General features: G+C 32.1%; 2 pseudogenes; both read left to right on the top strand.

The window, feature by feature from the left end:
- The first annotated feature begins 6,569 nt into the window (after nucleotides 1–6,569).
- Nucleotides 6,570–32,459, top strand: LOC149541430 (flavanone 3-dioxygenase F3H1 pseudogene; annotated as a pseudogene).
- A 25,886-nt stretch (nucleotides 32,460–58,345) lies between these two features.
- On the top strand, nucleotides 58,346–60,857 carry LOC149541429 (naringenin,2-oxoglutarate 3-dioxygenase-like; annotated as a pseudogene).
- The last annotated feature ends 5,967 nt before the right edge of the window (nucleotides 60,858–66,824 follow it).

Below are 66,824 nucleotides of genomic sequence, written 5' to 3'. Positions count from 1 at the left end.
CAGGTTTTATAGAACTCGATTGGGTTCTAAATGCATTTTTTATTTTCATAACCTGATCGAATTTTTTGAATCCAAAAAACCCGATCAAATTATGGCTTGGTGATAGCCTAGGAAAATGACCCAAAGGCTTGGGAGATTGTTTTCCCTAACTTTGTTTTTCCTTTAGACATTTTTTCATCTTCTTTAATATGAATTCTCATCTTTTCCTTCATCACATTTTCTAATGGTGAGGTGAGTACCTCTAAAATCACCATCATAATCTTATACATCTTCTTACGTTTCTAACCATATAATTCTTTCTTTTTTGGACAACATTAACATTGTAAAGTTTAATTACTTTTACCAATACTTTGACATTCCTCAAAAACATATATGTCTACCATTTTTTTAATAAATTTTTATATACTTAACCAAATTCAAAATAAATTATATATTACTGTTCTACACTTGATTCTATACACTTTTTTTTAAAAAGTTTTCATTTTCAATTATTTTAATGCAAGTTATGCTCAACACATGAATAGGTACCAAATTTTCAAGATGTAGTTAGTTCAATAATTCATATTAAAAAATACTCATCATAAAATTTCAAAAAAATACACAACTTCTGGATATGACTCTTAACTATCATCCTACCAAAGGGATACACAAGATACTAAATGTAACTTGGTCTTTTGTGTTGTGCATGAAAACAACTATGTTATGTTTTCTAGAAAAATCAACAGCTACTTTTCATGTGCACAGGGTTTGACCCCCTAATCTTATCCATTTCATAAAAAATCTAGTAGTTTAGAAAGTATATTGAGAGTACTACAATTTATATTTTTTACACATCTTGTCATTTTTAGTAGATGATCCTCAATGTCTCATCCAAGTTTAGGTTTACCTAATTTCAGACAAAAGGTGTCCACTTATACCCCCTTTTTGTACACCATCTTGGTGCACTCACCCAAATAAAACATCAAATATTATTGATAATGATAGTTGATAAGATTCTATTGTGAATAGTCTAGATTCTATTAATGTGGAAAAATTTGACAACTGAGATTCACCTCCCCCCTCCTACTGGAATCATTGTTGTCTTTACACCAAAAGCTTGAGTTGTCAATAAACTTCACAACAACTAGTGACAAGATCTACAAGAGGTGGTTAAGCACATGTCACAAATCCATCAATCTATACTAAACAATACCTTCACCTAGAGGGGACAGAGGCACCCACCTCCCAACACCTCCACAAGTTCTACTAACTTTTTTGTGTTGGTTATAGACCTCTCTTTCACCATCAATTCAAAGCATTGTTTAAAGTGGTTTTATTCTCCTCATATAGTTTGGGAGCATGTCGTCAAACCTTCTTCTTCCTACAAGTTCTACTAACATTTAGTGTTAGTTATAGACATATCTTTCAACATCAAATCAAAGTATTTTTTAAATTACTTTTTTTTTCATATACTTTGGAAGCATGTCATCAAACCTTCTCTGTCCCATAAGTTCTACTAACTTTTTGGTATTGATTATAGATGTCTCTTTCAACATCAAATCAAAGCATTGTTTGATAACATATAATTAAACCACCTCCTTCCCACAAGTTCTACCAACTTTTTGATGTTTCTTGTAGACTTCTCTTTCAACATTAAATGTAAGCATTATTTAAAATGACTTTATTATTCCTTTCCTTGTATAAGGTAGGGAACTTATGTTTTTTTTTCCCCCCGCTTTGCTATTAATTTTTCTCAAACTAAATGCAATGTGTTAAGGTTTCAGGAGCTTATATTTTATAAATCAATTATCATTTGCTATTTCCTAATTTCTAATTGGCTGGGATCAAATTTGTTGGGGTTTATGCCCATTTTTAAAAATTAAAAAAATAGAAAAAAATACAAAATTACAATACCTTCTAGAAAGCTCTCCCCTCAAAACATTGCATTTGTGTTGTGTGGAATGCCTTGGTGATAGATGTGAAAGGCCATTTGCTGAAGAAGATGGTAGAAGAAACATTCTACTTTTATGGTTTATTTGTAATTGGTGATTATCTTCCATTTCTCAAGTCCACCATTAAAAGATTATAAAAGAAAAGGGGTGTCTTAATGTAAAAATTGGTCAATGAACACAATCAAAAAAAATGGATGCAATCGTTCACTTAGGCATTAATCTCTACAGTCAACAACCATAAAATTCAATCGAATAGTCATGACGATGTGATGAAGGCCACCACTTTTGTATAATTATCTTCCCTCTTTATCTTTATGATTTTCAAAAGCCCTAACATGCTATTCAATTGAAAAAAAAATGTAGCATCAAAAGGTTCTAGTTAAAATTATTAGTTTTACTCTACCTTTCAGAAATCTAGCATAATTTTTTATAAAGAACTAACATAAATAATAGAAAACCATATATCCATCTTATGAATATGAAGTCTAACCAAGCTCGTCCTACCAAGGTTTACAAAGTTTAAATAGAAAAAGTTAAGCCCTAACTTTGATAGAGGTGATGTTTCAAAAATAGAGGCATGAGGCATAAGCAATACGGATACTACAACATTTAAAACTAGTAACAGAAATATTAACAAATCTGATTTCAAGTTTGAAATTTTCATAAAATAAATTAACATTAAATTTGTAATTTTTGACTATGATAATAGTAATTTCCATAGTATGTCACAAAGATCATTAGAAATAACTATCCTCATTCAAGGCTTCAAATTTCACAATTTTACTATTGAGAAACTAAAGACAATTTCTAAAATCATTTTTTTTCTATAATTAAACTCACTTAAAATATACTCAATAGATTTACCAATCTGTATTTCAAAAATAAAAGACCAAATCTTCTAACAACATTGATATTTAAATCATGCATCAAACAATGTCTATAATGGAATTAGAATGCTCATTATCTTTATGGACTGTAATAGACCATTATGACCAAAAAGGCATTAAGATTGGTACTATACAAGACACTCTTCGTATTCACACATTCACATTATAGCAATTTGCATTGGAAAAAAGAAAAAAGAAAAAATTATTTGATTTTCAATCCACTAAAATTGAGAACACAAAATTAGCTATTTTGTGTCTGTTATTCTTATATTCCAACTGTCTATTGCAAGGAAATGTCTCAAACATGTGTCCATTTTAGTAAACAACATGTGCTAACATGCAATGGAAGAGAGCACATGTGCCAATTTTATAGTTAAGTTGTGTTCTTATAACATTTAATTCAATCAATTCAATCTTTCTATTAACTTTTAAATTTTAAATGCAATTTTGAATGTTTATATTTTTTAATTTTTAATGATTTTAAAAACCTTATTTTTCAAATAATATTATTGGATTGTACTATTTTTGTAGGGATAAAATTCAATTTTCAACCTAAACATACAAATATTTTTAACGTGTAAACTTTATCTTTACCTGTCATGCATTAATGACAATTGTTTACTTTTTACACTGTGGTAGATTAATTAGATTTAATCAAAACAAAATTACTTTAACTTCCATTTTACATCATTTATTTCATCCAACTCAAGAAAATTATAATTAGATATTAAATAGAATACTATTTTTATCAAAATGATAGACTTAAGAAGAACCACCACATAACTATTTTTTTTAAATATATAAAAATTTAAACAATTATAAAAGTGTATCATTAAAATTTTGAAATTAATTAAAAAATATATAATGATAATTATGATAGTGAATTATGTATTTTCTAAATATTAAAATTAAATATAATTAAGTTGATAATTTAAAACATAACATTTATTTTGACAAATTTAAAATAAATAATAGCAATAGCAATCAATTAGATTTTTACATTGTCAACTTTCCATTAAATATATGATTGGTTCACATAATGTTCACATTTAATTTATTTTTCTAATAGATATAATTATTTTTAAAATTTCATGTATAAATCTCTAATTTCCTTCTTTATATATGGTATCTTTATTAGTTCCTGCCGACAGGGGTAGGAATATTGGAATACTTATGGAATCCTTTAGTTCCAAGAAACAATTAAAAACTCTAGTCCACCAATTAAATTAGAGAAATTATAAAGCTTTATAAAGTTTAAAATTTAAACATATTTATTAAAATTAAAAGTAAAATGTTATTGGTCATTCTAAAAATTGTAATGAGAAAAATGATTTTTTCAATCAAAAATTGAAAAAATGCCGAGTGTACCAATATTCATTAATTGACTCTCTGTAACGCCCTGCCAAGGGATCCAAAGAATTAACCTAGAGTTTCACTAAGTTTGGTAACATTTTTTTTTTTTACATTAAAGTAAATACCATACATAACTTATTCACAATAACAGAAGCAATAGCAATGTCCATCTGAAAGTAAACATAACATACATAACAGATTACATTCTTTAAAGATCCCTTAACATTGAATTACATACAAGAATCCATCTAGTACAACATCCACATGAAATAATAATGATAAGTCCAATGTTTAAACATTACATTTCCAAATGCTCAATCATCCTCTGTACATGTCACAGGGTATGACAAGCTCAAAGAATATACATATGTAGAATAAGGTACAACATCCTATTCCAATCCATGATACATCAAAGTAGAGATAATCACATGATACATCATCATAGAAGACATATACATCCATCATAAATATCAAACAAAATAAACTAAGTGCACGGTTCCTCCCAACTGTTAATAGCATCATTAGACCATCGTGGGCCCTAGCCATCCCTCCGTGTGTAACATCCCAAATCATCGAAGAGATCATCGGTATTAACATAGTAGGAATGTCACTCCTAACATATACAACATCATATGTAGAAAGTAATCTAACATGCAAATATAAGCATAAGATAACATCATCTAACATATGCTAATCATCAATGAAAGGATACATATCCACCATCATGAAGGACACATCAGCCACGATGTCTCAATGAGTCTCAAATGATAAGAGTGGAAAATACACTACCACCCAACCGCATGGTACCTAAGTGGTCCACTCCCACCGTGCTAAGGAGATAATCTCAAGTCCCAAACAAGCTATCAAAATCACATAGCACATATCTCTATAAGTCCAGGAATCCTAAAAGTATACTAACTCAAAGGTTCCAATCACAAAACTGACATCTACTTCCCAGAGGCACACAATGACATGTAGGAACCTACTATGCAAGCTGGAAAGTGTCATCGCATTTATCACGTACAAGTTACCCTGGTAGTTAGCTAAACTCCATGGGTCCATACTGATCTCATGCGGCCACTAGTATCCTCTCATACTGACAAGGCATACTATGGAATGCAAGGTCGCAACCATGCGTTCTCACTACTCCCATCCTAGCCTATACAAGCACTCAAGGCATGGGCGAGAATAAAACACTTATCTTTTTAGGTTCATTCAGTTAGTATTAGGTGTGAATGTTATCACTTATTAATCCAACTTACAATGAGTTACCCTGGCAGCCTCTTAGGACCCCGGCCCCCATTGCAAGCCACTTCCAGTCACTACATGCATATATCCTACCCTAATGCTCATGGACTCATAAATCTCAAAATTACAAAAGATAATCCATAATAAAATCATCAAATATGCATAAAAGCATCAAATCTCTATGAGCAAACATCCATAGAAAATCATGAACACAACAGCTCTCTATCAACAACTAAAGTATCACTGATAATCAAAAGTATCCAATGGTTCTCAATAACCAAAATATATCTCAATCATACTGATTGAAGACTCCAAAAATGGTTGAGTCAAACATGTCACAACATGACATCATCAAGAATAAACCCACATCTCAGTCCCATCATGGCAACTAGAAAATAATCAAGGACAACTGATCGATGACCAAAATAATGGTTAGGTCAAGTGTCTCATACACAAGAATCTCAACTATAACAATCAGTAATCACATCCAATACATAGAGCATTCCATCACAAACCATGGTTGGGTTTATAAAGGTCGAGATTAAAACATCATCATGACATCACAATCACATAACCCCCAAGCCTCTGGTAAACGTCCTATACTGGTCAACACTAGTCAACCCAAAACTCAAAACAATAGCATAAAGAATACACAATGTAAACACATGTTTTGGTTTTGCTAAGTTTTCAAATTTGAATTTAAAAGTCTCATTTTACGTTTTTCCAAACTATATCAAGTGGAGGAATTTCACCTTTTTCCCAGCCCATGTATCTGTTTGATAGATAAAAGTTTCTCCATTAGACTCAATTTTCTAATAATTAACCTTAATTAACTAAATTAAGTTAATTATTATTATCTCCTCATTATAATTATTAATCATATTCTTTTAATCTTTTATCTTTACAAAATGATCCATCTATATAAATCATTTTAAATAAAATAATTATTTATAACTATTATACGTATACTTATATACATATATACATATATATATATATATATATATATATATATATATATATATACATACATAAATATATATTTATATATTAATACCAATTGATAATAACTTTTTTTTTAAATTATATAAAAATCGATCACAATTTATAACCAAAGCCGAAAGCAACTTATAAGTTTGAATCGCCGCCAATGACATGCGATCATACCCGTCGTGGGTACCCTGCATCCGCAGGTACCCTGCGACCACTGCCGTATGGCAGTTCTTTTGTCACAGGTACAGTGCGTTGCAGGTACCCTACGACCCACCAATATAAATATCGGTGGACAGATAAAGGTGGGGGGGGGGTACATACATGCCCAGACATATTTATTTATTATTTTTTTAAACAGTGTTTTTAAAACACTTTTCGCAGAGATAAATCGCGATGCGATTTCTTATTTATATATATTATATATATACATATGTATGTATATATATATGTAAAGGTATGTGTATCTATATATATATGTATATATATATATATATATATATATATATATATATATAATTAAAAATATCACAGTATATGAACATATATACATATATATATATATATATATATATATATATATATATATATATATATATATATATATATATATATATATATATATATATATATATATATATATATATATATATAAGTATGTATAAGAAAATTTATGAATACAATCTTCAATTTTCAGAATTTCTTTATAAACCTTTGATTTCCAAAATTTCCAATAATTAATCTAATGGGTTTGACTATGAATTTCAACCCTAGCCCCGTTTTCCTTTTTTGATCTATGCATATAAAATTCTCAAATAAATTTAATTGCCCAAATTGAGAATACATACAATAAAAATATGAAATTCCTCAGAAGACATATGGAAGACACGAAAAAGACAGGAAAAGCAAGATGCGGAAATAGCATAAGTAAAATCACAAGAATCTACCTGAATTTTGATGCTAAATCGCTCTTCCTCAGAAAACCCGTAGAGCAAGCTCCCTTCTTCAGAGCTTTCGAATCCTCCAATGCTCCAATTGCACTCCAAACGCTATGTCTAAGCTTCTAGGAATGCCTGAATATAAAGAGCTCTCAGGAAACCTCTAGAATGCTTCTAGAAACAGCTGGAAGGTGTCACCAACTAAGCATGGGTCTTTTCCAACCTTCAAGATGAGCTATAGGGTTGTAGACACCATGTGCTTAATTGATGCACTAACCTCCGTGTTGTTGACACATGAGAAATAGAAAAGTGTGTTAACTCTCATGCAAGCTTATAACTCCAATTTACTTTTTAAATAATTTCTATTTAAATTTTATAACTTTCATTTTAATTTTTATAACTTTTATTTTAATTTTTTATAACTTTTATTATTATTATTAATTTATTACTTTATGATTATTTTATAATTATTATTAATTTTAATTTATAATTTTCTTTTATTTAATTCTTTTTTCTCAATTAATTCTCATTTAATTAATTATAATCAAAATATCAAAGATCATGATATTTTATTAATTTCCTCAAATAATTAACTTATTAATTAAATCTATTTATTAAGACTTAATTAATAGAAAATTCACCATAGACCTCCAAGATAAAATATGAAAACCCATCATAGAACAAATCATACAAAATCAGTCTAAAGGGTTAAAAATCATGAAATATGTCATCTGACGCATTCAGTGGGTATTCAACTCTGATACTTGTCCTAACTCACTAGGACAAATGGTTTTAGGGTTTGGGATTCGGACTTGAGAATTTATCTCCCTTCTCTTATCATTAAGATAGTATAATAGGGTACGCTCATCCTGGCAATTCAGGGAAGTTGATACCTGGTACCTGCAACCTACAGAAAAACCATGCATGTACATACAATATATAATGCTAAGCTAAACAAACAATAGCAGGAAGTGGTGCATCGTGTAGATCCCGACTAAGCAGGTGACTACGACTCCCTTCGTTAACCACATCAAAAATGCCATAGAATAAGAAAACACACACACCATACACATGCAAGTATGGGGTAAGTAACCATGATAAAACACATGAGATAATAAACCATCTAACTAATCATCATTAATAGCTGAAAACAATATAATGATCATCATGTATGCATGAAATATAAAATCTAAATGATCACATCATATAACCACTGAATCCATAACATAATGTCTGATAGTCTCAAAACAATACCACTAATCCATCAACTTAATACTAGTCCATCAAAGTCTGATAATAATAGCAACAATGAGTCTAGAAAAGATGTGAACGAGGGTAGGGACTACACTCTCTTGGCAATCATTATTCCACATGAAATCCTACTCATACCATTGTTCAATGTCTCTCCACTATTATAATTATTATATATTTTAATTAAAATATGAACTCTATAGGGGCTGTAATTGTAAAACATATTGTTCACCGAAAATTGTCTTGTAAAAACAATATACTTGAGATGCCAAGCTATTTTTATTATACATGGAAATATAATTTTAATAATAAAATTACATCATCATCTTAAAAATCAATTCATAGGAGTTTTCTATGGTAAATCATAAGGTCGATAAATTAATAGTGGTATTTTGATACTATCATGTCTACAAACTTCATTTCACCACCAAAAGGTTGGGCACTTAGTTCTAAAACTTATTTTATCAATTTAAGATATTGGTAAATTCTTATGATAAAATCTTCTACCCACATATAACATCAAAGGAGTATGCACTCAAACTGAATTCTATGAAAGTTCAACTTTACATCTAAATTAAAACCAACAAAAACTCAATCCACACATTTGAAAATTGAATTCTACTTTTTGAAAAACAAGTGCCAGCAAGAGTGGGGAATCTTTAAGATTGTGGATCACTGAGTTCCAAAGAGCTTGTAAGTTTCATCATGAGCCATGCCATGGATTTCTTCTCACTCCCACTTGAGGAAAAATTAGAGTATGTGTTGAAGCCTGGAAGCTATGTTGGGTATGGTAATGGCAGCTTCATCAAGGATGACCCTCTCATGTACTGGAGAGAGCTCTTTGTTACCAAATGCTTCCCTCGGGACCCCAATCTATGGCCTTCTAAACCACCCACTATGTGGTAACTTTGTTTCTACCAAATATAATCTGAAAGATCTTATGTTTAAAGTTGTCCATTCATAAAAGAAGGAGAAAGTAGTTTTTAGAGTATGGTAGTTTGAGAGAGATTTTTATTGACAATGAATTTGATTTAAGGACTATATGATAGTTTATTGTAAATTTTTTTCTTTTTTATGAATAGTCCCTTCCTTATATTAAAAAAATACAAGAAATTTACATATTCACAAAAAAAAGGGTCATGGAAAATAGGATCACCCCATGATTTTATAGGGCCAAAGGCTAGATATTAACTATTCATCAAAAATAACTTCAGAAAACATAAAAAATCCTCAAGTTGCTAGTGCAGGGCCAACTAAGGGAGGAGTGAAATGTCCCTTTTCTGATTTTACATGATATTTCAAGCCTCAAATCAGATTTTTAAAACCAAACAACCAATATTACAAAGATCCACCAATTTCTCAAATAAGCCCAAATCGGGTATGTCTGAAATAGTGCCAAAAAAACTTCACAACTTCACAAATTATTAATAAATCTGAAAATGGACATTTTTATAGAAATTTCAGCAGCATAACTGCCTACAAAATGAAATTTCCAAATCTTTATAGCCTTTACACAATAGCTCACAAATGTAAGACAAAAACTATGCTCATCGAGCTCCTGAAATTAACACAAAAATGCTCGAAAACACCACAAAAACACTAATAAACTATCTCAGAAGTTTAATAATGTCCCAATACATATATTCAGCTCTATTTTAACATCTTAAATTCTGAAATACAGTAGCAACCCAAACTGATATGAAATACTCAACTGAAAACACCAAACTCATACCAAAAAACAACCCCAAAAACCCACAAATCTGCACTATTCAGCACAAAGGCAAACTCTGTATGAGCATGCACATGGAATGGCTTCAAACTCCCATCCTTAGCCTTCTTGGAAACCTGAAAACTCCCATTCTTGGTTCTCCTTCTCCACAGGTTTGACAGCCTCTGAAGAACAACAAAGAAAATGAGCAAAAATCAAGTTCTGGAATGAGCCCAAAATGCCTCCAAACCCCTTAAAAGAGGGCATAACCCTAACTCACATCCAAGAGGGGTTAATAAAATATAATTTAATAATATTTTTTATTTATTAGTCCATTGGTTTCCAAAGATTAGCCCCTTTTCCCAAAACTTCACCTTTTTGGAGCCTGCCTGCCTTAGCAAAGTTTATTATTTTTAATTATTTTGAAAAGGGGACATGACAAATCCTCCTCTCCCAAATATTGGTTTTCCTCAGGCAATGAAGGTTGGAATTCTCAAGAATATGTGCTCCTTCCCAAGTTTCATCCTCTAGTGGTAATCCTTTCCATTTGACCAAATGCTCTATGACATTCCTGTTTCTCAATCTTTTCTCTCTTGTATCCAAAATCTCTTCTAGTATCAAAACTAATTTTCCTTCATCATCAAGAGGTGGTAATTATATAGATACCATGGTTTTCTAGCCTAGAACCTTCTTTAGGCAAGATACATGGAAACTATTATGTATTTTTCTATTTGGTGGGAGCTCCAATTCATAAGCTACCTCTCCTACCTTCTTGATGATCTTATAAGGCTCATAGAACCTTGGCTTGAGTTTCTCTGCCCCATTCCTCTTCAAGGTGCTTTTCTTATATGGCTGCAACCTAACAAATACCAAATCTCCCACCTCAAAAGATCTTTCAATCCTTTTCCTATCAGCATATAACTTTTTTTGGTTCTGTGCATGTTGTAGATTATCCTTGAGGGACCTTATTATGTCTTGGCTTTGCTTGACGAAATCACTTGCTGCAGGTACTCTGCTATCAGAAATTATTAGATCAACAAAGGAAGGGGCATCATAACCATAAAGAGCACAAAAAGGAGGCATACCAATAGACATGTGATGAGATGTATTGTAACAATACTCCCCTAGGTGTAACCATTTCACCCAAGCATGTTGTTGATTTGAAATATAGTTCCTCAAATATCACTCTATCCATTTATTAACTATCTCTGTTTGTCCATCTGTTTGAGGGTAATAGCTAGTACTGGGAGTGAGTTTAGTTCCTGCCAAATGAAAGACCTCCTTCCAAAAAGAGCTGAGGAATCTACTGTCCCGGTCACTAACAATGTTTCTAGGCATGCCATGTAATCTAAAAATTTCCTTGAAGAACAATTCGGCCACTTGTGATGCCTTGAAATTAGATGTGATAGGAAAGAAATGTGCATACTTAGTTAGTCTATCTACCACAAAATATATGCAATCCTTACCTTGAACCTGGGGCAACCCAGTGATGAAGTCCATGGAAATACTTTCCCATTTTTGTTCAGGAATAGGAAGTGGCTGCAACAACCCTGCAGGAAAATTTTGCTCACTCTTGCTTTGTTGGCATACCATACATTATTTAATGTGTTTAAGGACATCCTCTTTAATACCCTTCCATGAAAATCTCTCTCGAATTTTCCTATATGTCTTGAAGTATCCCTGATGACCAGCCAAAGGTGTGTCATGAAAGGCCCTCAATATCCTCTCCTTAGTTTTTGATCCTGGCACTAAGAAGATCTTGTTCTTGTAATAAATCAATTAATCAACAAACTTGTACCTATTATCATCCACTAACTTATCCAAAATCTTGGTGGCAAAGGAATCTTTAGCATACTCTAAAATTATGAAGACTTTCCAATCAGCAGAGATAGATGATAAGGAACACAAAGTGGGCTTTCTTGAGAGAGCATCAACAACCACATTATTCTTTCCTTCATGTATTCAGTATCAAAATCATAAGCTTGCAATTTGCTTACCCATTTTTGTTGATGATCATTCAAATCCCTTTGGTTCAAGAAGAACCTGAGGCTATTATGGTCTGTCTTTACAATGAATCTCCCACATACCAAATATTGTCTAAACTTATGAAGTGCATGCATGATTGCCAACATTTCCTTATCATAGATGGAGTAACCTTTCTTTGATTGATTTAATTTTCTAATCTCAAATGCTATTGGATGTCCCCTTTGAGTTAGGACAGCCCCTATACCTTCTCTAGAAGCATCACATTCAACAATAAAAGGTAAAGAGAAATTTGGAATTGCAAGCACAGGGCATGAACTCATTACCTCCTTAAGTTTATCAAATATTTTTTGTGCCTCTTCTATCCAAAAAAAAGCTCCTTTCTTTTTCAAATCAGTCAAGGGGGCAGCAAGCTGAGAAAATCCCTTGGAAAATCTCCTATAGCAGCTACACAACCTGAAGAAACCTCTCAACTGTGTAAGATTAGTGGGTGGAGGCCAATCCAAAATTGCCTGGATTTTTTATTGATCAACCTATACTCCTTTAGAACTTATAATATGTCCTAAATATAGGATCTCTATCAAACCAAACTCACATTTAGATAGCTTAGCATAGAAGGATTGCTACTCCAAGATTCCCAAAACAGTATCTATGTGCTTTAGATGCTCTTCCCATGTTTTACTGTAAATCAAGATATCATCAAAAAATACCAAAACAAATTTTTGAAGATGCTGGTTGAATACCTTATTCATACAGGATTGGAATGTTGCAGGTGCATTAGTGAGGCCAAATGGCATAACAAGAAATTCAAAGTGCCCAAAGTGACATCTGAAAGCAGTCTTTTCCACATCTTCACTCCTCATTCGGATTTGATGGTACCCTGATCTTAAGTCAATTTTTGAGAAGTATACAACACCATGTAACTCATCAATGAGTTCATCTATGCGTGCTATGGGATACCCATTTTTTATGGTCTTCTTGTTTAGAGCCCTGTAGTCTATACACATTCTCATTCTACCATCCTTTTTCTTGACAAGTACCACAGATGATGCAAATGGACTAGAGCTAGGCCTTATGAATCCCATGTCCAGGAGTTCTTGAATAGGTTTTTCAATTTCTTCCTTATAACCTCTTGGATGGTGGTATGGGGTTGTTATAACTAGTTTGGCACCCTGTTCTAACTCTATAACATGCTCAAAACCTCTATCTAGTGGTAATCCTAGAGGAAAGTCATTTAAAACTATACTATGCTTATCAAGAATATTTTGAATTTCAAAATGGAAATTACCTTGATTCTTTGGAGAGCTTGTTGGATGGATTATGACTCCTGCTGCCCATGCTACTTGTTCTCTTCAAAAATTCCTCTCCAACCTCTTTGCAGAGACCGCCTTAGGTGCTCCATTCGATAAACCTCTCAATATGACTTCTTTCCCATTGGAATGAAATTTAAACTCCATAGTTTGATGGTTCATGTAATAGCCTCCAATAGAGTGCAACCATTGAACACCCAATACAAGATCTGTCTCCCCAATACCAACCACATAGAAATCATCACATAACTCATAATCTCCTAAGGTCATCTTGAGTTGTTTCACCACCCATGTGCAAGGCATAGTGAATCCATCAGCTACAGTAACATTGAATCCCTCAAAATCTTCTGCTTTAAGCCCTCTTTTCATGAAAAATCCCTCATTAATAAAATTGTGAGTTGCCCCACTATCAAGAAGAATTGTCAACCTTTGCCTTGCTAGTATGCCTCGAATTCGGAAGGGATGGTATCTTGGGACTCCTAATAATGCTGCTAAAGTGCCATCCTTGCTGATTTCTTTTTCTTTCTCTTCTTCTACCTCCTCCTCAGTATCATGAAATTCCTCATGCTCATCTAAATCAGATTCTAAAGCAACTTCAATATAGTGCACTTGACCTTTCCCCAAACATCTATGTCCTAGAACCCATGGTTCTCTACAAGTAAAACAAAGCTTTTTCCTTCATAATTCACTCCTAGTCTCTTCATCTACCTTCTTTTTGCCACATTCATCACATCTTTTGGTGGTAGTGTTGGGAAAGTCTTTTTTTGAAAATTTCCCTTATGTTTCCAAAGATTTGGGGGTTTTTGATTAGTGACTGATTTTATAGGCACACAAGTTTCAAGTTGCAAGCTTCTTTTGATAGCTTCCTGTAAGGTTGAGGGTGAGAAAGCCTTAACCAAACCCTTAAAAAAATCTTCTAAACCATCAAGAAAAATATAAACAATCCTCTTTTCACTCATATCAGGTACCATAACAGCCACTTTTTGAAATTCTTCTATATACTCATTAACTAATTTGGTTTGCTTCAACTTTGACAATTCTTTAAAGTACTCTTCATCATCCTTGAGGTCAAATCTATCTATCACTCTTTGACTGAAATCATCAAATGTAGTTACCTGATCATGACCTTGAGTAGTCATTCCATAATACCACCAATCATAGGTTGCATCTTCCAAGTGTAGACTTGCAAATTGAATAGCATCACTCTCCTTCATGGGGCTAAGTGTGAAGAAAGTCTATAATTTTTGTAGCCATGCTCTAGCTGAAATTTTATTTGTTCCATCAAAAGTAGGTGCTGTAAACTTGCTTATTTTATTTTTGAGCTCTCTTCCACTTATTTCATGCTCCCTCCTATTCTCTTTCTTGGGCATCAAAGTGTTCATCATATCCACATATTCTCTAAAAGGAACCGAACTACGAAAGTCATCATCTAAGCCATTGTAAGTAGCTCTTAATGTAATCAAGTTACCTGTAACCTCTTCCACGGGATTAATGGTTGGATTTGGTACTGGTGGCTCATTTGTAGGCAAGAAAATAGTTTTGGTTGATTTAGATGGTGTGGATCTCAGATTTCTTGGCTCCTCTGAAGTGCTCCCTTTCTCATTAATAGATGCAACTCCTTGTAGTTTTTCTCTCAATATTCGCAAAGCCTCTCTAGTTTCTGCCAAACTATCCATTGTTTGCTTCTGAGTATTTTGGATGTCTTGGAAGAATCTCTTTGCCATCTCATCTGGATCAGCCATACTTTTCTCTTCCTTGGATTTTTTACTTTTACTTTCAATTGAGGGTTTGATCAAAATTTCTTTATTCTTTTCTCGTTGCAAATATCTTTTTTCTCTTTCACTTAGTTGCATGCGACCATAAATTTTGACATGCAACTAATTAGAAGCAACATGCAACCATAAATTATGACATGCAAGATCTAGGTAGTTGTCAAAACTAACATGCAAGATCTGGGTAGTTGTCAAAACTGACATGCAAGATCTGGGTAGTTGTCAAAACTGACATGCAAGATCTAGGTAGTTGTCAAAACTGACATGTAAGCTTCTACAAACCCTCAGGCTGGCAAGATCATGGCTTTGATACCACTGAAATGTCCATTTTCTAATTTTACATGATATTTCAAGCCTCAAATCAGATTTTTAAAACCAAACAACCAATATTACAAAGATCCACCAATTTCTCAAATAAACCCAAATCGGGTATGTCCGAAATAGTGCCAAAAAAATTCACAACTTCACAAATTATTAATAAATCTGAAAATGGACATTTTTACAAAAATTTCAGCAGCATAAAAGCCTAAAAAATAAAATTTCTAGATCTGTATAGCCTTTACACAATAGCTCACAAATGTAGGACAAAAACTATGCTCATTGGGCTCCTGAAATTAACATAAAAATGCTCGAAAACACCACAAAAACACTAATAAACTATCTCAGAAGTTTAATCACATCCCAATACATATATTCAACTCTATTTTAACATCTTAAAGTCTAAAATATAGCAGCAACCCAAACTGATATGAAATACTCAACTGAAAACACCAAACTCATACCAAAAAACAACCCCAAAAACTCACAAATCTGTACTATTCAGCACAAAGGCAAACTCTATATGAGCATGCACATGGAATGGCTTCAAAATCCCATCCTTAGCCTTCCTAAAAACCTAAAAACTCCCATTCTTGGGTCTCCTTCTCCACAGGTTTGGCAGCCTCTGAAGAACAACAAAGAAAATGAGCAAAAGTCAAGTTTTGGAATGAGCCCAAAATGCCTCCAAACCCCTTAAAAGAGGGCATAAACCTAACTCATGTCCAAGAGGGGTTAATAAAATATAATTTAATAATATTTTTTATTTATTAGTCCATTTGCTTCCAAAGATTAGCCCCTTTTTCCAAAACTTCACCTTTTTGGAGCCTGCCTGCCTTAGCAAAGTTTATTATTTTTAATTATTTTGAAAAGGGGACATGACAAGGAGGATCCTTATCATTAGAGCCCCACATAATGGTGGGGTGAGTAGATAGATTAGGGGGATCCCATCCATCATCAGCAACAAAAACATTATCTTCATCTTTCTCTCCCTCAGGCCTGGGAGGAGAAATGGCTAAGTCTAGCCAAGGAAACACCCACTTGGGGTCTAAGTGCATAGAGGGCCAACTGGTAGTAGGAGTAGTAGAATGATCCATTGGGGACCACCCCAATATAGACCTCCAAGGAGGCAAGGCAAAGCAATGCCAACCACCAGATCCTCCAGAAGAGTGGCATTGACCAAAAGCACAATTGTTGGGAGAGTGGTGTGGCTGAGAGAGAGGTGTGTGAGAGTAGAGAGAAGAGTTGTTACATCCTTGATGGTGACCACAAGGAGGAGTAAAATCATCAGAGGCCAAATCTAGTAGAACACAAGCTACCATATAGGGGGCATTTCCCTAATGATTTAAAAGCTCCTGTAGGTGAGCCACCTCCAGAGCCACTTTATCTATTTGTACTTGAATCTGCAACATGACATTGTTATAAATACATGCTTTAGTGTACATAGCAACATTAATGTCAAGTGTGTTTTTATCATAAATTACTACATTGAAATCTTTCCAAATGGTAAATAAGATCTCCAATCTAAAAGCATGCCATATATGGCAGTACTTGAAGGGAATTTGAGTGTTGTCACCCAGAACAACCATATGCCAAGATAAAGGTTTTGGGCAAAAGGGGAAAAAGAGATCATGGATCCATCACCAATAACATTGAGCCCATCTTAAAAACTTTAAAATGTGCAAAAGTTCTCTAGTTGACCACAAAAAGGGGAATGTGGTTCAGGAACACCCAAGTGCCACAACCAAGGACACAAAGGCAAGCCCTAGAAAAGAATACACTAGGCAAAATGTGCAATTTTAGGCTCAATAATGGGTTGCCACATAGTGGAGAACCTATGACTCCAAGTACAGTGAGAATATTTCAAATGCCACATTGGTTGAAAACTTCAACCATGGGCAAGTGAGGATACAACCATTGGTAGCCCACCCTAGGCTTATAGTTGGTTACTGGGGTGTCTAGATGCCACTTCCAGTCTTTCCACCAAGGGCGAGAGGATTGAATGCCAACTTTATATAATAAATGTAGAGGCACTGCAAAAACTAAAAGATCAAAAGTCTATTGATCTAGACGAGTGACCCAAAATTGCACTTTCATATCCTTCCATGACTATAAGCTCATAGTAACTCTAGAGAAAAGACCTTTAGGGGTTCTTACGCCATGCTTAAAAAAATGTAGAGGACTAGGCTCATGCACCTTAGCTAGGGGAACACCTTGGATAGAAAATAATGGCGACCACCAGAGATTGTGTTAGTTCATGGAGAGCCCATCTCTGAACCCATTACCAACCCAACAAAGCTAGGGCTTAACTACTTCCTAGGCTTTCCAAATACTCTTGGAAAAAAAGATACACTAAATATGGATAGGTTTATTAGTGACAAGAAGGGTCTGAAAACCAATCCCCTTCTAGGCTGATTGGTGAATTGAAAAGCCTAAAAAAACACAATGTCTTAACAAAATCTTCCAAGCTTCATTGCCAGATCGAGCTTGAATCACCCATTTGGCACATAGAGTAGTACCTTACTTCTAGGTGGAAAACAAGCCTAGGCCACTGATGGAGACACAACCCAGCACAGAATGGACACAACAAGAAAGGGAAAATTTTATTAACTATGAAAATATGCTAATATATTCAGTACAGAGAAAATAGACTTCTATACATGCCTTATGGGCTTACAATAGCACAAATCTGGAGATAAATTCTTCTCCCAATACCTTCTCTCAAACTCCACTTCGAACTACCTTTTACAATGCTCAAAAAGTCCTTAAATAGACCCTAAAGGGTTAAGGATTAGGAATACATTCTAAAAAGTTCTAGTTGGCATCCACCGACCAAATAGAAGGTTCTGGAAGCCATGTTAGAAGTTGGCGCAAAACTAGAAGAATCCAGAAACGGTAACTACACTTTCAAGAGGCATAACTTTTGAACCGTAGCTCCGATTGACGAACCGTTTACATTTACGAAAGGCTCTTGAAGTGCTCTATAGACCTATGAACAAGCTTCACTCATCCCCCATTTTTTAGCCCTATATGAGGTCATTTAATGTCTTGAATCTAACTTTGAAGCATTCTTAGGAGGTCTCCAAAAATTGAAAAACTGCAATAACTTTCAAACTGCGAAGACTTTTGACCTGATTCTTTTTTTGGAATGCTCTAAATTACAATTACAATAATTTGACCCATTTACAGCTCCTATTTCACCAAAATGATGGCTCAATTACATACTCCTTTTTTTTTTACTTTTTCACGTATCCCAAGGGGCTCAAATACTCTAACCTAGAACACTGATAGTGGAACTGTGAGGGTTGTAACCTTTATTTGACCTAAATGGGTATCTAGAAATCAAAACACATGAAATAGAAACTAAGTCTAAGTACATTTTTTTTTTGGGTGACACAGGATTGCCCTTATACCTCTGGATGCTCCTGCATCAGACACCCAGGGTAGATTGAAAAGTGACCTTGTCACTTTATGGATGGTAGAGGAAATCCCAAATGGGAAACCTCAGCTGCTGATATCCAAGTTGAGTCCTCGATCAGTTGGCCTTTCCACTTAACCAAATACTCTTCATACTACACATTTCTGGTACTCCTACCCACTCAATGATCTAGAATGTCTTCTATCTCCTCCTTCTTAGAAGTAGGAATCGGACATGGCTCTAACATCAACTCCTCATCTGCACCATCATCATGATACTCTGTTAAGTCTGCAATGTTGAAGATAGGAGAAATATGAATTCCATCTGGTAACTCCACCTCATATGCATTTCTTGAGTCATGTTTCTTCAGAATTTTGTAGGGGCCAAATTTCTTCATCTTTAGCTTGTTGTAAGTACCTACTAGAAATCTTTCTTTTCTTAAGTGTACCATGAATAGATCCCCTACTTGGAACTCCCTATGTCTTCTCCTTTGATCATCCCTAGCTTTATACTATTGATTCATCTTGGTAATGTGTGCCTAAACCTCCTCATGTAGGCGCTTGATATGTTCAGCAAACTCTTCTGCTTCAGCACTTGTCCTCTCCCCTTGCTCTATCTTCCTCAATTCTAGTGCAGTCCTTGGGTTATTTTCATATACAATTTGGAATGGTGATTTTCTAGTACTCCTATTTACAGAGTTATTGTAAGAAAATTCTGCTTATGGTAGAATCAAATCCCATCCCTTGGGCTTATCCCCAAATAAAAATCTCAGCAAATTGCCCAAACTTCTATTTACCACTTCTATTTGACCATCAGTCTATGAGTGATGTGTGGAACTGAATTTCAAGTCTATTCTCAAATTCTTCCATAATGTCCTCTAGAAATACCCCACAAATTTAGTATCTCTATCAGAAACTATACTCTTTGGGAGACCATGTAGTCTCACTACCTCTCTGAAAAATAAGTCTACAATATGGATAGCATCATGAGTTTTGTGGCAAGGGATAAAATGTGCCATTTTGGAGTACCTATCAACCACCACAAATACTGAGTCATTATCCCTTTGTGTCCTCGGCAATCCAAGAACAAAATCCATACTTATTTCCTCCCATGGCTTTGATGGAACAGGCAATGGCTGATATAGTCCAGTATTGTGACTAAATCCCTTGGCCACTTGACAAACCTGACAACTTTGTACAAACTTCTTCACATCCTGTGATATCTGAGGCCAAAAATAATGTTCTCTAAGAATGGAAATGGTCTTGTCTCGACCAAAATATCCTACCATCCCTCCACTGTGCTTCTCCTTAATCAGATTTTCCCTCATGGAACTCCTTGGAATGCACAATTGACTGCCCTTGAAGAACATACCATCCTGAATCAAATAGTCTAGCCACTTGGTTCTGTCTACAGCAACAGGCTCTTTACAAGCTTTCCATGCTTCAACAAAATCAGGATCCTTAGGGTACAGATTCTTGAGTTCATCAAACCTAACTACTTCAACCTGCATTACTGTAAGCAAAAACTATCTCCTACTTAATGCATCTACAACCCTGTTAGATTTTCCACTTCTATGCTTCAACACAAATGTATAGCTCTGCAGGAACTCTACCCACTTCATATGCCTCTGATTCAATTTACCTTGGCTATTTAGGTACTGTAATGCTTCGTGATCAGTATATAAAACAAATTCCTTTGGTAATAAATAATGTCTCCATTTCTTTAAGGCCTGAACTATTGCATAGAACTCTTGATCATAAATAGAATACTTATTCTTCGCATCATTCAATTTTTCACTAAAATATGCAATAGGCTTACCTTATTGGCTCAATATAGCTCCAATAGCACTACCTCTAGCATCACAATCCACCTGGAACACCTTTATAAAATCTAGAAGTGCCAGCACAGGTTGTTCCGTCACCTTCTTCTTCAGCAATTCAAAACTTCTTGCAGCTGTTGCAGTCCACTTGAACTCTTTTCTATCCCCTCTTATTGTGTCAGTCAGGGGTGCACATATGCCACTAAAATTCTTAATGAATTTCTTGTAGAAACTAACTAGTCCATGAAATGATCTCACCTCAGTAGTAGACCTTGGAGTAGGCCATTCCAAGATGGATTTTACCTTCTCTGGATCCATTTTAAGACCTTCAGGTGATATGACAAACCCCAAGTTGACTAACTCCCTTTTTGCAAAGATACACTTCTTCAGATTAATTAATAGTTTCTCTTCCCTTAACCTTTCAAGGACAATACAAATATGCAATAAATTTTCTTCCAAAGTCTTGCTGAAAATTAAAATATCATCCAAATAAACAATAAAATTTTTTTCCAAGAACTTCTTAAGTACCTCATTCATAAGCCGCATGAAGGTGCTTGGGGCGTTCGTCAATCCAAAGGGCATGACTAACCACTCATAAAGACCCTCCTTGGTCTTGAAGGTATTTTTCCACTCATCTCCTTCTCGTATCCATATTTGGTGATAGCCACTCTTGAGATCTATCTTTGTGAAGTACTGAGCTCCACTCAAATAGTCCATAATATCATCCATCCTTGGAAAAGGAAATCGATACTTGATGGTTATCCTATTTATAGCTCAAGAGTTTGTACACATTCTCCACTCTCCATCCTTCTTTGGTTCCAGTACTATAGGTACTGCACATGGACTCAGGCTCTCCTGAATCAAACCCTTCCTCAATAGCTCCTGAACTTGTCTGTTTAACTCCTCAGTTTCAGTAGGAGTCATCCTGTGCGTAGCCTTGTTAGGCAAATTAGCTGCTGGGATTAAATCTATTTGATGACTGATTTGTCTTACTAGTGGCAATCCTTTTGGAAAATTATCAGAGATGACATCTCCAAACTCACCTAATAAATATGAAACTTCAAATGGTATTTCACTACTACCTTCCTTATCTTTTCTAGGAATCAAAGCATAACACATACACTAATGTTTCATGCCATCTAAAAAATTCCTTCCATTAACAAGACAAATCCTAGCACCGCTACATACCTTTTCACCTTCCTTTTTCATGGGCTTCAATTTGTGGTGAACTCCATCCTTTGTTAGAGAGTATGTGTTTGCATGACCATCATGCACTGCATGCCTATCAAACTGCCATGGTCTACCCAACAATAGATTGCAAACATCCATTGGAATAATATCACAGAGAACTTCATCATGGTAAGTCCCAATTTTGAACTTCACTAAACATTGTTCACTTACCACCTTATGATCATCTTTCACCTAAGCAATCTGATAGGGCTGGGGGTGTTTCTCCCTCTTGAGCTTCAGCTTAGAGACCATCTCCTCTGATACCAATTTATCAGTGCTACCACCATCAATGATCACATCACAACATTTATCCTCACACTTGCACCTGGTACAAAATAGACTCCTCCTTTGTCCTAGTTCAATCTCACCACTTAGTAGGACCCTTTCATTTACTAATGTCTCTCCTCTTTTTGCATCCTCTGAATGTAATGACTATGCATCCTCATCCACATGAGCAACCCTAGCTTGGCCTTTAGTTCTCCTATCTATCTTTCCTTGACGTTGAGGGCATTCAAAGGCATGATGACCTTCTTCATTTCAATGGAAATAGGTACCATGGAAGCCTCCTCTTCCTTTTCTACATCCTCCACCTCTTCCTCTCTGATTTCTAAAGTCTTGATCATGGGAGCGATTGAAATCCTTGTTCCTCTAGTTCCTACTAGTACCCACATCTTCATTTTTCTTTTGGGTCTCATTTCGACCTCCAAATGACCTACCACTACCCTTTCCTCCTTGACCAAGCCCTCTTTATCTCCCTTCAAACCTTTTGTGTAGAATTTCTTCAACTCGTAGTGCAAACTGGTATGCTTCTTCAACACTGGTCATTCTTACCAGACTTAATTCCTCCTGGATGCTAGGTCACAACCCACTGATATAATGAGCAACCTTCTCCTTATTTGGTTCTACATGCCCTACTCTAATCAAAAGTTGGTAAAACTCCTCCGTATATTCTTGGACTAATCTTCCTGCTTGCTTCAACCCATGCATCTTCTTAAATAGATCAACCTCATAGTGAACAAGAATGAACTGCTTCTTCAATTTGTCCACCATACGATCCCACCTTGTGATCTTATCCTTTCCTCTTCTATTTCTTTCTGATTGAACCTCTTGCCACCAAATCTTGGCATGGCCTTTCAGTTTGGCCTTTGCAAACTTAACCCTATTCAAATCCCTAATATCCTCATATTCAAAGTACTCTTCCAGTTCATTGATCTAGTTGATTAACTCATCTGGTTTAAGATTTCTTGAAAATACACCCACATCAATTGTACGTCTTTTCCCAAACTTAGAAATGGCCCTAAAAAGCCTTTCCTCTTCCTAATTTAGAACTTCCCCATCAACTTCCCCTTTTGGTCCAAATTCTTCTTCATTGTCATCCTCACTTTCGTCACTTGCAGCAACATTTGCTCCCCTACGGAGCTCCTCCTGCAATGCTTGGACTTGCCTTTGGAGGGCTCTAACCTCCTTAGGATTAATAGCTCTAGCCCTTTCACCATGCTCTCTTCATGGAGGCATCTTCTTAATTCAAAACCACAACCACACAGTCCTAGTGCAAACTGCCTCACAGTCGGCACTCTGTCTACACACTCAGGAAAACCTGGCTCTAATACCACTTGATAGGGACACAACCTAGCACAGAATGGACACAATAGGAAAGGGAAAATTTTATTAACTATGAAAATATGCTAATACATTCAGTATAGAGAAAATAGACTTCTACACATGCCCTATGGACTTACAATAGCACAAATCTGGAGATAAATTCTTCTCCCAGTACCTTCTCTCAAACTCCACTATGAACTGCCTTTTATAATGCTTGAAAAGTCCTTAAATAGACCCCAAAGGGTTAAGGATTAGGAATACATTCTAGAAAGTGCTAGTTGGAATCCACTGACCAAATAGAAGGTTCTAGAAGCCTCGTTAGAAGTCAGTGCAAAACTAGAAGAATCTAGAAATGGTAACCGAACTTTCGGGAGGCATAGCTTTTGAACCGTAGCTCCAATTGACAAACCATTTACATTTCTGGAAAGCTCTTGAAGCGATCTATAGCCCTGTGGACAAGCTTTGCTCATCCCCCATTTTTCGGCCCTATACGAGGTCATTTAATGCCCTGAATCTGACTTTGAAGCATTCTTAGGAGGTCTCCAGAAACTGAAAAACTACAATAACTTTCAAACCGTGGAGACTTTTGGCCTGATTCTTTTTTTGGAATGCTCTAAATTAAAATTACAATCATATGACCCATTTACACCTCTTAGTTCACCAAAATGATGGTTCAATTACATACTCCTATTTTTTTTACTTTTTCACATATCCCCAAGGGGCTCAAATACTCTAACCTAGAACATTGATAATGGAACTATAAGGGTTGGAACCTTTATTCGACCCAAATGGGTATCCAGAAATGAAAACACATGAAATAGAAACTAAGACTAAGTACTTTTTTTTTTGGGTGACATAGGATTGCCCTTATACCTCTAGATGGTCCTGCATCAGCCACCAAACTCCTTGGGAAGACAACAGAAATCCAAGGCAACTCTATGAAAGCCCTAGTGAGAAGCATCTGATGCCCAGAGGAAATCATGTAACAAGTGCTAAAGTTTGAGATAAGAGGCCTTTGAAGGTGCCCAATAGGAGGAATAGTACACATGGATGGCAGAAAACACTTTGGAACAAATCTAGAATTTTCCCGCAAGCGAGAGAGGTTTGGTGATCCAATACTCCAACTTCTTCTCTATTCTTGCAAGAACTACATTCTAGAGCTCAATGGCTGAGGCTTGGAAGGAAAGGGAGCCCTAGAAAATGAAAAATTTCCTCATGTTGAATCCATTTCTATTAATATTTCCCAAGCCAAGTTGGATAGGGAAGGGAAGACTGTCTGTAGCAAAGGGCTTTGTGCCATTGAATAGTAAACCCTAAAGAAAGATAGAAGATGTCAAGACATTGCAAAGTAGAGGCAACATTCTCTTCATCCTCAATGAGAGTGAGGAAGGATTCATCTAAAAAATGGCCATTCACAAGATAATTAGGGGAATCTGGAAGGGAAATACCACAAACCCTCCCTTGTGAGATGAAATTTGTGAGAAAATACCCAAAACCTTCAGTTGCCAACACATAAAAAGAGGGTGTCAATGGGAAGCCTTATCAAATTAAATGATAAATCCCCAAAGCTTGAGACTAGCAGCCATTAATGGAGATGCAAGCAGAGGCATCCCCAAAAAGCATCTAGACTGGCTGCAGAAAAGTAGGACCAAACCCAAGCACCTGAAGCATTGCAAGGATGAAAGGCCACTCAATCCAATCATAAGCTTTGGTAAAATCAATCTTGAGAAAGATGGCCTATTTCTTGGAATACCAAGCCCATTCCATCCCTTCCCACATAGCAATTATATTCTCCAGGATATAACAAGATTTGATAAAACTCACTTATTTAGGGTGAATAATCCAAGGAAGAAGATGATGGATTTTAAGAGAGTGAGCCTTGGCAATGATCTTGTAAGAGACATTCAATAAAGTGATGGGCCTCTAATTGCATACATCTTCAGGGTCACCTACCTTAGGTATGAATTTGATATTCCCCTTATTAATAATATTTCCTAAAGAGTAGGAATTGTAGGCTTCAAGGTAAACCTTATGTAGGTCTGGTCCAATCTCATCCCAAAAGGTTTTGTAAAATTCACAAGGGAAACCATCACAACTAGAGGCCTTAACATCTACCATGGAGAAGACCACTTCCTTGAGGTCTGCTAAAGTGAGCTTTTTCTCATAGAATGCATATTGTTCTAGAGTGAGTCTTTTAGGAGTGTCATCCAAACAAGCCTACAAGTCTATATTCTAGGGCTTTGAAGGACCCTATGCCATGAAAACTTTTTCATAGTGGCAGATGAAAGCTTGGAGAATGTCAGGAAGCTCACATAAGGAGTGTTGACCCTCCCGAATGTGTTTGATCCCCATCACAAAATGGCTAGCCCTCAATGCATTAAAAAATTCCTTGGAAACTTGATCTCCAACCTCCAACTAGTGAAGGTAGGCCTTGAGTTTAGCTCCCTGGGTAGTATAATTGTCTACAACCTACTTCTAGTGGCGAAGGTTGGCAACTCAAACCTAGAGATCTATGTCAAATGGATTCATGGCCAAAGCTTCAATGGCCATACAAAGATATTTGGTAATGGCCTCATAGGATCTCTTGTGGTAAGTGGCCAACTACCTCCCATAAATCCAAAGAAACCTTGTATTATGCATGCTGGCATCATTCCACCACTAAATCCACCTAAAGGAGGAATGGGCCCTAGGTTCAAGATTCCAAGTTTGTAAAATATGAGAGGTGGTGGGTGGATGTGATAGCTCTAAAGTATTAAGGAAAATTTGAGTTTTACAATTACGAGGAGGGGCAGAATACCAACTAATGGAGGTGGATGGGAAAATGGTTAGAAAGAATCACATCAGGGAGTGGAGTGATAGGTAGCAGACTCATGTGAGAAAAGAAAAAAAAGGATTGAGTAGAAATCATAGCATGGTCCAGCCTTTTAAGAACCCTATCAAATCCCTCTCAAAGGACTATGTGTGCCAGACACCATCAGTCTGGTGGTGATGGATATTGGGATAAAAAAGACCAGCTTGTTCTGCAAGTAAAACTAGGTTTCTCACTCTCCGACTGACTATTGAAAAGGTAGAAGGCCCACTTTATCAACCAACTCAACCATATTGAAATCTTTATAGAATATCCAAGTGGTATGTGGGAAAGAATCAACTAGCCACCTCCACAAGTGTGACCGCTCAACCGCGTCATTAGGGGCATAAACATTGACAATGCCAAAAGAATGATTTTGAAAAGATAGAAAAATCCAAAAAAACTCTCTACATGGGGTTAGAACCATGGGAAATAACAAAGGGAAAAAGCCAAGGGGAGAGGAGAGTGACTACACCACCTTGACCAGCTTCATGCTAAGAAGCAAGACTTGTTAGAATTATTTAGAATAACTGAGAGGGGGGGTGAATCAGTTATCCAAGGTCCAATGATGTCCAATAAAACTTTTTCTACAAATCCTTAATGGAATGCAACTAAAATTATCATGCATGCAATTAAACATTAAACAAAAATGAAAAGTAAACATGTATCACACCATAAAACTAAGGATTTGATAACCCAAAAACCCTCTAAAAATAAGAAAGTAAAACTGGAGTGGGGATGGTACCCACAAAATAACTGCACAATTCATTTCAACCACTTCTAATAGTCTGCCCTATTAAAGGCTATAGCACATTGTTAAATGTGACCTTGTTAAAGGATTTAAGAACATTCAACTTCGAATTTCACCCTGTTAAAGGATTTACATAGAGCTATTAGGCTCACCCAAGTCCATGGGATTTTTAGTCACCTTCTCAAAAGAATCTTTCATCCCTCTCTAAGGATCTCCTATCCTCCTCCTAAGGATCTCTTATCCTTCTCCTAGGGATTAGTTTGTCCTTTTCCTAAAGCTTATTCACCTAGCTGTTAAGCTAACCTAGCAATGTAGGATTTCAATATCTAATACAATGGTAAGAAAGTATTAGAAAGATTTTGACCTGATACAGATTGCAACCTTAACTATGTAGATTTTAGATCACTCTTCAATTCCTTACTTTACTTGGCTTTTCTTTCTTGCAGTTCTAACAACTTGTTCACCCTTCAAGATCTATCTCCTTGAGTTCTTCCACTCATTATGCCAATGCAATCTCTTGATCACTTGATCAACTCAGACTCTTGATGCTCTATTCTTACTCCTCTTTGGCTTTTTCGCATGATCACACTTATGACCAATTCACTCTCTTGCACACACTTTTGATCTCTAACCTATAACTCCTTATAAAGAAGTTATGTTCTTCATTTCCTACTCAAATCTCTCTCTCTAACTTTAGGTTTTCAATGGATTAGGTAGGATACAATGTATCTATCCCATATCTTGTTTCTATCTAGAAACTTCATGATAAATCCATTAGCATTCATCAAAAATGTTTTACATATTGTTTTGTGCCACTAGCTCATCATTCTTATCTTTTATCTAGTTCACAAAATTCTAGATAACTACCATGTCAGCTTAGATCTGGTGAATCTTTGACTTTTCAAAATAATGCAGCAACTCTGAATCATTGATTTACTAATGCTCAGCACCTAAAGCAATTCTATGAAACTCGGATCTTGGAATTCACTCGGCACTTCAATATCATTTGGCACTTGAAGACTTACTCGACACTTAATATCTTTTCTATTACTCGGCACCTGAAGACTACTTGGCACTTGATATTTACTTGGCACCTAAAGATCACTCAGCATACACTAAGTTGAGCTTGCTCGGCTTCAACTGAGAATCTATTCGGCACTTAGTTAATCCTTACAACATGTGTCAGAATACACTATTTCATCAATGGCTTAGCTGATCCTTGTACTTCATTACATCATCATAACTTCAACCTTTTCTCTTAGGTACTCTAGTTACATCTTATTGATTGCCACCTCCTTCTCAATCAACCAATTAATAATATTTGGATCACTAAAGCAATCGTCATTCCTGCAAGTAACAAGTTTGACATCAATGACAAAAAAATGATTGAAAACATTTGTTTCCAGTTCCATTCTCCTTCATTCATGATGTTTTCAATCACTTCCAACAAGACTAACACTATCTGGCCATATCACACGACAGGCCAAGTTGAGAAGAAACCCATAGACTTTGACTTCTTGCAGACATAAAACATCAATATTTCCAAGTCTACACTTGGTATCACAAACAAAATATTTTGTGCGAAGGTCTATTAGCCCCTGCACATTCTAGGAGAGCAAATTCATTGTAAACCAACTTGCATATTCTCCTCATCCCCAAGTAAGGAAAAGTAGTTATGCAAGAAAGTAGAGGATTCAAACGAGGGGTCACCCAGAGTGATGACTCTTTATTTATTCCAAGAGATAGAAACTACATTCTAGCCTTTAGGGTTGTGCGAGTGATAGAGAGACTAAGAGGAAATCATAAAAGCTACTTGAGGCACATGAAGCCAAGCAACTTAGACCTCTGGCTATTCTGTCCCCTGTGATGCAAGGTTTTAAATAGGTGGTGGCACAACCATGGGAACCTCTATTGATATGGGCATAAGAGGAGTCACACTGGAGCTGGGATGGCTGGGTTCTTGAGAAACAAGGGTTAGCTTAGTAGTGCCCTTTCCTTTCTTGACAACCATTGTCCACTCATCTTTTTTAGCAGTTGAAGCCAACTTGGGTTCCTAAACCGAAGAGTGATTGTGCTCAAGAAGAGGATAATCCTTTATCTTATGGCTAGTAGATTGATAGAGAAAGAAAGTATTCATGAGATTCAGCTAAAGAACCTTTTGGGTAAATGTGGTAGCACTAATCTAAACTTTAATGAATTCTTTAAGGTCCCTAAAGAGGTTGACCTCAACACAAACTCACCATTGAGGGCGGGCATTGAAAATTTTGTCTGGTTCCACACAAATCACTTTGCCTACAGTTTGGCCAATTTCTAGGAGGAAAGACTAGCAAGGGATGGGTAGCCCAAGGAACTCTACCCAAACTGGAACCCTAAGTTTGTGATCATTTGAGACGTAAAAGTCTCAAGACCATCTCTAAAAAAAAGCAAAGACAAATCCCGTAGGGGGTCTAGGCCTTGGTGACCCATTCACGTAGCATGCTTTCAAATGGAGTGTGACCCAAAAAATATCCAATAAGGGTTTGGATTTCTAGCCATTGACAAGAAAATTCAAAAGAAAAAACATTCAAAACTAGGTTGGGAGAGGAATTACCTTGTGAAATACCTTGGGCACAAATTTGCATGGGCATTTGCTCGACGGAGCCATTTTCCTATGCAGCAACTCCAGCACTAGCAGCAACTGCTGGTCTAGAGAGGGCCGAGGCCATTATATCCTAAAGTAAATTCCCACACTAAATGTGGAATGACAAACAGTGTGATAGAAAGGGCTCAAACTGTTTATTGTTTAATTTGATTTATTATAGAAAATACTTTATATTGATTGATTAATGAGTTTAAGGGACTTTCTAATGAGTAATTTATACTTTATCATACTTGTTTAAAGATTTGTAAATAAGGTTGCAAGAAAAATGGGCTTAATCTTGGAAAGAATCATTGATTAAGTGTGCTTAAGGTAGAGGTATACTAGAGTGACCTCCCTGAAAATACTATTCTTAACTTTTGTGAGCATCATTTAACTACAATGAATGCTTAATGTTCTATTCATTTTTAGCAAGATGAGATTTTGTGAACTACTACCCACAAAATATAGTTCAATAATTTTGATATGAAAAATACCCAATTGATTCTTGATAGTAATGTCATAATTTAATTTGATATGAAAAATATTTCCAACTTCTTACATTTAATAAGATAGGTTTAGTGCAAGAAGTTGGGTCTCACTTTTGGTCAAAAAGTGGAAGTGTTTTTCTTGTTTTTGAAATATTTTGTCAATTGATGCCAAAATTTGAGCCATTTAGATATTAAATATAAAAAAAACTTTAGAATTAAAAATTGTAGTGCCTAAGATCTTCTTTTTGAATATGTAATTTATTTGTATACCCATATGATAGATTGTTTTTTTAGTATGGATCTTTAAAAACCACTTTTTCAAAATGCTTGTTTCAAGACCATACCATGCTCGTGTACAGACACCATAATTTGACACAAATAAATGAATTTTTGTGAATCCTTTTAAATAGTGTTACCTGACACACCAAATATTGATGAGAATATTTTTATTGAATTTTTTGATGAATAATTTTTTTATTATTAATTTTTAATTGGCTATAAAGGTAAATTTTAAAACCTCTTGTGTATGGATATCATAATTTGATCAAAATTTCACTTTTTTTACTTCAAAAGAATTGAATGTAGATTGATGACATATAAATTAATTTAAGAAAAATCATAAAATAAAAAAGTTATTAAAGTTTTAGTGAACATTGCTATTTTACATTTAGGTACCACCTTTGATTAAATTTTTTTTTTAAATAGTAGATAAAATCATAACACTATAAAATTTATATTTTTGAAATCAAGACAATGAGATCTCTAATGGGTTTTTTGTTTCATAAAAATATTTGATCGCGTAGACCCTCTAAAAATTATGGCAAGGCATGAATTTGTCAGTAATCCTGCCTCATGTTGTAAGAAATGGGCACCCATTATTTAAAATTCAAAAAATGGGTACCCATTTTTAAAAACTAAAAGAGGCATGTAAAATCCCTCCAAAACTTAAAAAATTGATTTTTTTAGAAACGGGTACCCATTTTTTACTTTTAAAAAATAGGTACCCATTTTTAAAAAATCGGGTACCTTTTTTTACTTTTAAAAAATAGGTACCCTTTTGTAAAAAATTCAATTTTTTAATTTTTTGAGAAGTGGGTACCCATTTTTTGAAAATAAAAAATGGGTACCTAATTTAAAAAAAAATAGATGCTCATTTTTAAATTTAGGGTCGGCTACCTGAGCCAAGAATGGGTGTCCATTTTTAAAAATCTAGTAGCCATTTCTAAGAGGTCTAATTCTGTAGATTTGACTTCTGTAGAATTGTAATCCAACTTTGTGCATTCACCCGATAAATGTCCTATAAAAAGAGAAGATTGTATGTATGAAAATCATACCCATTTACATCCAAATAAGTGAACTAAAGTCTAACTATTATTTTTGCAGAAAAACTATTGCAGATTACACTGATGCTAGTCTTGAGCTTGTGAGAGAGTTATTAGAACTCATCTTTGAGGCTCTTGGGTTGAAGTCTAAAGCCATAGAGAAAGCCTGTGGTGAAGTAGAACAAAAGATTCTACTGAATTATTATCCAAAATGCCCTCAACCTAATTTGACACTGGGATTGAAGAGACACACAGATCTAGGAACCATAACTCTATTGTTGCAAGACAAGGTTGGGGGACTTCAAGTCACAAAAGATGATGGCAAAACTTGGGTCACTGTGGAGCCAATTGAGGGGGCTTTTGTTGTGAATTTGGGAGATTAGATGCATGTAATTGTCTCTTATAAAATTTGCTATCAAAATTTTTCAACATTCTCACTTAAAGTCATTTGGAAACAAAGAAATGACATGGCTGGTGAGCAATGTTATTTATAAGAGTGTGGATCATCAGGCAATGGTGAATTCGAGCATTACAAGGTTGTCCATAGCAACTTTCTACAATCACAATCCAAATTTGATAGTTTACCCACTAGAAGGATCAGTTGACGAGGAGCATCCCAACATATTTGAATGCTACATGTATAAAGATTTTTATGGTAGAAAGAATATGACATAGCACATCGTAGAGAGAGCTAGAAAACTAGAGTTCAAGGATGGGAACAAGATAAATGGAGTAGTTAAGATATTCTAAAAATTTTAATATATGGAGTTTGTTGTCATTAGAGTGAAAAAGTGTCACGTAGTGGCTAGTACTTGTTGTTAATTACTATTAGAGCAAAATTATAAAATTTTATCTTTTTAAAATGATATCTAGTTGTAATTTTATTTAGAATAGTAAATTACATTAATAGAGAACAAATTATGTATCTTGTTTGAATAACACAATAAAAACAATAAATTAATTTGTTCGTACACAACATATCTTTGAATTTACAATATAAAGATTTCTAAACTTATACACTAATAATTAATTGTTGAAATTATTCATTTTTTATTATATTATTTATCAAATTATTGTTCTATTGTTTACATAAAATTATCCTATAATTATAATATTATATTTATTACTTTTATAAAAATATTAATTATTATTTTTATTTATGTTATTTAATTTATTATAATTATATACTTAAAATTCATGAGATTGAAAAACTTACTTATTTTTAAAATAATGATCACAAATATAATTTAGCAATCTATTCATTTAAAATATATATAAAAAAATCACAAAGTAATCAAAAAATTAAATATTCTTAATATAATTTAGAACCAATATTCAATATTCTTAATAATTTTTATTTACATTAAATATTTTTTGAACTTATACACTTTGTTGAAATTACTCATTTATTATTATATTATTTATCAAACTATTGTTCTATTGTTAACATTAAAATTATCCCATTATTATAATATTATATTTATTAATTTTAGAAAATTATTAATAATTATCATGTTTTATGTTATTTTATTTATTATAATTATATACTTAAAGTTTTGAGATTGACAAATTTGACATTATTATTAATTTTACAATAATGACCATAAATATAATTTAGTACTCTAATCATTGAAAATAAAAATATTTAAATATCACAAAGTATGCATACTTAGAGCTTAAAAATAGACATAATTTACAAGATGGATAGAAATATATGATTTTAATATATCTGAATCCACTCTTACCCATAATTTTGACGTAGTGCAAGGTAGGAGAATCCCCAAAGGAGATTTCCTAGCCTCCAAAAAATAACCACACAATGGAAACACAATAACAATGCAATATTTGATACCAAATCACAATTCTTTATCCATAAAATAACTATTACATGCAATGTGTCAAACTGTAAGGCTTTCCATGCCCAAAGGAAATGTCCTAGCCCCCAGCAAATAACCACATAATGGAAACACAATAATGATGCAATATCTACTACCAAATCACAATTCTTTATTCAAAAAATAATGGTTATATGCAATGTGTCAGATTGTCAGGCCTTTCCAATTATGGCCAAATATAATAGCGATTACAATAACTGTTATATAAGATCCCTCAAGATCCAATCCAAACCCAAGCTAGTCCAAATCCACACTCTAGTAGAAACCTCCAAGGAAGATCTAAACTTGTGCTCACAAGCCCACCAAGCAATCTCCTTGTTACTAAACTATAGCCACTAGCTCTTCTCACAAACTTGCAACTCCACCACAATCCTATTGTAAACTGCTTCACATTTGATGCTTTTCTAGAGACTTAGGAAAACTTACTCCTCTACTTCCTCCTTCTCTTCAAGCTTCTACTAAGAAGATATCACACCTTGAAGCTTGATTAGAAATGCTCATATGCCTTGCTTAAATATGCACTTACTCCCAAGATGTTACAAACACAACCAATGTAGGATAAAAGGTAAATACGACTACCTTATAAAAAATATTAAATTCCCACCCAAATACAACTAAGCACCACCATGTGGCCCAATAATATTAAATACATGATTTAAGGAAATGTCCACAAACTTCAAGAATTCCACCTTCAGACCTCGATAAATGGAATGACAACCATTTTTATTTATTTTCTATTTACACCACCTATGCACCTTGAAAATATAAATTACTCATTTCTCCTTTTTTCTTTTTTTTATCGCTTTTCCTCTAGTTTTTGTCACTTTCTCTCTCTTCTCCAATTTTTGTTTTTTTTTTTTTTTTTTAGTTTTTTTTTTTAATTTAAATTCAAGATGCTCCTGCATCAAATTTGGATATTTTTCTTCACAAATTCCAACAAGAGACAACTAATGAAAGAGAAAATATCAAATGAATGTGAGGACTGAAAACATATGCATGTAAATTTAAAAATTTAAACTAAGAAATTTTTTAATTTGTAATAATAAAATAATGTCTTTCCCTTGTAAAGCTTTTAGCTAAAATTTTAAAACTAGTTTAGATTTAGAAATATTTTTGACACTTATTGTACACTAATATAATATAATCAATTTAAAAGAAAACGTTATTAAAACTAGTTTAGATTTAGAAATATTGTTAACACTTATTATTTCCAAATATAATATAATCAATTTCAAAGAAAACTTTCTAATTCAAAGAGAACTTCATTCCATGAAAAGTGCGTCTATAAGGCAAAAACATTTCAACCAATGAAGTTTTTTTCCTAACTATAGTTTATATTACAGTGAATAATAATACACTATTCTAATTGGAGGAATCTCATTAACTAATTCACAATAGCCAATACATTAGTATTTTCCTTATGACAAGTGCTAACAAGGTTTGAGATGGTAGACATTACCTAGGATTCATTATTTTATTAATAAATATGTGGTAGACATTAGTTGTGATATTCCTTTTTTAGCGTTTATATATTTCTAGCATTCAGAATTGTATAGTGCATATTTCATTTTGTTTGGTGATATGTGCAAGTCGGATGAAGAGTAGTTGGGACAATGTACTAGATTTTTGTTAAGCTACCTCTCATAAATTAAATGGTGGTCATCTTTTCTCAATGGAGATCTTAAATAATAAAGATTTAGATGTATAACTTTATTTAGAGTTGGATAAATTACCTTTTCTCACCCATGAGAAATGCATATAATTCCTTTAATCCTATAAAAGTTATAAAAATATGGGTTCTATCAAGTGTCGATGTTTTTATTGAGTGAATGAAATTTTAATGTTATTTATTTTATAATTTTTTAGATTGTTAATTTTTAGAGGGAGAGAAGATAATTTTAATCTTTGAGTAATTGAATATTTGGGAAAATGAAAGAAAATTTTGTAATGGAACTTTTATGAGAATTTATAATTTCTACAAAAGTAGGCCATTAGTTTAAAAATAATAAGTTCATATACCATAACTAATGAAATGTACCATCAATTTCAAAATATTTTACTTTAAATCCTAAGAAGTACTACTAAGAGCGAAAAAATCATTCTAACATTGACATACTTATGAATGTAATATGGGATGAACCAATTGAATATTGTTATCTTTGTATAATAGAAATATTGTTATACAATAATAAACATGTGTTGCACTATGTATTGACTTGTAACCCTCCTTTAGATGTCACTTGTGAGATAATCAACATGGTTTGCACAATATTTTAGCCATTGTCCATATAGCAAGACCATTCATTAATTTTCTAAGGTACTTGCCACCCACTAAATCTTTACTCAACTATAGCAAGACTACTTATTACCAAACAAAAACAATTTTGAAAAATCCAAATTTAAAAAAGTTGTTCCTAAGCCACAACATTACAAAACCATGCACATGCAAAGGGGGAGTTTGATAAGAAAATTTTGAGTAAGTAATTTTTTATTACAGATAAAACTACTTACTAGGATAAGTGTTTTTGTCACTAATACCAAAGCGGGAGATTGTTAACACTATGGAAAGGCATTTTTAATTACTGACAAACCACTTAAGCTACTAAGAAGGTTAGTTAATACTGCAACTGAGCTTTCCATCAGGGAATAAATTACAATGTATCTCAAGAAGATGAATGTTTACTATGCTAGCCGAGTTCACAATATAAACTAAGTTGTTTAGTATTATCAATGGAAAATAGACTTTGTATATGAATCGAGTTCACAAAGTTAACCGAGATCCGTAGTGTTATTTGAGCATCCAATGCTAATCAAGGATATGTATCACCTAAGCTCTCTGTGTTTTCTGAGTGACAATAGAAGATATAAAGAATTGTATTTCCTAAACATCAATGCTTGAGCCAACCAAAAGGTATATTTGGTTTTTATGAACATATATGTTGTGGGAGCTGACTTGATATAGAGTTATTATTTGAAGGATATATAAGAAAGACAAATTCATTTGTCAAAGTGTAGAATTTTGAAAGAGAAGAAGATATATGTTTATTTTGGAGACAAAAGGTGAATATGGAGCAGAATATGTAATCAAGCTACAAGGAAGTATAAAGAGAAAAGAAGAGACTTTTCCATCATAGTCAGGTGATTAGATTATTTAACTGATCCTATTCAAGAAATCAAGTTGTATTGTAGAGATCATATTGTTTTTTCATCCTGATAGGTGCATTAGTTAAATCCTCTAACCAGGTGGACCTAATAGTCTGGAGAAGATACTTCATTGTTTTGTAAAATCCTTTAGCAAGGTGGACCTAACAATTCTTCATACTCCCAATAGAGTAGATCACTAGAAGTGATCAATTGTAAGCCCTAATAGGCCAACTTTATTATTGCAGTAGTGAATCTTGTGGGTCTCATCCCCACCCTAGTTTTACCTTCTACATGGAGGATTTCTAGGTTACTATATCTTGTGTCAAAGTGTTACATGGTGTTGATTTCTTTATTTCTTTATGGTCATGGTATGGAAGTAGATTAGATAATCTAAAGAGATAAAGCTAAAGTAATCTAAGTGTGAAAAGTTTTATTGGTTCCTGATTCACAACCCCCCTCCTCCCCCCCCCCCCCAATCACTTGCTTGTCATTACATTTCCAGCAGACATAATATTCAAAGGAAATGATATGTTGAGTAAGTCTTTTGTTGATTAAATGAGTCCTAAATTTGAAATGTCAATGTTTGAAGAGATTTTTAAAAATTATTGACTTACAAGTCTTTCAAACACCAAGAGGCATTTATGTTACTCAATCCAAGTATGTAAAGAAGATATTAAAAATATTTGGGATGGATGAGTATAAACCAATTAGTACACTTATGGTGACTGGAGTGAAATTATCAAAATAAAACACTACTGGTGAGGTGTATCAAACACAATATAGATTAATGATTGAAAGTTAAAATATGATGTTGTACATAGTAGACTAAAAATTGGTCCAGGGGACCTATGACTTCTTGGCATGCAAAATTGCTAGGTAGGTCTAGTAGTTGGTCTAGGTCCTCATTTACATTGTATTGACCCATTTTGTAAGCTACTTGATCATTAAGGTGTCTTTATAAACCTAGTGAATCAAAGCAACCATAGGGTCCTAGTAGATTGATGGCATGTTTAAGTGGTTGTGGTCATGTTTTGTGTGTCTAGGTGAAGGTCAAAGTTTTTTTAGAGGTTTAGGGGGTCAAATATATCCTCAAGAATAACTTTTAGGCCTAAGTAGACCTAAAGTGACAAATTACATTGTTGTGTTTTAATAATATTTGGAAAAAGTGTGTCTTTTGGTTTCCAACGATCCATTGGAGAACCAAAAATCATGATTTGAATTCAAAAATGATGTTATGTAATCCATAGAGGCAAGAAGGATCATTGTACAAGGCTAGAAGTTGAAATAAATACAAAAAACCTTGAAATTCTTGGAAAACTGGTGAGACGGTAGATTGTATGGACTGATACAGATAGTTCATGAATGCAAATCTACTTTTCTCTATAGAGGGTTGTTTTAGCTATGTTTTTTTTTTTGTTTTAATTCATTTGGTACAGGGAGTCAAAATTTATTCAAGTTTTTTTTGGGTCTGGTCCATAATTATGTTTTGAAACAACAGGTTACATTAATGGAGCCCTAACTTGCAAAACCTACAGTGGAAAATTCTAAAACTCAAGGGAATACAAGTTAGGAGTCTGGACTATGTGATTCTAGAGTTTCAAGGTGTTTGGAGAAGGGTTGAGGCACTTTCAAGCCATCCCTAGGTCAAGTTGATGAGCAAACTTGACTGGGAGAAGGAGTAAAAATGGAGACAGTCTTAAAAATTGAGTTGTCCAATGGCACCAAAGGCTATTTTTAACTGACTTGGAGTTTTCTAAGATAGCCTAAAGGATTTGGGATCTTGGGAACCCATTTTGTCCAAATTTTCATGATGCCCTAGCTTAGCTTGGCCAACTAGGCATAGGAGTGCAATTGGGGTTTGGGAGTGCAGGACTAAGAAATTTGCCAATCCTTTTATGATCAGACAAAATAGCCAAAAGGTTGTCTAGAAAGGTGATTAGTTTCCCTAGGTTTGTGGGATATTTGAGAGTTAAAGCCCAAAAACAGAGAATGGAGGGCTAATTGGCCTAATAGGCCTAATTGCTAAAAAGGAGGGTTTGAGACTAGAGGGGTCCAAACAAGTTGTGGAATCTGAGTATTTAGGGTATTTTTAGATTGTCTCCAAAGGAATTTTCTTGAGAAGTGAAGTGCCTTATATAGTTGCTTCATAACCCCATTGAGTAGGGTGTACCTGGGTTAAGGGTAAGTTGCCAAATTTGAGTGTTGGTGTTAAGACCTAGTTGTGAAAAGGCCTTGAGAGGCTTAAGGAGGTCTTTAGCTAAAGACTCTGCATCAAAAATTTCCCTAACTATTGGAATAGTTGAAAGATTTTCATCCAATCCAAGGGAAATATATTTCACTGTTGTGAAAAGGATATTCAGATATGTCAAAGGAGCTAAAGATTATGACCTATGGTACAAAAAGAGAAGATGGCTTTTATCTTAAAGTGTATACAGATGTTGATTAAGCTAGAAATGTTGATCACAAAAAAATCACAAGTGGAGGAGCATTCTTTTTAGGAGAAAAGTTGATCGCATGGATAAGTAAGAAAAAAAATTGTATTTCATGTAATCTACTGTTGAAGTTGAATATGTTGTTGTTGCAATAAATTGTTTAAATGTTGTATGCATCATATAATTGTTGGAAGGAATGCAAGAGGAAGTAACCAAGTCTGTCGCTATTTACTATAATAACACAAATGTTATAAATATGTCAAAAAATCCAATGCCACATGCAAAGGCAAAGCACATATCTATCAAGTATCACTACTTGAGGGAGCAAGTTCAAGGAAAGAAAGTGAGGCATGATTATGTAAAGTCTAAGGAGAAAATTACTAATATATTTACCAAGCCATCAACTAAGGATTCTTTTGAGTATCCAAGAGGTAAACTGGGGGTCTTGCCCCTATCCAAAATTTACTAAGTGAAGTTGCATGCTGCATCAATTCATGAATAAATTGAAATACCTTATAGAGTTTATGCAAAAGTGTTCATACTTTAAGAGTATCTCGGAAGTTGTGAAATTTAACTATGATGTGTCTAATGTAATCTGTACATGCAAGGTACAAAGGTAACTATAAGGTTTTATAAGTTTCACATTGAAATTTATAATGACCTCTTGACATTGTTTTCAAAAAGGGAGAAGAGTAACAAAGGGGGAGAACATACTCAAAGGGGAGAATATACTAAATGTTGAATATACCCAAGAGGGGGAGAATAACTTAGAAATAAGAGACTCATAACTAAAAGAGAGAATATATTGTAAGAGGGAGAATATGTTGCACCTGAATAAGAGATTTTAATTGAAGGGGGGGTAATGTTGAATAATGTTAAAGTTTTTTTGTTGCTGAGGATCCAGATTGAGTAATAGTTTGAAGAACCACAATGGCCAAGTTGAGTTGTTGACAATGCATACATTTGATTATCTTAGGTGATACTTTATAATGTATAATCTTAGGTTTTTTGTTGCCATCAATTCCAAAGGGGGAGATTTTTAGCCCCAATTGATATTGTAATTGATGATGCTATGAATGTATGTAAAAGAGTCATATTAGTTATTAAATTGTCCTTGATGTCAGAGTCTTAATTGTCTAGACATTATACTAAATCAGGAAAGTTCCACATCACTTGAATGATGAAGAGGATTTGAAAAAAGTATGATAACATTAGGAGTTGATATGTAAGGTATTCAATGGGTACTTGAAGGAGCTAGACAATGTTTATGTAATATTGGTTTCATTATTTTACAATCATGTATTATTGCAATGTGTTGAAGGTCACAAGCTTAACTAAGCCATAAGGGTAATAAAGGGAGATTGTAGTCATTCAGTGACTACAATATTGTCCAGGTGAATGCAAAGAGAAATAAAGAAATTGGTGTTTCCCAAGAATGTTAGTATTAACCGAGTTATACATTGCCCAAGTAAATGTAATGTTTACCAAGTGACAACCTGATGAACACGTTAGAGAAATTGGAATATGAGGTTGACTTTTGATTGAGATTTGGAAAGTTTGAGAAGGTTTATTATGAGAGTCAATGTTTGTTGCAAGATTAACGATAGAGAAAAATCAAGAAGGATCCGATGAAGGAAATTGAAGAAGGATAAAGTTGGACACAAATTTATATTTAAAGTTATATTTTCTATGTTTCTAAATTCATTATATGAAGGAATTCGATTGTAAACCTAAGATTGATGATTTTGATTAAGCAAAAAAAGATGGAAGGATCTAAAAACATTGAGAAATCTTTTTATGGAGGAAATGTAGTGCCTGCCCCTAGTTCGCATTTTGTTATTGTTGCTGAACTCTTTTAGAGCTAGTTTTATGTTGTTGGATAGCAACATTCTTTTGAGATTATCAGATACTGTGCTATGGATTCAGTTTATTATGTGATGAGATTACTTAGATTTTGCATTTCATGTATGCATGATGATTATTTTCAAGTGTTTGTAGTTATTAATGATGATTAGTAAGATGATTTATTATCATATGTGTTTTCTTATGGATACTTACCCCATACTTGCATGTGTATGGTGTGCGTGTTTGCTTTGCGTGTTTGCTTTTGTATGGTGTGTCTGATGTGGTTAAGGAAGGGAGTCATAGTCACCTGCTAGTTGGGATCTACACGATGCACCACTTCCTTCCATTGACTATTTAGTTTAGTATATATTGTGCTTGTATATGTATGATTTTTATGCAGGTTGCAGGTATCGGGTATCGACTTCCCTGAATTGCCAGGATGAGCGTACCTTATCACACTATCTCAATGATAAGAGAGGGGAGATAAATTATCAAGTCCAAATCCCAACCCTTTAAGCCATTTGTTCTAATTGGAAAGTTAGGACAAGTAACGGAGTTGAGTACCCTCCGAATGCGTCAGATGACGTAATTTGTGATATTAACCCTTGGTTTGATTTTGTATGTATTTTGGCTATGATGAGTTTTTCATATTTTTACCTTTGTGAGTCTTTGGAGTATTTTCTATTAATTAAGCCTAATTAAAAAGATTTAATTAATGGTTTAATTTAATAAAAAATTAATATGATATTTTAATATTTATTTTATTTAATTAATTGGAAAATTAATTAAATAAAATAATTAAATTTGAAAATAAAAAGTTTAAAGTTTAAATTTGTAATGTGACAATATTTATTTTAATAATAATATATTTGGAGTTCATTTTTAAATAAATGACTAAATAATATTATTATTAAAGCTAATAAATATTTTAGCAATTAAGTTTTGGAAAATGAAATTTAAAAGTGAAAAATATATTAAAATTATTAAAAGATTCTAGATTTCATGTGATTAAAATATAAAGTAAGTGCATGAGATTTAATAAATTAATTAATTAAATTGGAAAGAGTAAAAGTAAATATTATATTAATGATTGTGCATTATTTTTAATATTTTCTCACATAGGAGTTGGCAAATTTTTGGGAGTTGTCATGTAGACAACACAGGGGTTTGCACTCTAAGAATGCAAAAGTTGTCTACACTTAGAAGTTAGCATTTTATTTGAGCACATGGTGTCTACAACCTTTAGACTTATCTAGAAGGTTGGAGAAGACCCATGCTTGGTTGTCATGCTTATCTTCTAGTTGTTTCTAGACACATTCTAGATGCATCTTAGAGGCCTTTAAATAGAGGCTCTCCTAGTGTGTTTGGACAAGCTTAATGGAAGCTACAAGTTACAAGATTAAATGAAAGCTACAAGCTAAAATAGAAGCTTCAAGCTTCAATTTTACATGAATTTGAGAAGCTCATATGCTTCTACATGCTCATTGGTTTTCTACTTGCTTCTATGCTCCTTCTAGCACTTCTAGTCACTTGGAGGATTTGGTCGGCTTGGATCTTGGAAGAATTGTGAATAAGGAAGAAGGAAGGGATTTTCTATGGACTTCTGAGGCATGGCGGATTAGCATCAGTGTCCAGGTGCACTCGTGATATTGACATATTCTCTTTGCATTATTCCTCTTTCTGTCTTCATCGTGTCTGTTATATGTGTCTGAATACTCTTTGTGGTTGAATCTACAATTTGAATTGGAATCTAGATATTTTATTTGGTTGAGAAGAAAACATTAGAAAACCCTAGATCCAATTAAGGGAGGAATTAGATATGAATCGGGTTTGGGTTTGAATTTATATTAAATTAGAAAGACAAAATTTGGAATTAAAATAGAAATTTTATGGTGAAAATTCGAATGATTAGATGTAATATTTCTATCAATTATTTTTTAGATACGTATGAACAAACCCTTTTATGGTTAAATTTAGAGAACAATTATTTTAAGAGGAAATTCTTAACTCATCACAAATTGTCTTGTCGCTACCCCTTGGATAGACCCAAACTCAGTCATTCATAACTTTTTATTGTGATCGAATTTATTCGATCGCTTCGATCAGAATTGGCACAACTTGGCCCTCTCCAACATATTTCAATTTCAGCTCGATTCAACAGTTCATTAGGGAGATATGACCCTCGTACTGAGACTATTTTATTCAAGACAGATATTTCTCTATTTTCCATAACCAAGAGTTCTTTATGCTTAAACTTCACAAAAATAATATATCAAAGAATGAAATGAATTAAAGATATTATTGCAATCTTCCTTTAGTAGAATCTTATTTTTATGCATTAGTTTTATATGATTTATTATCTAATCTAATTAAATCAAATTTAATTAAGATTAGTTAATAGTAGAAGAAGTATAATTAATCTATTTATCAACCAACATAGGAGGTATTTAGTTGAGATACTAATATTGGAGATTTATTATAATTTTTATGAGTAAAGTAATAATTTGAACATTGATGGAATGATACATAGTTGACTCTTAATGAACGAAACTATTATCAGTTGATAATCATGTAGTTATTGACATAGCTACTAGTTAATTTAATCGTAGAATTAATTACATTTAATTGATAATAGAGTTTTAATTGTTTTATCAAGGAAAGTATTTGTTGAAAATTATTTCAATTATTTTGGAGTTCTCGAAATCGTTAAATGATAAATGTTTAATAATAATTTGTCAATTATTATTAATAGAGAAAAGATATTGATATAGTTTGTGTAGTGAACTTTTAATATTAATTATTTAATGTATATTAAATACTATTTAATATATATTAAATAGTTAAGAGGTGGTAATTTGTAAAGATGTTTAATGATGATTATTAAGAGACGCAAATTTTAATGGTATTGGACAATGGGTCATTGTTACATTTTGACCTTGTTATAACATAGCTACGATTTGAAATTATTGATATGCCTTAAAGGTTAGTTAAATATTAACTAATGGGGTTTATGGAAATATAGTTTGATGAGGTTATTATTTATTAATGTTTTTTGGGTCTAACAAACTATTAATAAATAATGGTTTAAATAGTTATCAACAAATTTGATTAGAGATAATCTAGTGAAGATTATTTATTGATTGAAGATAATAATTTTTGGAGTTGGATTATAATTAATTTTAATCAATTGATATTCATTGAGTTGTCAATATAATTATATTATGCGATAGAGTTTTAATTTGAAATGATTATCATTAATATGAAATCGTTAAGAAAGATGAATGTAGTCATTATGGATAAGATTTCCAAAATAACTTGTTAATATTATTATTATTAAAATATTAATATTTGTGTATTGGATTGAAGTTGACTTTGACATACAAACTATTGTTAGTCAACTAATATTCATTAGGTTGATGGTTTGGTTGTGAAATTATCAATTAAATCAATTAACTCGAGTTAATTAGATTTAATTAATAATTATGTTATGTAAAAGAGATTTATTTGATATAATTCTTTTAACGAGATTGTAGATTATCTATATTAAAGTTGATAAGTCTTATGACTTGAATAAAGACTTTAGATATTATATGGTTGTCAATGATGATAACGATTAAATTAAAAGGCTCAAATTTTAATTATACTTAATTAAGTTTTAAATTGAGAACTATTAAGATGTTAATAGGTCATGGATGGTGTACCTATGCTAACTGATTGATTTAATTGACCAATTTAATAAAGTTATGATCTCTTATTCAAAGAATGATAATTGGTCCTCTTATAATATAACGAATAATGACCCTAGAAAAGTTGAAAGGTTATTCAATTAGTCATATGGATCTTAGCAAATAAAGCAAATTATTTAATGAGTAAATATTTATCCTTAAGTTATTCTTAAGATAATGCTATCGGAGAACAAATGGGTTGACTTGTAGGTCAAATGGTGAAACTTAAGACACTTGAAGTATACTTGCAAACAGAAAACTGGAAACCCCTACACATTATTCAACTATGTAATATAGCAAAACCAAAACATGTGTTTGCATCGTGTTTTCTATATGCTTCTTGTTTTGGATTTTTGGGTTGACTAGTCTTGACCAGTCCTAGGTTGTTACCAGAGGCTCGGGGGTTATGAGATATGATGGCATGTTGATTTTATTTGGTCTCGATCTTTATAAACCCAACCATGGTTATATGATGGAATGCTCTATGTATTGGATGTGATTACTGATTGTTATAGTTGAGATTCTTATGTATGAGACACTTGACTTAACCATTATTTTTGAGTCATCGATCAGTTATCTTTGGTTTATTTTTTAGTCGCCATGATGGGACTGAAATGTTGATTTATTTCTTGATGATGTCATGTTGTGACATGTTTGACTCAACCATTTTGGAGTCTTCGATCAGTATGATTTTGAGATATTCTTGGTTGCTTGTTGAGAACCAATGGATATTGTGATTTATTTTGAGATATCTTTTGGTTATTGAGAACCAATGATTATTATGATTATCAGTGATGCCTTCAGTTGCCAATAGAGAACTGTTGTGGTCATGATTTTCTATGGATTTTTTTCCAGATGCTCATGGAGATTTGATGATTCTTATCTTGGTGATTTGATGATTCTTATTATGAATATTTGATGCTTTTATCATGGATATTTGATGATTCTTTTTATGGATTATCTTTTGGATTTTTTTTACAGTTGCTTGTACAGGACTGTGATGATTTTATGATTCCATGAGCTTAGGGTAGGTTATCTACTTGTAGTGTCGGGAAGTGGCTTGCAATGGGGGTCGGGGCCCTAAGTGGCTGCCAGGGTAACTCATTGTAAGTTTGGTTAATAAGTGATAATATTTACACACTAAATGGAGATTAATTGAACCTAAAAAGATAATTGTTTTGGTTCTCGCCCATGCCTTGAGTGCTTGTTCAGGCTAGGATGGGAGTAGTGAGAATGCATGGTTGCGACCGTGCATTCCGTAGTATGCTCGTCAGTATGAGAGGATACTAGTGGCCACATGAGATCAATATAGACCCGTGGAGTTTAGCTAACTGCCAGGGTAACTTGTACGTGATAATTGCGATGACACTTTCCCGCTTGCATAGTAGGTTTCCTACATGTCATTGTTGTGCCTCTGGGAATTAGATGTCAATTTTGTGTGTGTTGAAACCTTTGAGTAGTATACTTTTAGGATTCCTAAGCTTATAGAGATTTATTCTTTGTGGATTGATAGCCTGTTTGGGACTTGAGATTATCTCCTCAGCATGGTGGGAGTGGACCACTTAGGTTCCACACGTCAGGTGGTAGTGTATTTTTCACTCTTATCATTTGAGATCCGTCCAAGACACCGTGGCTAGAGTATTCTTGGAACATTATGATAGATGATGTACCCTATGATGGATGTATTTATTGGTATGTTTCTTATATTGATGATTTGCATATGTTAGATGATGGTATCCTATGCTTTACTTTGTATGTTAGTAGGATTTTTTAGGAGTGACATTCCTACTATGATAATACCGATAATTTCTTCGGTGCTTTGGAATGTTACGCACGGAGGAATGGCTAGGATCCACGATGGTCTAATGATGCTATTTACGGTTGGGAGGAACCATGCACTTAGTTATTTATGTTTGTGATATATGGTTATCTCTTATGATGGATTTTTATATCTTTATGATGATGATGTATCATGTATTGTTTATGGTTTCATTTACTTTAATTGCATTATGGATTAATATCGGATGTTGATGTACTTTAATTACATGGATGTTTATTCTTTTAAGCTTTTCATATTCTGTGACATGTACAGAGGATGATTGAATAATTTAAAATATAATTCTAAAATGACACTTGTATATGGTTTAAGAATGTTGGATGTATCATTGTTATTTCATAAGAATGTGATGTTAGATGAATGGTTGATTTAGATGTAATTCAACGTTAAGGAATCCTTGAAGAATGTAATCTGTTATGTTATGTTATGTGTACTTTTATTTGAATTGTTACTATTGCTTCCGCAAGTGTTGTGAATGGTTTATATTTCATGTTTAAAAAAAACAAATGGTTTGGCAAACTTAGTGAAATTCTTTGGATCCCTTGGCGGGGCATTACAGGAAAAATTGATAGTTTAGATTGCTAGGCTACTGAGTTGCTAAAATGTTGAATTGATTCAAAGATTGTTGCCAAAGTTGGAGAACTTATTGAAGGTTTTTGTGGAATTAAAAGTTGTTGAAGGTGGAGAAGAAAGAGTTAAGACAATCTAAGTTGTGGAGAGAAGAGAAAGGATTTTATGGTACACAAATTCAACTAAGTGAGTAAAAGACAAAGAAAGAGATAGAACAAAGATCTGATCAAGAAAAAGGTAGTTTATATTCTTTACATATCACTTTATGCTATTTATAGTTTAACCATTGTAGAAGAAAAACTTAGAAGTAGTGAGTGAACCTAACAAGTTTGTGAAATCTTATATGGCAACATCGATTAGTGGTGTAATTTGTAAGTCCTTTAAATCATGCCACTCTTTTTGGTCCTTTGTAGGGAGTGATTAGGTCTAGATGATCTTTTGGTGAAATCCTCTAACAAGGTCACTTTAACAAAGTGTATGTAACCTTTAATAAGGTAGTCTCCTAACATAGATCACTTTAGAAGAGTGCATTTTTTTGGTTGTCAATCCTAGGTGGTTATTTTCTTACCAGGATTCTAACATTAAGTATTGGTGTCAAAATTGTGTGAATGTTATTTATGTTTTAAATTGATTTACATGTTTTTAAAATTTACTATAACTCAATAATAGCTAAATTATCATTAGGTAACTAGAAATATATTGATAGTCGATAAAGAAAAGAACAATTTGATAACATTTTAAGAAGAATTTAATGTATGAATTAATTTTTATGTTGGATATATCTATCGAGTGATTGGATGGATTGAATTTATTGTTGTTAATGTTTATGTTGCTTTGATGGTGATGAAATGTTGAAGTGGATATGAGATAATTGGACATAACTGATTCACCCCCCTTTTAGTTATCTAACAACCCATTAAAGTCCCATTTAGTTCCTTAGTATATGATAGTTTTAATGTTTTTATAGTTATTTCCTAAAAGACTTTACGAACAATATTCTATATAAACTGACATATTCCTATACCTATTTTGGTTTGATGTTTGAGACCATGGGATTATAATGCTCTAAAACTGTGGATTATTAAACTTGTGATCATAATGAAATGTAAGTTAATGATATATGTATAAATGAATATTTTGTCTTTTGTCCTAAGTTATATTGGGTAGGTTTCCTGCAGCCATCTATCCTACATATGCAAGTGCTAGTTATGGATTAAATAGCATGGATATACATTTCAATATTTGCCATGTACTACTAGCCCATTTTTAGGAGGAAGCAAAAATGAAGCAATGAAGCGTCATCAAGCATGGAGTTGACATATTTAGATAATAACTACATAAAAGAGGTGGTTAGCTGATAAGCACTAGCTTGTGATCTAGTCAAAGTTGTAACTAACTCCTTAAACATGAATCTAGTGTCACGTTCTTCTATATTTTTGGAAGACTTGTTAGATGAATAAGGACATATCTCTAGTTATTGAAATTCATTAAAATTTAGTACTAAATCCTTGCTGCTAAAAAAATTGTAGATTTAGGAAGTTTGTTTTTTTTCGGTCTCCTATAAATAACCTATTATTTTGTACTTCTTCTAGTTATAAGAGACTCATAACTAAAAGAGAGAATATATTGTAAGAGGGAGAATATATTGCACTTGAATAAGAGATTATAATCGAAGGGGGGTAATGTTGAATAATGTTGAAGTTTTTTGTTGTTGTTGAAGATCCAAACTGAGTAATAGTTTGAAGAACCAGAATTGCCAAGTTGTGTTGTTGACAATGCATACATTTGATTATCTTAAGTGATACTTTGTAATATATAATCTTAGGTTTTTTGTTGCCATCAATGCCAAAGGGGGATATTTTTAGCCCCAATTGATATTGTAATTGATGATGCTATAAATGTATGTAAAAGAGTCATATTATTTATTACATTGTCCTTGATGTCAAAGTCTTAATTGCCTAGACATTATACTAAATCAGGAAAGTTCCACATCATTTGAATGACAAAGAGGATTTGAAGAAAGTATGATGACATTAGGAGTTGATATGTAAGGTATTTAGTGGGTACTTGAAGGAGCTAGACAATGATTATGTAATATTGATTTCATTATTTTACAATCATGTATTATTGCAATGTGTTTAAGGTCACAAGCTTAACTGATCCATAAGGGTAATGAAGGGAGATTGTAGTCATTGAGTGACTACAATATTGTCCAATCGAATGCAAAGAGGAATGAAGAAATCTATGTTTCTTGAGAAAGTCAGTATTAACCGAGTTATACATTGCCCAAGTAAATGTAATGTTTACCAAGTGACAACTAGATGAATGCGTTAGAGAAATTGGAATATGAGGCTGACTTTTGATGGAGATTTGGAAATTTTGAGAAGGTCTATTGTGAGAGTCAAAGTTTATCGCAAGATGAATGATAGAGAAAAATCAAGAAGGATCTGATGAAGGTAATTGAAGAAGGATAAGGTTGGACACAAAGTTCTATTTAAAGTTATATTTTCTATGTTTCTAAATTCATTATATGAAGAAATTCTATTGTAAATCTAAGATCGATGATTCTAATTAAGCAACAAAAGATGGGAGGATCTAAAAACATTGAGAAATCTTTTTACAAAGGAAAAATTGATAGTTTAAAGGCTGCTAGGCTACTGAGTTGCTAAAATGTTGAGTCGATTCAAAGATTGTTGCCAAATTTAGAGAACTAATTGAAGGTTGTTGTGGAATTAAAAGTTTTTGAAGGTGAAGAAGAAAGAATTAAGATGATCTAAGTTGAGGAGAGAAGAGAAAGGATTTTATGGTAAACAAAATCAACTGAGTGAGTAAAAGACAAAGAAAGAGATAGAACAAAGATCTGATCAAGAAAAGGTAGTTTCTATTCTTTATATATCACTTTATACTATTTATAGTTTAACCATTATAGAAGAAAAACTCATAAGCAACGAGTGGACCCAACAAGTTTGAGAAATCTTATATGGAAACATCGATTAGTGGTGCTTGTAAGTCCTTTAAATCATGTCTCTCCTTTTGGTCCTTTGTAGGGAGTGATTAGGTCTAGATGATCTTTTGGTGAAATCCTCTAACAAGGTCACTTTAACAAAGTGTATGTAACCTTTAACAAGGTAGCCTCCTAACATAGATCACTTTGGAAGAGTGAATTTTTTTGGTTGTCAATCCCAGGTAGTTATTTCCTTAATAGGGTTTTCACATTAAGTATTGGTGTCAAAATTGTGTGAATGTTATTTGTGTTGCAAGTTGATTTACATGTTTATACAATTTACTATAACTCGGTGATAACTAAATTATCACTAGGTAACTTGAAGTTATTGTTGTTAATGTTTATGTTGCTTTGATGGTGATGAAATGTTGAAGGGGATATTAGATAACTAGACATAACTGATTCACCACCCTCTTAGTTATCAAACAATCTATTAAAGGCCTATTTAGTTCCTTAGTATATGATACTTTCAAGGTTTTTATGGTTATTTCCTAAAAGACTTTATGAACAATGTTCTATATAAACTGACATATTCCTATACCTATTTTGGTTTGATGTTTTGAGACCATGGGATTATAATGCTCTAAAACTATGGATTATTAAACTTGTGATCATAATGAAATAAAAGTCAATGACATATGTATAAATGAATGTGTTGTTTTTTGTCCTAAGTTATATTGGGTAGGTTTCCTGCAGCCAACTATCCTACATATGCAAGAGTTAGTAAGTGTGATGAATGTTTTCTATGGATTAAATAGCATGGATATACATTTCAATATTTGGCATGTGCTACTAGCCCATTTTTAGGAGGAAGTAAAAATGGAGCAATGAAGCGTCATCAAGCATGGAGTTGACAAATTCAAATAATAACTACATAAAAGAGGTGGTTAGATGATAAGCACTAGCTTGTGATCTAGTCAAAGTTGTAACTAACTCGTTATACATGAATATAGTGTCACGTTCTTCTATATTTTTGGAAAACTTGTTCGATGAATAAGGACATATTTCTAGTTATTGAAATTTGTTACTAAATCCTTGTTGCTGGAAAATTTGTAGATTTAGGAAGTTTGTTTTGTTTTGTCTCCTATAAATAATCTATTATTTTGTACTTCTTCTAGTTAGTCAACAAGTCGACTATAGTCCAAACAACATTAGTAATACAACAATTTATATTTCAGTTTATACTAATGGTGTTCTAAGAATGAATAAAATGAGATTGGAATAGTATTGAATGAATTTGATGAAATAAATTGAACAAATCTGAACAAATAAATACACATCAGAAAGCTTTCTTATCGTAGATTGACTGTTGGTTGATTCATCGTAGATGGAATTGACACATGTTTATGGGAGCTTCAGTAAGAAATGTCACATTTAAAGCAATTTTATGATGTATAATGATATGCGGTACACAAACAGGCAAGAATGTGTTCGATAGCCATGAAGTGGTCTATCAAATCCAAGCAGTGAAATCACCTTGGTACCAAATGTTTGGCTCCTTCTCGGCACCGGCTACGGTGCAACATATTTGCACCGAGCCGGGCAGCTTCCCCATCTAGTTTGCCCTGACTGTACAATATCGTCAGGCAACCGTGCAAAATTGATGTCCGTCTACACGCCTGCACTGCCCTCACTGTCATGTCCTGTGCTGACAGTATAGTCAGGGAATAAATCATGCTTTCAGCCATTTAATGTGTAAAAATATAATATTAGCAATCCCATTTGCAGAGAATTTAAAATGTTGAGGTTGTATTACATTATTCTAATACGGTCAATGTAGCTCGGATAGGCCGAGAATTTAAAATGTTGAGGCTGTATTACATTATTTTAAAAATATGATCATTATAATTATTTAAATGGCTATTCATTGAGTTTGTCTTATAATATTAAAAATATTATAACTCTTTAAAATTTTATAAAGAATTGAGTGATAAAAATTTGATATATTTTGAATGTAAACAATTGAATGTAATTTTTTTAAATTTTTTTTAATTTAATATTTTATTTTATAATTTTTAAATGAAAGTTTATCTATAATTGAATTTAAAAATTTATTTATTAGATGTATAAATCTAACTTCTTAAGTTTTACTATTATATAGCAATAAATGTAAATGAAAAATATGAATATATTATTAAATAAATGATTTAAAATTATTATTTTCTAAAGAAGTAACTTTTTTACTTCTTGGAATATAATTTATAGATAAAAAATAATTAGTTCATTTTCTTCTTCATTATAGAAATAAAATACAATCAAATCTTGTAATAACATTCTAATATAGAAAACATATTAGAAAACATAGCAATTTTTTAAATATAATATAGATAATTAATAAGTCTCTTAAATTAAGTAATGCTAAGTTTAATATTAATAATTAAGTTTTTTAAAAAAAAATTAAAAATAATCATTATAATTATTTTTGTTTCCATTTTTTTAATCAAATTGTTTATAAGAATTTCTCAAAAGATCTATATCTTAAAAAAAAAAAAAAAAAATCCTAAAAGATACTAGAAATAATAGTCCTAAAACATAATTATAAATATAAAATAACAAAACTAGAATAAACATAATAAAAACAACAAATAGTTCTACAAACTAAATTTGATATTTAACTCAATTCTAATTATTTTCAAAATAGATAGCAACTTCCAAATAGTTTTCAACAAGAAATTATATAAGATTATGTAGAGAACTTGTTGCCTCCAAAACTAAAGCAACACTACAAACTTTAAAGAAAAATAAACAAAATCAAGACTACAACATTTTCATTACAACTAACTTTCTAAAACGCATTGCTAAATACAGCATAGAAACTGCACAGAGCTATCTACTTAACTTAGAAAGCATAGAAAATGGTCTAGTTAACTTATAAACTATCAAGAAAAACTAATTCCTTACACATTACTTTTTAACAATTTGGTGGTATATTTAGATGTTATTGATATTTTTCTCATCTTTGAATTTCTTCAACTTTGAATTTCTTCAACGCAATTGTCTCTTTGGGAATCATTCCACGGTCAAGATTTGTTGCATAATCAAAGAAAACAATGTTCAAGAACCTTATATGATTGTATTTTGGAATTCATGTCATTACATTCTATGAATATTCCCATGAGAGGCTTAATCAAATTATTTTTAAAAAAAACATATCTTAAAAGATCTATATGTTTTTTTTTTGACTCATACTTTTTTTTTTCAACTAGAGTTTTTCAAAGTTCTAGTTTAATGTGTAAAAATTATAGATAATATTTTTAAATTTGAATATTTAGAATCACATCTAATTTAAAAAAAAAAAATTAGATAGTTTTAAAATAAAAAATATTAAAAGAATTAAAAATAATAATTATTCTTTTATAAATAATTGAATATTTTTTAAAATGGTAATTATTTATAAGTATTATTTCATAATTATTTAGTTAATTAAAATAGATAATGTAAAATTAGTATTTAAATGATGTAGTATAATATCATGAATTAAATTACTATTGGATAAAAATTAAACAAAATAATTATAAAATATTTTAAAATTAATTTTGTTTTAAGATTATGTTGTACTAATATTTTTTATTATGATTTCTCTTATATAAAGTGCACATCAAAATAAAAAGTACTAATTCTTGTAAGATTTTTTATTGAATTCACAATCAAAACCAATTTTTGGATGTATATGCAAAGCTTATATTCCAAGTCAAAATCCAATTTTTGTGTGAATTTATATTTTAGTTTGCTAACATTTCATTTGTCTATAGCCAAAAATTACTTATAGGAGAAATGCAGCTTGTTGAAAGGTGCTACAACATGGCAATAGTATGGTCATAGAATTAAAAAAATTATACCTACTCTATATATATAATAGTTAAGTTTTTAAAACAAATTTTAAAAATTTGATCATTATAATTATTTTTCTTTCCAATTATTTTAAATCAAATTGTTTATAAGAATTCTTTTTTTAATATAATGTTTACCTATTTAAAATTTTGTTTCTTTTTATAGTATAAATTTTATTCACTTAAATTTAACATTATTTTTTTTATTATTATTATTAATATATATATATATATATATATATGACTTTTATTCACTTATTAATAATAATATAATGAAAATGTTAAATTTAAGTGACTAAATTTTATATTGTAAAAAAGAAACAAAATTTTAAACATGGGTAAAAGGTATATTAAAAGAGAAATTCTTATAAACAATTTGATTAAAAAATTGAAAACAAAAATAATTATAATGACTATTTTTAAAATTTGTTTAAAAAATTTAACTATTAATATTAAACTTAGCATTACTTAAGAGACTTATTAATTATCTATATTATACTTTTAAAAATTGCTATGTTTTATAATATGTTTTCTATGTTAGAATGTTATTACAAGATTTGATTGTATTTTATTTCTACAATGAAGAAGAAAATGAACTAATTATTTTTTATCTATAAATTATATTTCAAGAAATTAAAAAGGTTACTTTTTAGAAAATAATAATTTTAAATCATTTATTTAATAATATATTCATAGTTTTTATTTACATTTATTGCTATATAATAGTAAAACTTAAAAAATTAGATTTATACATCTAATAAATAAGTTTTTAAATTCAATTATGGATAAACTTTCATTTAAAAATTATTAAAAAAATATTAAAATAAAAAAAATAAAAAATTTACGTTCAATTGTTTACATTCAAAATATATCAAATTTTTATATAATATTTTTAATATTATAAGACATTCAATGAATAGCCATTTAAATAATTATAATGATCATATTTTTAAAATAATGTAATACAGCCTCAGCATTTTAAATTCTGAGCTATATTTCCATTATCTACATTGACTCTATTAAAATAATGTAATACAACCTCAGCATTTTAAATTCTCCCCAAATGAAATTGCTAATATTATATTTTTTCACATTAAATGCTGAAGGTATGATTTATTTGCTGACTGTACTGTCAGCTCAGGACATGACAGTGAGGGTAGCGCAGGCGTGTAGATAGACAACAATTTTGTACGGCTGCCTGTCGGTACTGTACAGTCAATAAATTTTTTTTTTTTTTTATTTTAATTTTTTTTTTATAATTTTTAAATGAAATTTTATCCATAATTGAATTTAAAAACTTATTTATTAGATGTATAAATCTAATTTTTTAAGTTTTACTATTATATAGCAATAAATGTAAATGAAAAATATGAATATATTATTAAATAAATGATTTAAAATTATTATTTTCTAAAAAAGTAACCTTTTTAATTTCTTGAAATATAATTTATAGATAAAAAATAATTAGTTCATTTTCTTCTTCATTGTAGAAATAAAATACAATCAAATCTTGTAATAACATTCTAACATAGAAAACATATTATAAAACATAGCAATTTTTAAAAATATAATATAGATAATTAATAAGTCTCTTAAGTAATGCTAAGTTTAATATTAATAGTTAAATTTTTTAAACAAATTTTAAAAATAGTCATTATAATTATTTTTGTTTTCAATTTTTTAATTAAATTGTTTATAAGAATTTCTCTTTTAATATACCTTTTACCCATGTTTAAAATTTTGTTTCTTTTTTACAATATAAAATTTAGTCACTTAAGTTTAACATTTTCATTATATTATTATTAATAAGTGAATAAAATTCATATATATATATATATATATATATATATATATATATATATATTATAATAATAATAATAAAAATAATGTTAAATTTAAGTGAATAAAATTTATATTGTAAAAAAGAAACAAAATTTTAAACATGGGTAAAAGGTATATTAAAAGAGAAATCCTTATAAACAATTTGATTAAAAATAATTGCAAAGAAAAATAATTATAATGATCAAATTTTTAAAATTTGTTTAAAAAACTTAACTATTATATATATAGAGTAGGTATAATTTTTTTAATTCTATGACCATACTATTGCCACATTGTAGCACCTTTCAACGAGCTGCATTTCTCCTATAAGTAATTTTTGGCTATAGACAAATGAAATGTTAGCAAACTAAAATATAAATTCACACAAAAAATGGATTTTGACTTGGAATATAAGCTTTGCATATACATCCAAAAATTGGTTTTGATTGTGAATTCAATAAAAAATCTTACAAGAATTAGTACTTTTTATTTTGATGTGCACTTTATATAAGAAAAATCATAGTAAAAAATATTAGTACAACATAATCTTAAAACAAAATTAATTTTAAAATATTTTATAATTATTTTGTTTAATTTTTATCCAATAGTAATTTAATTCATGATATTATAATACATCATTTAAATACTAATTTTACATTATCTATTTTAATTAACTAAATAATTATGAAATAATACTTATAAATAATTACATTTTTAAAAAAATTCAATTATTTATAAAAGAATAATTATTATTTTTAATTCTTTTAATATTTTTTATTTTAAAACTATCTAAATTTTTTTTTTAAATTAGATGTGATTCTAAATATTCAAATTTAAAAATATTATCTATAATTTTTACACATTAAACGAGAACTTTGAAAAACTCTAGTTGAAAAAAAAAGTATGAGTCAAAAAAAAAAAACATATAGATCTTTTAAGATATGTTTTTTTTTAAAATAATTTGATTAAGCCTCTCATAGGAATATTCATAGAATGTAATGACATGAATTCCAAAATACAATCATATAAGGTTCTTGAACATTGTGTTCTTTGATTATGCAACAAATCTTGACCGTGGAATGATTCCCAAAGAGAAAATTGCATTGAAGAAATTCAAAGTTGAAGAAATTCAAAGATGAGAAAAATATCAATAACATCTAAATATACCACCAAATCGTTAAAAAGTAATGTGTAAGAAATTAGTTTTTCTTGATAGTTTATAAGTTAACTAGACCATTTTCTATGCTTTCTAAGTTAACTAGATAGCTCTGTGCAGTTTCTATGCTGTATTTAGCAATGCGTTTTAGAAAGTTAGTTGTAATGAAAATGTTATAGTCTTGATTTTGTTTATTTTTCTTTAAAGTTTGTAGTGTTGCTTTAGTTTTGGAGGCAACAAGTTCTCTACATAATCTTATATAATTTCTTGTTGAAAACTATTTGGAAGTTGCTATCTATTTTGAAAATAATTAGAATTGAGTTAAATATCAAATTTAGTTTGTAGAACTATTTGTTGTTTTTATTATGTTTATTCTAGTTTTGTTATTTTATATTTATAATTATGTTTTAGGACTATTATTTCTAGTATCTTTTAGGATTTATTATGTTTTTTTTTAAGATATAGATCTTTTGAGAAATTCTTATAAACAATTTGATTAAAAAAATGGAAACAAAAATAATTATAATGATTATTTTTAAAATTTGTTTAAAAAAACTTAATTATTAATATTAAACTTAGCATTACTTAATTTAAGAGACTTATTAATTATCTATATTATATTTTAAAAATTGCTATGTTTTCTAATATGTTTTCTATATTAGAATGTTATTACAAGATTTGATTGTATTTTATTTCTATAATGGAGAAGAAAATGAACTAATTATTTTTTATCTATAAATTATATTCCAAGAAGTAAAAAAGTTACTTCTTTAGAAAATAATAATTTTAAATCATTTATTTAATAATATATTCATATTTTTCATTTACATTTATTGCTATATAATAGTAAAACTTAAGAAGTTAGATTTATACATCTAATAAATAAATTTTTTAATTCAATTATAGATAAACTTTCATTTAAAAATTATAAATTAAAATATTAAATAAAAAAAAATTTAAAAAAATTACATTCAATTGTTTACATTCAAAATATATCAAATTTTTATCACTCAATTCTTTATAAAATTTTAAAGAGTTATAATATTTTTAATATTATAAGACAAACTCAATGAATAGCCATTTAAATAATTATAATGATCATATTTTTAAAATAATGTAATACAGCCTCAACATTTTAAATTCTCAGCCTATCCGAGCTACATTGACCGTATTAGAATAATGTAATACAGCCTCAACATTTTAAATTCTCTGCAAATGAGATTGCTAATATTATATTTTTACACATTAAATGGCTGAAAGCATGATTTATTCCCTGACTATACTGTGCTGTCAGCACAGGACATGACAGTGAGGGCAGTGCAGGCGTGTAGACGGACATCAATTTTGCAAGGTTGCCTGACGGTGTTGTACAGTCAGGGCAGACTAGATGGAGAAGCTGCCCGGCTCGGTGCAAATATGTTGCACCGTAGCCGGTGCCCAGACCAGACGGGGAAGCTGCCCGGCTCAGTGCAAATATGTTGCACCGTAGCCTGTGCCCTCCTTCTCATGAAACTTTGGAAGGGGTGTTATCAACTTTTGAGTAGCAGACAAAGACAGAGAAAGGCTAAGAGCTCCAAGCGATCCGTACCACCGACAACTTCAGTTCCATCTTTTCACACAGGTCATGAAATGGATGATTTTCGTCCATAAATTCTACCGACTTCAGACAGGATCCCACGCTTTAATTGAGTTTGCACTTAATAAGGCCACGCCATGAATTTCTTCTCACTCCCACTTGAGGAAAAGTTAGAGTATCTTTGAAGCCCGGAAGCTATGTTGGGTATGGTAATGGCAGCTTCATCAAGGACGACTCTCTCATGGATTGGAGAGAACTCTATGTTACCAGATGCTTCCCTCGGGACCCCAATCTATGGCCTTCAAATCCACCAACTATGCGGTAACTTTGATTTTGTAGATTACAATCTTAATAATTTGATTTTTAAAGCTAAGCATTTGTTTAAAGGAATGAAAATGTAGTTTATTCAGTTAGGGAGTCCGAGAGAGGTTTTTGCTTATGAGTTTTACTTGAAAGATTGTATAATTAAGTCATGATAGTATCATAATTTGACTTATTCTATAAAAAATATTTTCTTTTAATTAATTAATTAATGAGCTTAATAGTTAGTTTACAAGGTTTAATACTTGCTCAAAGATTTGCAAATAGGATTACAAGTAAAATGACTTAATCTTAGAGGAAACTCCATGGTTATGTGTGTTTAAGCTGGAGTGGTGCTGGGATGGGTGATCTCTCAAAAAGTCTCACTACTTAAAAGACTATATAATTAAGTCATGATAGTATCATAATTTGACTTACTCTATAAAAAATAGCTTCTACTAATCAATTAATGAGCTTAAGGGACTTTCAAATGATTAGTTTATAAGGATCAATACTTGTTCAAAGGTTTACAAATAGGGTTGCAACTAAAATGACTTAATCTAAACTCAATGGTTATGTGTGTTTAAGCTTGAGTGGTGTTGGGATGGGTGGTCTCTCAAAAGGTCTCACTACTTTACCTTTGTGAGCATCACCTAAGAGCAATGAGTGTTAAATGCTTCATTCGTTCTTGTGAGAGATGAGATCTTGTGAACCAGTATTCACAAAGCACAATTCAATGACTTTGATTTGAAAATTATACAATTAAATCTTAATAATAGTATTGCAATTTAATGGCCCCCATTAAACATATTCATAGACTAAGAATAACATTAAACTTGAAAATATAAGTCATATTTGATTTTTTAACACTTTTAGCCTAGGAATCAAGTCTTAGTGTGTGATGTTTAAGCCATTAGGTGTGGTTGAGCTAGAGAAGTATTCAACTTTGACAAATTAAGAGAAAAATTAAGCTTGAAAAAAGTAAGTCAACTTTGACAATTTAACACTTTTAGTCTAGAAATCAAGCTTAGTGTGTGATGTTTAAGTCATCCGATGTGGTTGAGCTAGAGAAGTACTCAAATGGGTGACCTTCTGAAAAGTAATACATCATCTCTCTGAATATCATCTAAGTGTGTTAAGTGTTTCAATCATTCTTATAAGAGATGAGATCTTGTGTACCATCATTTATAAAGTACAGTTCAGTGACTTTGATTACACAGTCGAATCTTGATAATAATATCACAATTTAACTTGTTATAGAAAATATTTCCTACTTATCACATTCAATAAGATAAATGTTGTCTAAGTAGAAATGATCGTGTGTATGAAAATTACACCATTATATCCCAAATAAGTGAATTAAAATCTAACTATTGTTGTTGTAGGAAGACTATCTCAAATTACAACGACGCTACTCTTGAGCTTGTGAGTGAGTTATTAGAACTCATCTCTAAAGCTCTTGGGTTGAAGTCCAAAGCCATAGTGAATCCCTATGGAGAAGCAGAACAAAAGGTTCTGTTGAATTATTATCCAAAATGCCCTCGGCCTGATTTAACACTAGGATTGAAGAGACACACATATCCAGGGACCATAACTTTGTTGTTGCAAGATAAAGTTGGGGGACTTCAAGTCACCAAAGATGATGAAAAAACTTAGGTCACTATGGAACTAATTGAGGGGGCTTTTGTTGTGAATTTGGGAGATTAGATGCATGTAAGTGTCTCTTATAACACATTCTATCAAATGTTTTCAACTTTCTCACTTGAAGTCATTTGGAAACAAAGAAATGACATATAGGCTAATGAGTTTGTATATTTGTAGGTGTTGAGCAATGGTATTTACAAGGGTGATGATCATCAAGATGTGGAGAATTCAAGCATTACAAGATTGTCTGTAGCAACTTTCTACAACCCCAACCCTAATTTGATAGTTATGTGAAGTTCATTGAAAGTGCACAATGAAAGAATAGAACAAGCAAAATAAAAAGAAAATGCAAACACACGATTTTATCATGGTTCACCACAAATTGTGGCTACATCCATACTACAGGGAAGATCTCTATTAATGTAAATACTTGAACTTTACATCACAACGGTTGCTTCAACTCTTCGAATACAATACATAATAATAAACCTCCAAAACATATTTATAGAATCTCAAAGAAAATGAAGAGACGAATAATTGGAGGGAAACAATAATAAAATGTGCAAAATAAAAGAGTGACTATCGGGCTTCACATATACAATTCAGGTAGGAAGCCTTCTCTATCTTGTAGATTTTCTCAACCCCTAAAAATTATCCCCATTTTGTATACTAAAATCAGGATGTTCCTTTTCAATATCATGAGAAGTGTTTCTCAGTGATTCATAATCACTACAAGTAATCAACATTGCACAATGAAATTAAGGCTTCATTTTACACTATTCTTAAGATCATATGTACATGTGTGGCTTGATAGTTTCCACAAGAATAAGAAATTATTGGAATTTGAAAGCATCTACAATTTAGGTAGAATCTAGAAGATCTAAAACATATAAAATAAAGAATTGTATCAAGAAAATATACAAAGATAACATAAATGTTAGAAATGCTTTAGAATAACTGAGACAGTGGGGGTGAATTAGTTATTCAAGGTCCAAATTTCCAATTAAAACTTCTTCATCAAGTAAAGTGAGCCTATAAAACTATTCATGCATCCAAGCCTAAACTTTCCTACTTAGCAAGTTACTATAAATCAACATGCAAGCATAACACATGAAAGATCAACACATAACACAGTGATTTATGTAGAAACCCAATTTGGAAAAAACCACCAGTAACATGCTACTCAATTCTCACTCTTTTGAAGTGATGCCCTATGAAAGGCCTACCCTATTTAAGGGTACAACACACTGTTAAATGTGACCTGATTAAAGAATTTATCCACCCTGTTAAAAGTGGGCCTAGTTAGAGGACTTTAGAACATTCACTTGGAATGCTACCTTCTTAAAGGATTTACAAATGGTTATTAAACTAACCTAAGTCCATAGGATTTTACCCTAGCTTACACAATTGTTAGAGAGTAACAACAAGGGCTTTTGACCTGATACAACTCACAACTTAACTTGCAAATTTCATATTATAGTTTAGCTCTTCACAATTTGCCTAGCTTTTAGTCTCTGCAGCTCTGATAGCTTGTCCTCCTTTTAAGCTTTGTCTCCTTAAGTCTTCATGCTCAATGTACTAGTGTAATCTTCTTTCTGACAACTTATTGAAGCAGAGTCTCTATGCTCTATTCTTCCTTCTCTTCTTTATGTCTTCTCCTTGACACCTTTCAACCACTTTGCAATTTGGTACCCTAGCTACTTTTTCTTCTTGGCCTATAACTCCTTAAATAGAAGTCTGGAATTGCTTTTCTAGCTCAATTCCTCCCTCCTTTAATTTCAATTCAAATGGATTTAGGTAGGATTCAATAAATCTAACCCATATGTTGTTTCATCTAGAAACATCATGAAGAATCCTCTTGAATTCACCCAAAAATGGTTTACCTAAAATTTTGTGCCTCCAACTCATCATTGTTATCCTCCAACTGGTTCACAAAATTCAAGGTAACAAACTTGTCATCTCAGATCTGGTGAATCTTTGACTTTTCTAATAATGTAGTAGCTTGACACTATTGAAATTCTGGTGCTCAACACATACTGTGTTACTCGGCATCAACTACATTTTACTGATGCTCGATACCTATTGTGGATTCTCTCAGCATCCACCAAGTTTTACTGATGCTCGACACTTGTTACTTTGCTCGGCACTTGAACACTCTTAGCTCCTTTTGTATCACTCGACACACACTAGATTTTTATTTTTCTTGGCACTAACTGAAAATTTTCTCGGCTCAAACTAGCTTTCTCGACACTCGGTAATGAACTTAGTTAAGCTTCGCAAACATCCTTGTTGCAACTTATTCTTCTAGTGTTTCTAATTGTGGTTAGCCTCTGTCTCTTCAACTATTTTATCAATACATCATTTTACCATTGTCTTAATTGATCCTTGCACTTTATTACAAAACCATAATTCAACCTTTCCCTTAGGTACTCTTGTTATATCTTGTTGATTAAATCCTCTTCATCAATCAACTAAGTGATAGTACTTGGATCTTATAAGCAATTGTCATTCTAGCAAATAGCAGGTTTGACATCAATGACAAAACAATGATTAAAGAAATTCTTTATCAACCATCTTTCTTCTTTGCAACAATCTCCCTCTTTGATAGTATTCATTTTCAATCAAATTTCCAATAATCTCCCTCTTTGGCATTAATGGCAAACCAAACTAATCAAACAAGTTATCAAAATGCTAACTAGTTTAAAACAATAAATCAAATGCCAAAAATAAAACTTTATTCAAAACTATTCATGCTATTAGCAACATAAACTAGCTTATGAATCACTCTAAATTATTTTGCTAATAAATTGTTTTCTCTTTTTCTGTTATTTCTCTGATCAATTCTGCTAGTCTCCTTGAACATTCTTTTTCTCTCTCTCTTTTCTATGGCTTACCATTGTTTACTTTGATCTCTTACTTCTCCTAACTCCCTCGTACATTATTCTCCCTTATGCATTGATCTTGTTCTGGTATCAACTACTTCTCCCTCTCTCCATTTGATCCTATAGATTTGATCAGCTTCTTATTACTTCTTCCTCTTTAACAACAATGCCAAAGATATACTATTTTAGCATCTTAACATGCAAGTGTAGCATTTGCGAGTACTCCAATTTCTCCCTCTATAATCTTTCTTGTCACTGATTTGGAACTTTAGCACTTTGATTACTTCAAGCATGATCCTAAAGTAAATATTCTTTGCATCAATTTGTAATATGCCAACAATCAACTCATTTGATATAGGGCAGTCTTTCTTTTTCTCAAATAGCTTTGGATAGGGGTATCACCCCTAACTTACCTCTAAGATACTCAAAAGCATCTTTAGCTAGTGCTTTTGTAAAGATGTCAGCAATCTATTCCTTTGAACTAGCATATTCCATCCTTACTTGCTTATCTTCCACAAATTCTCTTACATAGTAATAATTGATTGCAATATGCTTTGTTTTGGCATGCATCACATGATTCTTTGATATGTTGATGGCACTTGTATTATCATAATAGAGTATCATAGGTTCAATTATCTCTTCTTTCATACCTTGCAATAGATGTTTGATCCATACAATATTAGTATAATTGATAGCAGCAATAGCATATTCAACTTCTGATGTGGACTATGAGGTACAACTTTGCATTTTGCTAGTCCAAGTAACCAGTCTTTCACCTAAGAAAAGTGCTCCTCCACTGGTGCTTTTTCTATCATCAATATTACCTCCCCAATCTGCATCAGTGTAGGCTTTCAACTCAAAGTAGTATAAGCCAAAGTCATCAGTTCCTTTTAGGTACCTCAGTATTTTTTTATTTCCATTAGGTTATTTTCTCTTAGATTTGAAAAAAATCTTACCACTATTCCAACAACTAATGCAATGTCTAGTCTACTATGCACAACATACTGCAATTTTTCAATCATTGATCTGTGCATTGTCTGATTCACTTCAGCTGACTCATCATTCTTGGATAACCTATGTCCTGTTACCATTGGTGTACTAACTAGTTTTGAGTCTTCTAATCCAATGTCTTGAGTATCTCCTTGATGTATTTTGATTGGGTCACAAATATTCCATGCTTCAGTTGATGTACTTGTAATCCAACAAAGATTTTGATTTCTCCAAACATTGTCATCTCAAACTCATGTTTCATTTGATTAGCAAAATCTTTGCATAGAGCATCTTTTCCTCCAAATATTATATCATCAACAAAGATTTTAGATATCAAAATGTCTTTACTTTTTTCTACCTTGATGTGCAAGTTGTTATTGTCATCTGTTCTCTCAAATCCTATCTTCACAAGGTATTTATGCAGTCTCTCATACCATGCTCTAGGTGCTTGCTTCAAACCATAGAGTACTTTATACAATTTACAAACCATATCCTTATTGTTGTCATCAAAAAATCCCTCTAGTTGTTATATGTAGACTTCCTCTTCCAGTATTCCATTCAGAAAAGCAGGCTTTACATCCATCTGATAGACTTTGAAACCTTTATAAGCAGCATATGCAAGTAGTGTTCTTACTCCTTCCATTCTTGCAATAAGGGAAAATGTTTCCCCATAATCTAGTCCTTCTTATGCATAGCCTTTACAGACTAGTCTAGCCTTGTTTCTTGTTATCTCACCATTCTCATCAAGCTTTTTCCTAAAGACCCATTTGGTACCAGTTACATTCTAAATAGTTGGTCTTAGAACTAGGGTCTAGGTTTTGTTCTTATCAATTTGATCTATCTTCTCTTCCATAGCTTTATGCCAATTATCATCTTGTAGTGTCTTTTTCACTGTTTTGGGTTCAATATTGTTTAGCAGACATAATTCATTCCTTAGTATGTTCCTTGTCATTGGTCCTGCTTCCTTGTCTCTAATGATTTGTTCTACAGGGTGATGTCTTCTCACATACCTGAATAGTCTTGGTTCTGTCCTTCTTTCCATGTTTGGTCCTTCAGCTTCAGAGCCACTTTGCACATCATTGTCTAGTATTTCATTATCTCTTTAGTGTGTACTAATTTTAGAATCAGAATGCACATTTTCTTCATTCTGCAACTCAACTTCTAAATGTAGCACAACATTCACTGGCTGTGACTCAGCTAATTCTAAAAAAAATTGTTGATTCCCAACTTGATTGGTAGGATCATCTTTAGTTGCCATTCCTTCATAGAAGTATACAAAAGATCTATAATCTTCTGGCTTCTTGGATTCACCAACTTGAACTTTTGCATGCTCATCAAAATTTACATTTGCACTCTCCACAATCTTATTAGTATTAGTATTCAAACACTTATATGTTTTACTTCTAGTGGAGTATCCAAGGAATATTCCTTCATCACTCTTTGTATCAAACTTTCCATTTCTAGTATCTTTAAGAATATAGCATTTACAACTAAATACTTTGAAATTTTTTACATTGGGTGAGTGACCATACCATAATTCAAAAGGTGTTGCATTTGTACCTTTCTTGACTTGTACTTGATTTAGGGTGTAAACATCAGTACTTATAGCTTCTCTCCACTACTTCAAAGCAACATTTTGCTCCCTCATTAATGTTCTAGCACAGTCTATTACTTATATATTCCTTCTTTCTACAATTCCATTCTATGGGGTAGTTCTTGGTGCTGACATTTGTCTCTTGATTTCTTTATCATTACAAAATATCTCAAATTATTTTGATGTAAACTCTCCTCCTCTGTCTGATCTCAGGCATTTCAGACTCTTTCCTATTTCCTTCTCAACCCTAGCCAAATACCACTTAAACATTTGAAATGCATCATATTTTTGCTTTAAGAACATGGAAGTCATCATCCTAGAGTAGTCACCCACAAATAACATTATGTATCTATCTCCTTGGTAGATTTGCACTTCTATTGGGTCACATAAGTCAGTATGCACTAACTCTAGTACTTCTTTAGCAGTGTAGACTTTGCTTTTGAAACTTGACTTGGTCAGCTTTCCTAGTTGACACCGTTTGCACATTGTATTTTCAGGCTTCTTCAGCTTAGGAAAACCTCTAACTTTCTTCTTTTTGCTGATGCTAATTAGATTGTCAAATTTAGCATGACACAACCTTTTATGCCATAACCAAACATCATCAAGTCTAACAATAAGATAGGTTGCATCTTCCATATCTAGGTAAAATAGATTACTCATAGTTTGTTCACCTTTTCCTATCAGATTTCCATCAGTATCATAGATTTTGATAGTTTTGTTTCCAAATTCTACTTTGCAACATATATTACCTAGCTATGATACACTTAGTAAATTGTAGTTCAATCTTTCAACATA

The sequence above is a fragment of the Cupressus sempervirens genome, chromosome 8 (genome assembly GCF_028749045.1).
Source record: "Cupressus sempervirens isolate cs-2001-9-10 chromosome 8, ASM2874904v1, whole genome shotgun sequence".
Lineage (NCBI taxonomy): Eukaryota > Viridiplantae > Streptophyta > Pinopsida > Cupressales > Cupressaceae > Cupressus > Cupressus sempervirens.
The sequence above is the reverse complement of the archived record's forward strand: the minus strand, read 5'-3'. Positions and strand labels throughout refer to the sequence as shown.